Source organism: Oryx dammah, unplaced genomic scaffold (assembly GCF_014754425.2).
Source record: "Oryx dammah isolate SB20612 unplaced genomic scaffold, SCBI_Odam_1.1 HiC_scaffold_28, whole genome shotgun sequence".
NCBI classification, from domain to species: Eukaryota; Metazoa; Chordata; class Mammalia; order Artiodactyla; family Bovidae; genus Oryx; species Oryx dammah.
This window is the reverse complement of record NW_024070212.1, coordinates 57,640,061-57,712,149: the sequence shown is the minus strand read 5'-3', so window position 1 is coordinate 57,712,149 and position 72,089 is coordinate 57,640,061. Positions and strand designations below refer to the sequence as shown.

The 72,089-nt window shown below is 39.1% G+C and overlaps 2 protein-coding genes, 1 long non-coding RNA gene and 1 pseudogene across 3 annotated transcripts; 1 reads left to right on the top strand and 3 right to left on the bottom strand.

Annotated features, from left to right (window-relative positions):
* Positions 1 to 8,981: 8,981 nt before the first annotated feature.
* On the bottom strand, positions 8,982 to 13,575 carry LOC120856550 (annotated as a pseudogene).
* Positions 13,576 to 32,728: 19,153 nt separating this feature from the next.
* Positions 32,729 to 42,433, bottom strand: LOC120856944. Its single transcript, XR_005719524.1, has 2 exons — positions 42,238 to 42,433; positions 32,729 to 33,848 (listed from the first exon to the last, which is right to left on the bottom strand). It is a non-coding gene; the product is annotated as an uncharacterized LOC120856944 (long non-coding RNA).
* Positions 42,434 to 45,135: 2,702 nt separating this feature from the next.
* RPF1 (ribosome production factor 1 homolog) lies at positions 45,136 to 63,548 on the top strand. Its single transcript, XM_040232443.1, has 9 exons — positions 45,136 to 45,404; positions 46,811 to 46,867; positions 48,935 to 49,015; positions 56,476 to 56,571; positions 57,118 to 57,271; positions 60,728 to 60,810; positions 61,242 to 61,423; positions 61,600 to 61,726; positions 62,200 to 63,548. The coding sequence occupies exons 1-9, from the start codon at positions 45,177 to 45,179 to the stop codon at positions 62,239 to 62,241; spliced, it is 1,050 nt and encodes a 349-aa protein (XP_040088377.1). The 5' UTR covers positions 45,136 to 45,176; the 3' UTR covers positions 62,242 to 63,548.
* GNG5 (G protein subunit gamma 5) lies at positions 62,919 to 71,489 on the bottom strand. The gene is made up of 3 exons (XM_040232444.1): positions 71,215 to 71,489; positions 66,982 to 67,126; positions 62,919 to 63,387 (listed from the first exon to the last, which is right to left on the bottom strand). Exons 1-2 carry the CDS (start codon positions 71,293 to 71,295, stop codon positions 67,001 to 67,003), a joined length of 207 nt encoding a protein of 68 aa, XP_040088378.1. The 5' UTR covers positions 71,296 to 71,489; the 3' UTR covers positions 62,919 to 63,387; positions 66,982 to 67,000.
* Positions 71,490 to 72,089: the final 600 nt, after the last annotated feature.

Genomic DNA, 72,089 nt, shown 5'->3' with positions numbered 1-72,089 from the left:
GTTGTTGTATTTGGAGGAGTGTTGGCTTGCCATGGTGTACTATATCTTACCCAGAAGAGAAAATCTCATGAGACTGATCCCTATCTCAATAATTTGTGCACAATACACAGTAATATGCCATGAATTTTTAATTCATGAACAGAGAAATCATCTCAGTTTTCTTAGCATCATTTTCTCCTAGTGAGATAGTAATATTTTACATGAATTTAATGCTTAATGGTATATAAAATATTTTCAATTTGGGAAATAATTCATTTAATTCTTATAATACCTCTTCAGTAGGAGTTATAATAATGATTGGTAGGATAAAAATGGCTACTATTTATTGAGTACTTATCCTGTGCCTGCTGCTAAGCTGCTAAGTCACTTCAGTCATGTCCGACTCTGTGTGACCCCATAGACGGTAGCCCACCAGGCTCCCCCGTCCCTGAGATTCTCCAGACAAGAACACTGGAGTGGGTTGCCATTTCCTTCTCCAATCCTGTGCCTAGTGTTATGCTAAGTACTTTACATATATTATCTTATTTAATTCCTGCAATAAAGTTGGAATATAGTTCTCTCCCTTCTTCCATGAGAAAATGGAGGCTAGACAATGCTAAGTGACTTGTCTAAGTGCTCAGTGGAAGAGTTGGGATCAAATACAGTATGTCTGGTTCCCAGTCCAGGAAATTTTTCACTGCATTTCAGCTTTTTATCTGAGATAATATCAGTTTTCCTACTAGGTTCAATTAAAATACCTGAAATTCTTCAATCTATAACCTTTCCTAAGCACTGTGCTGTGCTTAATCACTCGGTCGTGTCTGACTCTTTGCAGCCCCATGGACTGTAGCGTGCCATGCTCCTCTGTCCCTGGGGATTCTCCAGGCAAGAATACTGGAGTGGGTTGCCATGCCCTCCTCCAGGAGATTTTCAAAACCCAGGGATTGAACCCAGGTCTCCTGCATTGCAGGAGGATTCTTTACCAGCTGAGCTACCAGGGAAGCCCTTCCTAACACTACATAAACATAAAATATAATTGTGTCCCAATTGTACCAAGATTATACCAAAAACATTTAGAAGTAGGGTAAGGGAATTTAGTCACTTTCCTCTTGTTAATGATAGTTTTGCCTTATGTGGATGATATTTCATTGTCTGGTCTCAGTTCTGGACAGTAATAATTATTTGTAGGACAAATTACTAGTTAGGATTAAGGATGTGTGTGTGTCTGCTTATGCAACAGTAATGCATAAACCTAACTTCATAGGAATTAAATTTATTCTTTGACTTCATTAACACTTCAGTTTGAATCACTGAGTTAACTAGCCACAGATCAAATTAGTTCCAATTACATTTAAAATAGAGGAATATATTGCTAAAACTGAAAGCTATTCCATTTGCTTTCTTAAAATTCACTGCTTTACAATCTTACTGTCACTTGTTAAATTATTTGTTGTCATTTGGAAACAAAGAAAGATTTACTGAAAAAAAGCAGCCATCTTAGAAACTAAGTGGATAAAATGTACACTTTTCATCATATTGAACTAGATTTCTCTTTATTAGGAATCATGTATATTTCTTAATCATTATTTCTCTCAAAATGCCTACAAAAATATTTTGATTCTGAGCTTCTATTCAGAGCACAAATAAGACAAGGGGAAAGTGAACAAAAGTGACAAAGTGTTTTATTAGGTCTTATCAGGTTTATTTTGAGGCCATGGCAACCCACTCCAGCATTCTTGCCTGGAGAATCCCCATGGACAGAGGGGCCTAGTGGGCTACAGTCTATGGGGTCACAAAGAATCGGACACAACTGAATGACTAAGCACACATCAGGTATATTATTAAATAAGGATAAATGTATATTATAAGCTTTAGTTAAAGCATCATCTGTAATTTTTTCCTTATAAAATGTGCATAGAAAAAAAAATAAAATGTGCATGGGAAATAAGATACAAACTTTTCATCACCAAGTAAGAATTTTAGTAAGTAAATGATCATCAATAGAGACCTAGATTCTTTATTCAGCCTGTAAGCTATTATTATCCTCAGTGAGTGGAATAATTATTATAAACAATACAATATTTTCAGAAAGAACTGTCCTTACCTCCTTATCTCCTGTAATGTGTATAGACTTCATACTTACATATATACATACATACACAAATCTATACACTCATATATATACATGTGTATCTTATACAGACACATCCACCTATATCTATATCTATATACATACACACATACATATATATGTGCACATAGGGTATATATGCACTGTGTATGCAGTGCATACATAGCCTACATGCAGATACATATGTGTCAAACTAGATCTTTGTGTAAATTATTATATAGATATTTCCTGGTCATTCAAGGTATTTTCAAACCTATCACATCATTTCCCCTTCATAATAGAGTGTGAAGTTAATGAAAGAAGAAATCGAGGTACAAAGAGTTAAGCTAGTGTTTTGTCCACAGTCACAGAGCAGAATCCAGATGAGAGCCTGGTCTCCTGACTCCTTTCACAATGCTGCCACCCTTGCTCGATGGGCTTCACTCCAGCTCAGTCTGAGAAGGACACTATGTCCCACTGATATCCTTGAATCAGTTCACTCAAGCAAAAGGTCATTTTAGACAGAAAACTGGTTTGACTGATTTATTCCACCGTGTTGACCAATTTAAATAAAATGAGCAAACCAGGGTGTTTGTTTCTGTGTCACACACACATAGCCTAAATACTGACTCAGTGCTGTTACACTGGCCTCCATGACCCATTTTCGACCCTGTCCCCTAAATAAACACCTCTCTAATTAGAAAGTGACTGAAAGACAGGGCAGAGAAGATGAAAAGCCCAAAGATGACACCTTCCTAAGCAAACACTATTGAATTACAAAAGCAAAAAAAAAAAAAAAGCTATTTTTAAAAATTGCAACCACAAGGGAGCAAATGTATCGATCGTATCATTGTTTTTTTCCTCCTTGTTGCTAGGATGTGGTCTATATTAAAGATAGCGGTTACCCTGGTGAAAAGCTTCCCAGAGCAAAGTGGCAGTGCTCCCCCTGCTGACCAAGAAGCCCAGGTTATTTTTTTGTTTTGTTTTGTTTTTTGTTTTAAAACAACAAAAAAGTAGGGCAATTAGACATTGTTAATAAATAGCTTTAGACTTTACCTGCAAAACTGTATTCCAAAGATATTTAAATTTATTTAAAAGACACTGGAAATTTACTTTCTTGTTCCGTACGATGAAACATAAGGCAAATTCTGACTAGGTGCCAGGTTTCTCACATCTTCAGGCTATTTCTTTGTTTGGTCTCTTCAACTCAGATTGAACCTAGAGATTAAGACTTTTCTCACCTTTATAATTTAAACTCTGAGTTCAATTTGAACTTCTGAAATGTCCAGAGGTAAGAAATTGCTTGTAATATTAACTAGTGATTTTTGAAAATTACTAGTTACTTGTAATGGAGACAAGAGGGAAACAAAGAGAATTCTATAAAGATCCTGATTTTTTTTCACCATGGAAATTACTGAAAGCATCTAACATTGAGCTGAAAAGTTGCATGGATTGGGTGATCAAATTATGGAGGGGCAGGTAAGCTCCACTGAATTTGAAGGGTGTACAACCTATCCAGTTAGCTATTAATATTACCAGAGAGAGTAGAATTTAGGGGAAGGATTTGGAAATGGAGTTATAGATTTAAAAAATCAACTTATATATCACAGTTAAAGTCATGTGTATGGGTGAGATCATCCACAGAGAATATAAAGAAAAAGAAGAGAAAAGAGCTGAATATGAAAACTTGTAGAACATCACCAACATTTAAAGAATGGGCAGAAAAGGAACCATTAGTAGAAACAGAATCTTCAGAGATTTTGGAGGAAAACTAAAGAAATGATTATAAGATTGACCAAAGTGGGAGAACATGTCAAGAGGGAATATGTCAACGATGTTAAAATCCAGAGAGGCCAAGAAGGATGATCCTTAAAGAAACCATTGGCTTCGCTGTTTAGAAGAACCCTGGCGACCCCAAGAGAGCACAGTGGTGGAAGCCAAACTCAATTTTAGTGACAGCTTAAATGGTAGATTATAAAGTAAAAGTAATGAAAATAAACAACACTACCGATACATCTGGCACTGAAGAAGAAGAGAGAGAAAGACAGTGGTGTCCAGAGGAGAGAGTGGAGCAGGGGAAACTTCCTGAGACTTGATTTGCACATATCTGAATGTTAATGAAGGGCCAATGAAGAGAGAAAGACAGATGAGAAATGATTGGTTCAGACAGGCTAGTTGGGACGGGAAAGGATCAAGAGCCCAGGTTGAGTCTTCAAAAAGAATAAGAGTACATATTCTTGGACACCTGGGCAGTTAAGAAAGGATGTACAAAGGACTTTTAGATAGCAGTGCGGGTGATGATTTCAGAAGAACAGCAATGAGATGAGGGCTTAAGGAGAACAGTAAAGGTTTTATGCTAGAGCAGTTCTGTAGGAGGAAAGGAAAATCAAACCAACTAAAGGTTTGTAAAAGAATCCCTGGGCAGTATTGAGAGGACAGTGAGACTGGAAATGTAAACCGAAGGAGATGAGTGTTGGCACAGTTGAATGCTTTTCTACAGCAGCAACAGGTAAACCAAAGGCATGAGAAGGAAAAAAAAATCTGTAATTGGGCTGATTAAGTGATAGATTACCAAGCAATGCAGTAAGTAATATCCTGGTGAGCCTGCAGCAATGAGTTTGGCTGTGGTGTGCAGGAAGAATGTGGAAGGAAATGAAGCTGCGGGCAGAAGGGATGGGATGGAGTGTGGAAGGTTGACAGTGTGGGAAGCTGAGATGAGATCCAGAAACCAGGGATGTCAAAAGAATTGAAAATCCCATTTAGTGGGAGAGTGAACTTGGAGAGAGAGTTTGAAGGATAGAAGCAGGAGTATGGAAGGGGTTTTGAGAATTCAGCATCTCTGGGATGGAGCCATGGCTGGCCTATGAATTGCTGACTGGGGCAGTATGAAATTAAGAGCCAGATGCCAAACCCCTCAGAGAATTCCTCATAAAATGTGGAAAGATGAACCTGAATCAGATTATAATGACTATAAAAGATGTGAATCTATAACAAGTTCCCATTTTTTAAGCCCCTACTCTGTGCAAGGCACTCTGTGGAGGTAACTTACACATGTTATCTCATTTAATTATTTCATTGTTGCTACTCTGTGTATACCTACTATTGCTCCCATTTTATAAAAGAGGAAACTGAGGCTCAGTGATATTAAGTGATTTGGCAAAGGTCATTTAGTTAGTAAATGGCAAAGATGGAACAGGAATTCTCCTGAAGCACCATACTGTGTAATTTAGTGTTGTGACCCCAGCAGTTAGCAACACCAAGCACATTTTAGGAGACAAAAACTACTGTCAAGAGAAGAAGGAAGGGAGGGAAGAAAAGAAGGAGAGGAGTGAGGGAATGGGGAAAAAGTATAGATTAGTGAAGAGGAAACCAAAAAGCCTCTTGATGAAAGTGAAAGTGGAGAATGAAAAAGTTGGCTTAAAGCCCAACATTCAGAAAAGTAAGATCATGGCATCTGGTCCCATCACTTCATGGGAAATAGATGGGGAAACAGTGTCAGACTTTATTTTTTTGGGCCCCAAAATCACTGCAGATGGTGACTGCAGCCATGAAATTAAAAGATGCTTACTCCTTGGAAGGAAAGTTATGACCAACCTAGATAGCATGTTCAAAAGCAGAGACATTACTTTGCCGACTAAGGTCCGTCTAGTCAAGGCTATGGTTTTTCCTGTGGTCATGTATGGATGTGAGAGTTGGACTGTGAAGAAAGCTGAGTGCCGAAGAATTGATGCTTTTGAATTGTGGTGTTGGAGAAGACTCTTGAGAGTCCCTTGGACTGCAAGGAGATCCAACCAGTCCATTCTGAAGGAGATCAGCCCTGGGATTTCTTTGGAAGGAATGATGCTAAAGCTGAAACTCCAGTACTTTGGCCACCTCATGCAAAGAGTTGACGCATTGGAAAAGACTCTGATGCTGGGAGGGATTGGGGGCAGGAGGAGAAGGGGATGACAGAGGATGAGATGGCTGGATGGCATCACTGACTCGATGGACATGAGTCTGAGTGAACTCCGGGAGTTGGTGATGGACAGTGAAGCCTGGTGTGCTGCGATTCATGGGGTCGCAAAGAGTCAGACACGACTGAGTGACTGAACTGAACTGAATGACAAGAAAAAAAATGAAAGAAATACTTGAAAGCTCCCATACTTTCCTCCCTATCCCATTGCCTCTGCAGAAGGGTGTGGTCTATTGTGATGGCAAAATTTAATTACCAGGAATAAAAAACAAAGGAGCCTTCTATTTACTTCCCTCACCATTAAACATGGGTATTTATTTTTAAATCAGAAGCCTAAACTAAATTAAGTTGCCTACATCAAGCTTCCTGATTATCTTCTATCTGTCCTAAATTGTCCTGTGGGCCAAGGAAAGAAAACAATGTGTTCTCTAACATGGACTTTTCCAAAATATGATCACTGCTATTAGCCTGGTGCCAAGCCTTCCTCCACTTTCATTAAAGAAACAGAAATGGGCTTAGATTTCTCTAGGGACACAGACTATTGATACGAAGGGCAATTCAACTGGATTTTGCCTGTCAAAAGCTGAAGGGAGAATGAGAATTGTTTTGTGTCTTTGCAGACTCGAGTGCTTTCTCACCACAGTCACTGGAAAGGAGAACATTTTCACAAGTCTCTATTTTTGTTATGATATTTTTAAGAGTGTAATGCTGTAATAAAAGAAAACTTAGCCCTTGTATGCTGGGTCTTGGAATAGTTTCCACGACCCTTATCCATCAAAACTAGCTTCGTGACATTCACCATAGTGAAGTGTTGTTAGCCTCCAGGCAGGTTGCTGCTGCTACTGCTGCTGCTAAGTTGCTTCAGTCGTGTCCAACTCTGTGCGACCCCATAGATGGCAGCCTGCCAGGCTCCCCCGTCCCTGGGATTCTCCAAGCAAGAATATTGGAGTGGGTTGCGATTTCCTCCTCCAATGCATGAAAGTGAAAAGTGAAAGTGAAGTCACTCAGTCGTGTCCAACCCTCAGCGACCCCATGGACTGCAGCCCACCAGGCTCCTCCATCCATGGGATTCTCCAGGCAAGGGTACTGGAGTGGGGTGCCATCAGGTTGGGGGCAGGTAAATAACAGCCTCAAGTTTATGAAAGCAGAGATCAGACCTCCAAAAGGCAGGAGGAAGTACACAAAATGAAGCTCTTGGGCAATCTTCATCTAGCAAATCAGGCAGTTTGCAGAGGTCTCTGTGGGAGAGTTTCTACCGTGTCTCTGGGGGCTCTGAGGCTGTGGAGAGTGAGAAATTAGAACATGTGGGGACCCATTACACCTCCATCTAGCACAGCTCTACTCTCACTTGTTTTATATGCTGGATTTCTAAATAAGGTTTCTTTTAAGCAAAGATCATGAGTACTAAAAAAGCAAACAAACAAAACCAGAAAAGGTTCTTTCTAGTTCTAAAAATATACTCTGGTTATCAATCTATAGTGCAGCTACCCCAAAGGTGGAATGTTGTGATTTTACTATGGTTTGACGAGATCCATGAGGATTTATTTGTTTGCTCAAAAATTGTTCCTATAAAATTCTAGATGAAGGACTGAAGAAGGAAAGGTTAGGAGAGGTTCAGATTGCTCTCAGGAGGAAGGAGACCTCTCAAGTGAGCCTGAGGCACCGCCAGTAGCCAAGGGACATCATGGGGCCCAGAGGGCCTGCAGTGGAGAAGGGCCTCAAACAAGGCTTTGAGCACCTAGTAAAGTCCATGCTTTAACAAGACTGGCCCTAAATACAGCTTCAGCAAGGAGCCTGAACATTTTTTTTCCGGTATCCAGGGAAACATAATTGAGGGAGCGCAGGTGGTAATCCATCCTAGAATTGACAGGGAAATTCCTTAAAGGCATGAATACTGAGTCTGTGTCAAACAAACAAGCTTGGCTAATCAGAGGGAATCAGCAACTATGATCACAGAAGACAAAATAAATGTTTAAGAACTTTGGGCGTGGGCTTCCCCGGTGGCTCAATGGTAAAGAATCTGCCTGCCAGTGCAGGAGACAAGGGTTCGATCCCTAAATCGGGAAGATCTCACATGCTGTAGAGCAACTAAGTCCGTGAACCACAGCTACTGATTCTGTGCTCTGGAGCCCATGAGCGACAACCATTAAGGCCACAGGCCACAACTACTGAAGCCCACGCACTCTACAGACCGCACTCCACAAGAGAAATCCCCGCAGTGAGAAGCCCGCACGCTCCAACTAGAGAGTAGCCCCCATCTGTCACAACTAGCGAGAAAGCCCATGCAGCAATGAAGAACCAGCACAGCCAAAATAAATAAACACAATTATAGAAACAACAGCAACTTTGGGTATGGGTGGGAAGTGACAGGATAAGGGACAATAGATCCTCCTCTATTCTAAGCCTGAGGGAAAAAGACAGTTAATTCTCAAATACAGAGTCAAGATAGAATATGTAACATTCTCTATCTGTATTTTTTATGATTAAGATTTATTTTCAGTTTATAAACAGTAATCCCTAGGGACAGAAGTAAAGTTGTTAATAGTAGAAAAGTATTAGTTGAAGATAATGCATACATTTTCTAGCTATTTCTTTTTTTTTTTTTCTAAGAACAAGGCCAGTTTATTTTACACTGCCTCTTCAGGCAGTTAACCTGGGAAACAGCGGGCTGATCATGTAAATCATCTCTGAGTTTAGCTTATTCAGCACACATCTCACTCTTGCTCAGGAGGTCAAAATCCAAACAAATCAAGCCTGGGAGGGAAATCCAGGCCAAGGGAAGCATCTTCAAAAGCTACCATGTGGATCTTGACTTCCACAAACGGCTCGGCATCTTCCACAAATGGTGGGAGAACTTTATTTTAACAAAAATATCTTCTTTTGAACCTGGCCCCTTCCTGCACCACTAGAAAGCAGCTTTATTGGAGAAAAGCAATCCGTTTATTTGAGCATACTCTTTTTAGGTAGTTGTAACTTTTTCTACCGTCATAACACCACTCTGTACTTCTCTGCTGATCTCCTTCAGCACTTTTTTCAGGAGAATCCACATCTCTTTCTCTGTTTCCACTTCTTTATCCTCTCCAATGAGAAGATCCAATGTATCTCCCACTTTAACCTTTTCCAATATCTAGGCCCATCTTCAGGATAACATCAAACTGTAAAGACTGTACTACTTTGTCCAGGTCTTTATAGCTTTTGACCTCACTAGGGTCGTCCCTGGGCTCCTCTTCCAGCTCATTCATGTCATTATGGTACCTCTCTTCATCAAAGTGCCCTTTGTCTTCTACTTTTTGCAGTCCTTTTAGTGGATTTTTTAGAGCTTATATTACTTTTGAGTCTTATGGGAAAATGGCAAAATATATTCTGGAGATATTAAAAGCCCTGGGAGTCTCACTGAGAAAATGCTACGGAGGAGTGTTTTATAATTTTATGCCTTTAACAAGCTGGAATCAAGATTGCCGGGAGAAATATCAATAACCTCAGATATGCAGATGACACCACCCTTATGGCAGAAAGTGAAGAGGAACTAAAAAGCCTCTTGATGAAAGTGACAGAGGAGAGTGAAAAAGTTGGCTTAAAGCTCAACATTCAGAAAATGAAGATCATGGCATCTGGTCCCATCACTTCATGGGAAATAGATGGGGAAACAGTGGAAACAGTGTCAGACTTTATTTTTTTGGGCCCCAAAATCACTGCAGATGGTGACTGCAGCCATGAAATTAAAAGACACTTACTCCTTGGAAGAAAAGTTATGACCAACTTAGATAGCATATTGAAAAGCAGAGACATTACTTTGCTGACTCGAAGGCTATGGGTTTTCTTGTGGTCATGTATGGATGTGAGAGTTGGACTGTGAAGAAGGCTGAGGGCCGAAGAATTGATGCTTTTGAACTGTGATGTTGGAGAAGACTCTTGAGAGTCCCTTGGACTGCAAGGAGATCCAACCAGTCCATTCTGAAGGAGATCAGCCCTGGGATTTCTTTGGAAGGACAGATGCTAAAGCTGAAACTCCAGTACTTTGGCCACCTCATGAGAAGAGTTGACTCACTGGAAAAGACTCTGATGCTGGGAGAGATTGGGGGCAGGAGGAGAAGGGGACGACAGAAGATGAGGTGGCTGGATGGCATCACTGACTCGATGGATGTGAGTCTGAGTGAACTCTGGGAGTTGGTGATGGACAGGGAGGCCTGGCGTGCTGCGATTCATGAGGTCGCAAAGAGTCGGACACGACTGAGTGACTGAACTGAACTGAACTTGGCACTAGACAAATATAAGTATTGATTACAGCAAACACAGCCTTTAAGTGAAGGTGTCCCTCGTTGTGCTCTGCAGAGTCCAATCCAGGCATCTGACTTTCTTAAAGTGCTGCTGGGCAATCTGACACTAGTCGTAGCTTTGGTACATACTATCCGTATGTCAGGGATGTTCCTCCCTCCCCGCCCCTAGGCTATTTCTTTTGATTCTTGAATATCTAAATTCTCTCACAGCAGCTTGCACATAATAGGTGTCCAATAATTATATGTTGAGTGAATAAATAATAAAAGATTTTCATGAGCATTAAGTCATGGGATCATTGACAGCTTTTCTTACCTCAGGCCACTGACAGAATCTTTTCAAGGACATGAGGTATATCCTTGAGAGCTGCCACATCAGTGGTGGCTGAACACCATCAACACTATTAAAGCCTTTAATGCTCAAATTAATGATTCCTGAAAGTGAAAGAGGAGAGTGAAAAAGTTGGCTTAAAGCTCAACATTCAGAAAACGAAGATCATGGCATCTGGTCCCATCATGGGAAATAGATGGGGAAACAGTGGAAACAGTGTCAGACTTTATTTTTTTGGGCCCCAAAATCACTGCAGATGGTGATTGCAGCCACGAAATTAAAAGACGCTTACACCTTGGAAGAAAAGTTATGACCAACCTAGATAGCATATTCAAAAGCAGAGACATTGCTTTGCCGACTAAGGTCCGTCTAGTCAAGGCTATGGTTTTTCCAGTGGTCATGTATGGATGTGAGAGTTGGACTGTGAAGAAAGCTGAGCGCTGAAAAATTGATGCTTTTGAACTGTGGTGCTGGAGAAGACTCTTGAGAGTCCCTTGGACTGCAAGGAGATCCAACCAGTCCATTCTGAAGATCAGCCCTGGGATTTCTTTGGAAGGAATGATGCTAAAGCTGAAACTCCAGTACTTTGGCCACCTCATGCGAAGAGTTGACTCATTGGAAAAGACTCTGATGCTGGGAGGGATTGGGGGCAGGAGGAAAAGGGGACGACAGAGGATGAGGTGGCTGGATGGCATCACTGACTCGATGGACGTGAGTCTGAGTGAACTCTGGGAGTTGGTGATGGGCAGGGAGGCCTGGTGTGCTGCGATTCATGGGGTCGCAAAGAGTCGGACATGACTGAGCGACTGAACTGAACTGAACTGAACTGAATAGAAGGGTAATATAAGGGAACTCTGCAAATTCAAAAATGTGTCAAGCTCTCTCTCTCTCTGTGTGTGTGTGTGTGTGTGTGTGTGTGTGTGTGTGTTAGTCACTCAGTCGTGTGCGCCTCTTTAGCCCACCAGGCTCCTCCATCCATGTGATTTTCTAGGCAAGAATACCGGAATAGTTGCCATTTCCTTCTCCAGGGGATCTTCCTGACGCAGGGATCAAACCCAGGTCTCCTGATTGCAGGTAGACTCTTTATTGTCTGAGCTACCAGAGTATATACAGAAACCACAGTCTGCTTTCAGGGACTAGCATTTGGGTAATAATGCCCAAGTTTTCCAAACATTAATTTTAAAAAATGTGAATTTATACACTTTTTTAATAATACAATACAATACAATGGTGATGCCGTGCATTTAAGGTAGTTCTAGGAAAACATAATCAGTTGCAATGTAAACAAGACTCCCGGGAAGCAAAACTGCTGTGAAGGCTGAGTACTTACATATAAAAAGGAAAAGAGAGCAAGTTTTTATTCCGTTTTTTGTCAAAAGATCTTCCTAGCTAAAATGTTTAGACTAGATTAACACATTCAAGAAAGGGTTGCTCTTAGAAGATGAAGTATCCTAAGTTTCTTTCTACATAAGTCACAATTTTATAAAATAGGGTAGGTTTCTATAAACATAAAATACTAATTAAAATCATATTTGCATTTCTATTCCCAAATCTACTCATTTGCTGTTTAAACAAAAATTTCCTTGTTGATTACTGTTGAGAATTCTAAAAACTATTGCCTACTCAGTATTCAGCTTTATTATATGGTAACTCTTTATTAATAACAAACCCTTGATCATGACCAGTACTCTGTACATTATTAACAAATTTTTGGTTCATGAATGTATGCATACTCCAGAATAAATGATGGTATTGAAACGGAGCGAGACCATATGGTCCTTGCCCCCTCCACCATGTCCTCTGGATGCCTTGCTGCTGCTGCTGCTGCTAAGTCGCTTCAGTCATGTCCGACTCTGTGAGACCCCAGATGGCAGCCCACCAGGCTCGCCCGTCCCTGGGATTCTCCAGGCAAGAACACTGGAGTGGGTTGCCATTTCCTTCTCCACTGGATGCCTTAGACTGTGGAAAACTTTAGTCAAAGAATAAGTTTAATCAGAGAAGTGGGAAATGCTGAAACAAAGAAAAACAGTCAAAAGAGACTAAATAATGATAATAACGTAGCCCTTAAGCATAGTCAAGGACCTTTAGTTCTTTCTCAAAGGCTATGGATATAATATTCTGAGCCATATCCTGTGTGCTGTCTTATAGATACCAAAACATCAGGTGGAGAAGTTAACTACGTGATGACCAGCCTGGACCCTGGACTTGAGCTGCCACAATGCCAAGAACTGACCACGAAGAAATGGGAACAAGTGCACCCAGGAGCTAAAGCTTAACTGTACCTAAAACAAACAAGATGATGCTAGTCAGACCACTGATGACCAGTTGAAGATGACTCTTAGAGATGACTATGTCGTTTCTGCTTGCAACCTCCCCCCAACCCCACTCCGTCTTTAAAAGCTCTCACCCCCTGCTTGTTAGTGGGGGTAGTTGGCCTTTGGACAGATGTCTGCCACCCTCCCCTTCCCAGCTGCTGGCATCTGAAATAAAGCAAACTTTCCTTTCCACCAACCTGGCCTGTTTATTGGCTTCTGAGCGGCGAGCAGCTGGATCCCCCACACACACACCTCCTTCTGGTAACAGATTTTGGTGCCCAAAATGGGAGCGGGGGAATGACAAAGTCAAAATCCAATCTTCTAGTCATATATTCTACTTTCACTCTAATCTGTTTTCATTCTATTCTGTTAAAAAATAAGTCAAAATGTCTCACTGCTCAAAACCTCACAATGGCCTAAAATCCCAAATCCTTGCAAAGGCTTTAAGATTCTGTCTGGTCTCATCTTCTATGACTCTGCTGCTTGTTCACTCAGCTCCAGCCATGCTGGCCTTCTTGCTGTCACTCAAACAAGCCAGGCACACATTCCCTTCTCAGCACCTTTGTACTTGCTGTTAGCTGTGCATGGAACATTCCTCTCCCAAATATCCTCATGGTAGGGTCTGCTCTTCCCCTCACCTCACTCTAATATCACTTCCTCAGTAAGGCGTCCCCTGACACCCTAGCTAACACTGTAATATCACTCCTCACTCTGGATGTTCACTGTTCCTTTCTCTGTTTTATTTTTTCTCCTTAGCACTTCCCACCATCTAAAATAATAGACTGTGAGCCCTTCAAAAAGCAAAGGGGTTGGGGAGCCCTCTGTGCAGTCAATAATCAGCATGTAACACATTATTTCTCTATATGTAACACATATAACCTCTATATCTGCAGATTCAACCAACCATCAATCCTGTAGTACAATAGTATTTACTAATGAAAAAAAATCCAAGAGTGGATCCATGCAGTTCAAACCCATGTTGTTCAAGGGCTAACTGTATATTTTATTAGTATCTCTCTTATCTGTTTCCTCACTAGAAGATAAGCTCCATGAGGGCAAGGTTTTTCTCTGTTTTGTTCTCCAGCATCTGAAAAAGAGTGTTTCTAACAGATGCACCGGAGAAAGAACTGGCAACCCACTCCAGCACTCTTGCCTGGAAAATCCCATGGATGGAGGAGCCTGGTAAGCTAGAGTGCATGGGGTTCCTGAGAGTCTGGCACGACTGAGCGCCTTCACTTTCAATTTTCACTTTCCACTTTCATGCATTGGAGAAGGAAATGGAAACCCACTCCAGCATTCTTTCCTGGAGAATCCCACGGATGGAGGAGCCTGGTGGGCTGCCATCTATGGGGTTGCACAGAGTCGGACACGACTGAAGCGACTTAGCAGCAGCAGCAGCAACAGGTGCACATAGATATTTGTTGGATGAATTGCATGGAGACAAATAGCACCAATCTCCTGAACCAAGAGTAGATAGGAAATGGTGAGAAAATATGTAACTTAAATGCATCAGGCTTTACTACTTTGGATCAACTATTTTTGATAAAGTTAGAATATCTGTACAATTGAATCTCTGATTAGTGGATTATTTTACCTTTTCTATCTTTCCTCCAACAAAAACTTCACAAGATGATGTAATAAGTAGCAAAAATACTGTTTTGTATTTCATTCACTTTTCTATTGCTTTCTACCACTTTAAAGTGATAATGAGAGGGATTAGAAGTAACAGCAAAAAATATCAAAGACCAAGATAATATCAAATTGGGCAAACAGTCCCTGAAAACAAGACAATTGACCTTATCAGTGGAAATTATCAAATGTGGGCACAAAGATATTTCTTCAGTGAGGCACCCTATCTGGTTGGGGCTGTTTAAGAGCCTAAATTCAAACAAGGGGCTTCCCTGGCAGTCCAGTGGTTAAGACCACATACTCCCAACACAGGGGACACAGGTTCCAAATGGTGCAACCAAAGAAAGAAAAATAAATAAATTCAAATGAAAAGATATATTTAAAATTATACAGATTAATGGGTTAGAAGGTCATTCTCATTACACAAGGAGGCAGTGTTGCTCAGAAAGACTAAAGATGCCACATCATTAGCTAAAGTCATGGCTGTGAATCATCATCATATACCAAAACTACTATGGAAAGAGCCAGCATAATTTTCCATTTGACTGCTGGTCCAATTTCTCCAAAACTCACTACATTTGAACTAAAGTTGCAAAATACCCAATACAGACGCATTTATAAAACTCTACTGGAAGGTGCTCTGTTTGAATATTCTTTCAAATACAACCTTGTTTCAGACCACGACTTTGCCTTCCATAGGAACACTTTCTTTCAAGAATGCTCTTTAAAATTTCTTTAATTATTTAATTAAAAAAATTAGTAAAACAATTATCCTTCAGTAAAAAATAAATTAATTTTTAAAATTTCATTGAAGTTTAGTTGATTTACAGTACTGTGTTAGTTTCAGGCGTACGGCAAAGTGATTTAGCTATATATGTATAGATTTTCAGATAATTTTCCACTATAGTTTATTACAAGATATTACAACATATTTCCCTTTGTTATACAATACGTATGTTTCTTCAGTTCAGTTGCTCAGTCGTGTCCGACTCTTTGCAACCCCATGGACTGCAACATGCCAGGCTTCCTTGTCCATTACCAACTCCTGGGGCTTACTCAAACTCATGTCTATTGAGTTGGTGATGCCATCCAAGCATCTCATCCTCTGTCAACCCCTTCTCATCCTGCCTTCAATCTTTCCCAGCATCAGGTCTTTTCCAATGAGTCAGTTCTTCGCATCAGGTGGCCAAAGTATTGGAGTTTCAGCTTCAGCATCAGTTCTTCCTATGAATATTCAGGACTGATTGCCTTTAGGATGGACTGGTTGGATCTCCTTGCAGTCCAAGGGACCCTCAAGAGTCTTCTCCAATACCACAGTTCAAAAGCATCAATTCTTCTGTGCTCAGCATTCTTTATAGTCCAATTCTCACATCCATACGTGACTACTGGAAAAACCATAGCTTTGACTGGATGGACATTTGTCGGCAAAGTAATGTCTCTGCTTTTTAATATGCTGTCTAGGTTGGTCATAACTTTCCTTCCAAGGAGTAAGTGTCTTTTAATTTCATGGCTGCAATCACCATCTCTAGTGATTTTGGAGCCCCCAAAAATAAAGTCTGTCACTGTTTCCATTGTTTCCCCCACCTGTTTGCCAAGAAGTGATGGGACTGGATACCATGATCTTCGTTTTCTGAATGTTGAGTTTTAAGCCAACTTTTTCACTCTCCTCTTTCACTTTCATAAAGAGGCTCTTTAGTTCTTCTTCACTTTCTGCCATAAGGGTGGTGTCATCTGCAGATCTGAAGTTATTGATATTTCTCCTGGCAGTCCTGATTCCAGCTTTTGCTTCATCCAGCCCTGCATTTCTCATGATGTACTCTGCATATAAGTTAAATTAGTAAGGTGACAATATATAGCCTTGATGTACTCCTTTCCCAATTTGGAACCACTTTGTTGTTCCACGTCAGGTCCTAATGTTGCTTCTTGACCTGCAAACAGACTACTCAGGAGGCAGGTAAGGTGGTCTGGTATTCCCATCTCTTTCAGAATTTTCCATACTTTGTTGTGATCCACACAGTCCAAGGCTTCAGTGGAGTCAATGAAACAGAAGTAGATGTTTTTCTGGAACTCTCTTGTTTTTTCGTTGATCCAACGGATGTTGGCAATTTGATCTCTGGTTCCTCTGTCTTTTCTAAATCCAGCTTGAACATCTGGAAGTTCACAGTTCACAGACTATTGAAGCCTGGCTTGGAGAATTTTGAGTATTACTTTGCTAGCTTGTGAAATGAGTGCAATTGTGCGGTAGTCTGAGCATTCTTTGGCATTTCCTTTCTTAGGGATTGGAATGAACACTGACCTTTTCCAGTCCTGTAGTCACTGCTGAGTTTTACAAATTTGCTGACATACTGAGTTTAGCACTTTCACAGCATCATCTTTTAGGATTTGAAATAGCTCAACTGGAATTCCATCACCTCCACTAGCTTTGTTTGTAGTGATGCTTCCTAAGGCCCACTTCACTTCACATTCCAGGATTCTGGCTCTAGGTGAGTGATCACACCATCATGATTATCTGGGTCATGAAGATATTTTTTGTACAGTTCATGGGAATATCAGACCACCTGATCTTCCTCTTGAGAAACCTGTATGCAGGTCAGGAAGCAACAGTTAGAACTGGACATGGAACAACAGATTGGTTCCAAATAGGAATAGGAGTGTGTCAAGGCTGTGTATTGTCACCCTGCTTATTTAACTTATATACAGAGTACATCATGAGAAATGCTGGACTGGAAGAAGCACAAGCTGGAATCAAGATTGCTGGGAGAAATATCAATAACCTCAGATATGCAGATGACACCACCCTTATGGCAGAAAGTGAAGAGGAACTGAAAAGCCTCTTGATGAAAGAGAAAGAGGAGAGTGAAAAAGTTGGCTTAAAGCTCAACATTCAGAAAACTAAGATCATGGCATCTGGTCCCATCACTTCATGGCAAATAGATGGGGCAGTGGAAACCATGACAGACTTATTTTGGGGGGCTCCAAAATCACTAGAGATGGTGATTGCAGCCATGAAATTAAAAGACGCTTACTCCTTGGAAGCAACGTTATGACCAACTTTGACAGCATATTGAAAAGCAGAGACATTACTTTGCCAACAAAGGTCCATCTAGTCAAAGCTATGTTTTATCCAGTAGTCATGTATGGATGTGAAAGTTGGACTATAAAGAAAGCTGAGCACCAAAGAATTGATGTTTTTGAACTGTGGTGTTGGAGAAGACTCTTGAGAGTCCTTTGGACTGCAAGGAGATCCAACCAGCCCATCCTAAAAGAGATCAGTCCTGGGTGTTCATTGGAAGGACTGATATTGAAGCTGAAACTCCAATACTTTGGCCAGCTGATGTGAAGAGCTGACTCATTGGAAAAGACTCTGATGCGGGGAAAGAGTGAGGGCAGGAGGAGAAGGAGACAACAGAGGATGAGGTGGTTGAATGGCATCAGCGACTCAATGGACATGAGTTTGGGTAGGCTCATGGACAGGGAGGCCTGGAGTACTGAAGTTCATTGGGTTGCAAAGAGTTGGAGACGACTGAACAACTGAACTGAACTGAATGGTCTAGTGGCTTTCCTTAGTTTCTTCAACTTAAGTCTGAATTTGACAATAAGGAGTTCATGATCTGAGCCATAGTCAACTCCTGGTCTTGTTTTTGCTGACTGCATAGAGCGTCTCCATCTTTGGCTACAAAGAATATAATCAACCTGATTTCAGTATTGACCGTCTGGGTTATACAATAAATCCTTGCTGCTTATCTATTTTATTTTTTATTATTTATTTATATTTGGCTGTGCTGGGTCTTTGTCGCTGCTCTGCCTTTTCTCTAGTTGCAGTGAGCAGGGGCTAGTTGTGATTCACAGGTTCTCATTGTGGTGGCTTCTCTTGCTGTGGAGCATGGGCTCTGGGCTCATGGGCTACGGTAGTTGCAGCTCTGGCTCTAGAGCATAGGCTCAGTATTTGTGGTTCACAGGCTTAGCTGCTCTGTGGCATGTGGGATCCACCCGGATCAGGGATGGAACCTGTGTCTCCTTCATTGGCAGGTGGATTCTTTACCACTAAGTCACCAGGGAAGCCCAGGAATGATTTTAAAAGGTAACTTTAAATGAAAAAGATAACCATTTAAATTCTATAGCTTTAGTTCTATAACTTGTTTCAGCAGGAATTGAAATCCTACTCCATTTAAAGTAAGCCTGCAGGCATCCAGGGCTTTGTAGGCTGTGCCAGTGGTGAGGACTGAGGATTTCCCTTCTCCTGCTCTATCAGTGTCTTATTAATTCACTCTTAGAGATAAGGGCACTGACAAGGTATGCCATGGAGATTAGAGTTACAGCTGAATTAAATAGCAAGTCAACCAGAGTCATGAGTTTTGCTTGTAAAATCAACTCTCAATTATTCCCTACGTGGGTTACTATTTGTTAGATTTTCCACAAGGAATGTTAATACCAGGCTGACTTTCTCATGCTATCAGCATTCTCTCAAACCTATCGCCTGTCTCTGCCGCCCCCCCCCCCCCGCCCCCCCGGCCACCCCCCCACCCCGCCCCCGCCCCGTGAATGCCTCTCAAGGGAAAGTCATTTTATTTTATTTTATTTTTTTCACAACAGAAACAGGCTTTATTTCAACCAGACAAGTGTATACTTTCATTAACATCAACTTCTTCAAGACTTGAAGACATGGAAATTAAAGATGGTGCCCAGAAGGCAAAGAAGGAAAGTTTCATCATGGAACAGTGGTACTGCCCTTCAAAAATCCCTTTCAACAATATGCTCAATTCAAAAGATTAATTAGTTCTAAATCATTAGATCTCATGTGTTTCAATATTTGTACAAAACTCTCATTTTAAAGTTACCCATCGGTCCCAATGATATCTTTCAGACAGAAAAAAAATATATATATCAGTATCATAATTTTTTTTAATTTTAGAAAGTGGGATTGAAATACAGTTTTCAGTCTAAAATATTTTAAATAAAAACGTTTGTTATTATTTAAGAGGCATTGTTACAAAGCTCCTAGGGAAAGTCATTTTAAATGCCACTCACCTAAAGCAAATCATAATTAGGAAGGGAAATTAGGTTAGGAATGCTGTGCATCCCCAGGCCAAATAAACTATTCATTCAAAAATTTTGAATCATTAGTACCAGTGTCCTGCTTCCTATAATAGGGAAAAACTGGTTGCTGGTAGAATTGTACCTTTCCTTAAGACAGATGGTATTTTGGAAGTATACTTCTAAAAGTCTAATCCAGAACTCTGGGTGACCCAATAATCTGCATTTTCACAAGTGGGTCCTAGAGAACAACAGGGCATGTTTAGGGCCTTCATTGTATTCTAAGAAGTAGAGTCAAGGAGCATTCTTCCAGTTGTTGCTTATCTTTTTTTTCAGTTCCCCCTCCCTTCCAAACCAACGTTGTGTAACAGGAAAATCAAAATATCAGTATTGCCAACAAAGCTGTCTAAAATAGAGGTGGGAGGCCATCAAGGAAGAGTGACTGACATATGTCTCAGCCCAGAAGGGGCCTCCCCAGTGGCTCAGCAGTGAAGAGTCATCCTGCAATGCAGGGGCTGCAGGAGATACAGGTTCGATTGCGGTCGGGAAGATCCCCTGGAGTAAGGGCATAGCAACCCACTGCAGTGTTTTTGCCTGGAGAATCCCATGGACAGAGGAGCCTGGCAGGCTACAGTGCATAGAGTGCCAGAGTCAGACATGACTGAAGTGACTTAGCACCCGTGCGCGCACAGCCCAGATGAAATCTGCACTTCAATCACTATTGTCTTAACATAGGCATCCAGAACATCTTCCCAATGATCCAGAAACTCAAAATACTTATTTGACCCTTACCCTAAAATAACTCATGACAGCTTATCCATTAAGGATAAATACTTCCTTTCTTGTGTCATAGTTAATCATAATTCCTGCCAGACAATTTTAACAATTTTGTGGCTTTTGCCTTATAAGCCCCTGACTCTCTTTCCAGGAACACTCTTGTTTTACCAAATCTGTGTCTCCTGAACTGCAAATCTTAAGACCCCCGAATAAAGTTCTTTGTTCTTTGCAGCCTTGATACTGATTATTGTTGACATTTGATATGTGTTTTAACTTAATGAAAAGTAAATTACAGGAAACACTTCCAATCTCAGGATAAAAAGTAGGATTTTTTAAAAGGTGAACATTCAAAATACTATAAAATCCATTGAGGCCAGATATGATTTTTTTTCTATTATGTATGAGTGAAGAGAGTTTAAACATGTGTTCTTGACTAAATATGCTATCCATTTATTTCCCTTGCTTAGTGATTTTTTTCATTTTTAAAAACCCAAAGCTCTTTCTTCAAAAAATCTTATTTAGGATCCCAATTTTTAAACAGATAAAACAAGGCTACCCTCGTTGAAATAAGAATGGAGGCTCAGAGCCACTTTTATGCTCATCACTTAGCAACCTGCAGATCCCAGAAAAACTTCTGTACAACCCTAGGGTTCTGTAAGCAGCGGTTTGTTCCACTGCTCAACATACTCTTAATTTTATTATTGGATCAAGACAATCTTCAGAGAAATACATATTTGAAAAGTGATTTGGGCCTTCATAAAATTGTCAGACTTCCCAGATAGCACTAGCGGTAAAGAATCCGCCTGCCAAGGCAGGAGACACAAGAGACACAGGTTCAATCCCTGGGTCGGAAAGAACCCCTAGAGAAGGAAATGACAACCCACTCCAGTATTCTTGCCTGGAAAATTCCATGGACAGAGGAGCCTGGCAGGCTACAGTCCCTGGGGTCACAGAGTCAGACATGACCAAGCACACATACACAGAATTGTCTGAAAGTATAGAATTAAATTTATTCAAATTGCATTGTTACCCTATTTTTAAATTAAAATAGATTTACTTAAAAAGTAACCCAAGGATCAAGAGTTATATTTAGTATAATGGCCAAAAGCATAGACTTTGGAACTGGATTGACCACGTTTCAAATCCCAGCCTTTCCATTTATTAACCACATGACCTCAAGCAAGTTACTTGACTTCCCTATGCCTTTGCAAAAAAGATGAGGACAGTAATACTATCTACCTCAGAAAACACTGTATTAACATGCTATATATAAATGAGAAATAAATGAATTCTAGTTTATAAAGCAATCAGAAGAATGCTATAAAATGCAATAAAGTGAACAGTAAGAAAATTCTTTTCTGTAGCCTCAGTATTAAGAAAATTCCTTTCACCCCAAAATATGTATTTTTATACATATACTGTGATTCTTATAAATGAATACTTCTTCATTGTGGCAAAAATACAAAGATATGTCTCCACTTCTCCCTCTAAGGCCCATGGGAGAAAAATTAGATGACTTCTCACTGAAACTATGCAAAGCCCCAGAGTATTTTTAAAGTAATCCACATAACTACTACTAGGTCAAAGCTGGCACATAAGTATATAAAATCTATTACTCTCTTTGAGCTACAAGTACTCTTTCCATTACATCACCCTGCGTTCTAGGTGGAAGGAACCGCAAGCCCAAAGAAATGAATACAGAGTATGTTTATAAAATAGTAAATATAAGAAAATAGCATAGGTTTTTATTTATCAAAAATTTATATTAACTTATTATGTATCATTAATTTAAAATATTAATATTAAATAATATAAACTTCATAATAGTATATGGGAAAACAATGGAAACAGTGACAGACTTTATTTTCTTGGGCTCCAAAATCACTGCAGATGTTGACTGCAGCCAAGAAATTAAAAGGCACTTGCTTCTTAAAAGAAAAGCAATGACAAACCTAGACAGCACATTAAAAAGCACAGACATTACTTTGCCACCAAAGTCCGTATAGTCAAAGTATGGTTTTTCCAAAAATCATGTATGGATGTGAGAGCTGGACCATAAAAAAGGCTGAATGCTGAAGAATTGATGCTTTTGAATTGTGATGTTGGAGAAGACCTTGAGAGTCCCTTGGACAGCAAGGAGATCAAACCAGTCAGTCGTAAAGGAAATCAACCCCAAATATTCATTGGAAGGATGGATGCTGAAGCTGAAGCTCCAATACTTTGGCCATCGGATGCGAAGAGCCAATTAGAAAAGACCCAGATGCTGGGAAAGACTAAGGGCACGAGGAAACGGGGGCGACAGAGGATGAGATGGTTGGATGGCATTACCAACTCAATGGACATGAGTTTGAGCAAATTCTGAGAGCTACTGAAGGATAGAGAAGCCTGGCATGCTGATGTCATTAGAGTCACAAAGAGACAGACATGACTGGGCAACTGACCAACAGCAAAATGTGTTGAATACTTATTCAACAGATACTCTATTGAATACTTTACTCATATTCTGTCATTTAATTTTCACAACAAATCTTTGGAGCCAATAAAATTATGATTCCCAAGGTAATTAAGAGTTGGAAAGATTAAGCAATGACACATAGGTAGTAAGTATCAGGGTTAGGACCCAAACCAGTTTTACCTGACTCCAAACCTGTGTTCTAAACTGCTCACAAAACATGACTTCATGTGACATACATGAAAAATGGGAATGAAGAAAAGAAAACTAATGTAAGACATATTGCAAAGAAGGAATCCATGGAGTTCAGCAACTGTTCCAATGTATTAGAGAAAGGGAGGGAGTTAAAGATGACTCAAGTCTGAAGTGTGAGTAACATGGAGAATAGGGACAGTGTTCAAAGAGAGAAGTCAAGAAGAGCTGGCTTCTGGCAGCGTGATGAGTTCATGCGTAAACAGCACTCCTTCCAGAGCAGGAAACAGTGTGTACAGCAGTGTTACTATTTTCACATTCGCTTATGCTACTCAGCCATCAGATTTTCCAAAAGCCTAGGCAGAGGCTAGACTGGAACTCCTACTTCTTGACAGTCTGAACAGATTTTTCTATCCTCCTTTATTATTTGAACAATAAGCATGATTTTAAAAGTGGTCGGAAGAAAAAAAAATTAAAGAAAGGTGCTAATTTCTTAAGGAATGGGTAGTCTTTTTCTTTAGGAGTTAAAGCAATGAACACATCCTTCTGCACAACAGCCACCAGTATTGGCAAGAGCTATACAGGGAATATCAAAATGGGCAGTGCCATCTCAGCAGAAATAGAAGTTCCACTTTTTGTGAAAACTTCTGTTTCTTACGCAGCCACCGCCATGACTACCACCACCAACATCACAAGATAAGAGGAAATTTTTCTGAGAAAAAAAAATTCATGGTTGATAAAAAAAATGTTAGTTTTCTGCTTTTAATTAGTTGTTGACTTAGGCTGACTTTTCTGTGCTTACCTAGTTCCCTCCTCTACAGACTTGGTAGGTTGTTTAGATTTTATTTAGCTCAGTCTTCACTTTGACTGAACTGATGCTACAATTCTGTCCAGTGTTTTATATTCCATTATTCAAAAAGGTGGAGAGGACAGACCAAACAATATTAAAGTGAAAGTACTGCTACTGTTTATTTTGTACAATTCCTTCAGTTTATTAGCAAACAAAAGAATGAGGCAAAGGGTCTTGATTCAGCTGGTCAGCAACAAAGTCCACTCTAGAACTGAGCTACTGACTCACAATTTTGGGCTTTACCCAATGCACCACTGTGTCTTTTCTAACCAGCTGGTTTAGAAATATTCACCTTGGGACTTCCCTGGTGGTTCAGTGGTTAACATACCATGCTTTCAAAGCAGGGGACATGGGTTCAATCCCTGGCCAGGGAGCGAAGATCCCACATGCTGCGTAACATGACTGAAAAAAAATATTCACCTTGGCTGAACTCAGAGTGAGTGAGTCACAGGGAAAAAAACAAACAAAAAATACAAGACCTCACTGACTGGAGAGAGATTTATATGTAGGACTTAAGGATCTTATAAAATGAAATCTCATAACACTTCACTTGAGACATTAAAAAAAAAAAAACTGTGTTATGTGCTGTTTATAGCACAGTATAATAGCAAAGTCTTCAGACAGAATCTCTGGTCTCACCACAGCAGACACAGCATACCCTCAGAAAACCTGCTCCTGTGACTACAAAAGGAAAGAGATGGTACCTTTCTACCTGGGAGTGCCCACAACAAAATCTGCACCACTTTGACTTTGCTGCTAGAAAAGGAAAAAAAAAAAAAGACAATGTTCTGAACTAGGCATACAGGAAAGAAAATGGGTGATAGTGGGTGCCAGCTAAGTCCTCCAGCAACATCCCAGATCCCCATCTTCAATTCTCTTTTTCTTTACTGCTGACCTTTAGAAGGATACAGAAATACTGTTGTAAATAGAAAACTCAAAAATGGAAACTCTAGTGAGAGTCAGCTGGCACTGGTGAAGAAGCTGTGTGAAGAAGTACATGCTGTCTGCACCAGGGGCTGGCTCTGCTCACAATCTCTGTGGTGAGCTGTAAAGCTTAATACAACCATCTGGTGGACACCCTGGAATTCCACAGACAGGCACTAAATGAACACAGAAAAGACTTATAAAGCTAATTCATTGTGTTTATAGATCAGAATCTTTTTACCATCTAGACAAGAGTGAAAATGAAAAAATGAAATTAACTGCTTCCCCCTTTTGAGGTAAAAGCAATCTGGAAAACAAAATAACTGCCCACTCTGAACATAAAGGAACATATCTCCTCTGACACTTGCGTGCCTCAAGTCTTCCAAAGGGTTCTTTTCTTAATGATGGGCTTTATGCCGTTTACAACCCCAGATCCAATATACTTAGTATATCTCTTACTCTAAAACAAACTTTTTTAAAAAGTTGCACTAATATTCATTTGTTTATTCATTTATCAACAAATTTTTATGACTGTCTCTGATGTGCCAGGCACTATTTCGGGTGCTATGGACATAGCAGTGAATAAACTAAATTCCTGTCATGGAACTTATATTGTTTGAAATCTCTCCCTAGATGTTTGTTGGATCAATGAATGATAAATAATACCAGGGGTAGCCTGTGAGAATTAGGTGAATTAGAGCATAAAGATGTGCTCAGTTGCTCAGTCGTGTCCAACTCTTTGAAACTCCATGGACTGTACCCCACCAGGCTCCTCTGTCCATGGGATTTTTCATGCAAGAATACTGGAGTGGGTTGCCATTTCCTCCTCCAGGAGATCTTCCAGATCCAGGGATCGAACCGCCATCTCCTGCAATGGCAGGCAGATTCTTTGCCACTGTGCCACCTAGGAAGCCCAGTATAGAGATGGGCTGTGAGCTATATAAAACCTAAGATTAAAAAATATATACATATATATTTTTTAAATTGATCCTTGAATTTCATCTCATTCCCGTTCAACTCTCTCTTTAGGTTTGGCTAGACTGCTATAACATAAAATAGAAACAATTCTTAAGAAGTATTTTTCCCAAGACACTGAGCATAAAATAGCAACAAAGGAAAAAGAGGTCCTTATAAACAGAAAAGAAAATAGAACCTGGTAATGATCACCCTCATCCAGTGAAGTCCTACATGCTTCTACAAGCATCAGTTTTTTTAAAATCCAGTGAATCTCAAAGACCAGCACTAAGATAAGTAACAACCTGGTCGAAAACTTACTTCAAGGAGGTTCAGAGATGACCTTCCACAGCCTGGACTTTGGGGTTCCATTTTGGTTAAGTTCATCTGAACCAGTGGATTACTGCTGACCTCCAGTCGGTGGCATCTTAATTTTCAGTGTCCTGGGTGGTGCAGCCAGTGGAGGGATGGGTCAGACAAACTGAAGTGTTTCATAATGTAGTCAGGCACAGAGCAGGTCCTTTGCCTCTGGGAAGTAAAGTTATGAGGATAAAAGCTTATGACGGAAATCACTTCGAGCATCAAGGAATGTTAACAAACAGGGCAACATAGACAATAAAGCCTAGGTAATTATTACAACAAATCTCCAAAGAAAGGCCATCACTGGATGAAGCTATCTCTCACTCTAGCCTCCTAAGCTAACCAAATGAAAAAAGTTTATTATTACATCAGGAAAAGGTTTTTTTTTTTTTTTTTTAAATACCAAAGCACATAGTATTTGCTACCAAAAATAATGCTACTTTCATCTCAGGGTAGTTTCTCCTTAGAAGGCTAAACCTAAAATAAAAGGAATGAATTAGGTTTTATTTGCCCTCACTCTTGTACAAAGTAACATAAATATTACTATTGGCTATATTCATATCCAAGAAAAGAGCTGAAGTCAAACAACAGTTTTCAAATAATACCAAGGATATGCAGGTTAAAAAAAAAATCCTTAAAAAAAAACCCCAAAATATAAACATGAACAAGAATATAAAACAACTTGATGAGGTCCAGAGTACAAGTTGCTTCCATCCTGAGGAGAGAATTAAGAGGCAGTTTCAAATCCTGATTTGCTCCCTGGATCATCCTCTCAGGCAGAAGGACAACTTCATTAATGAAGAAGGACAACTTCATTACCAGTAATGATAAAGCAGTTAAAAGCAGTTCTTAATTAGAGGAACCCAAGTAATGATGAGCAGCAGATAAAATACATGTATTGAAAGAACACGTACAAAACCAGTATTATTTTTGTGAAGTATCTTGTATCAGAAAGACTTGGGGAGGGGGAGATAGAGGCGGTGGGGGCGGGGGCAGGAAGCAGATGTGAAATGAGGAGAGGAAGCATAAGCAACAGTTGTAAAAATGGTTGTTAACTAATTCTAATCTTTTGCTTTTTAAAACTTTCAAAATATTTTGAGTATAGGTTCTCTTCTTCTCTTTCAAGTTCTCATTCTTTTTTCCAGTTTCCTTTAATGGCTTTTTCTCCCTTTGGGGCCTTTTCCTTTTTCTTTGTCCCCATCTTCTCCATACTGCTAAGCTCTGAGGTTCTGTGGTTACGAAAGGGATGATATGAGAAGAGAGAATGAGAGTGTGACCAGAATTAGAGACTGAAGCATTTACCTCCCTTAAGCCCTAGTTCTACAAGGATGTCTATATAACCTGGTAAACATGATCACAGAACACGGCAGAAATGAAGACTTAGGAAAGAAAGTCCACCATTATAAAGTCCAGTCATGCAACATGTTCAAACATGCACAGTCATCTGCTGCACTTCCATATATTCCACCATCTGGATTTGATATTACACAAAAGCATAATAGGAAGCGTTGAATGCCAGAATGTGTGCATGAAAGAGATGGCTAAGAACAACACCTCACCAGTGACCAAAGCCCAGTGTTTAAGATGGACAGGTTGTTGTCCATACATTCTTGGAAAGCCAAGAAGTGTGGCTTTCCAGAGCTGTTTCAGATGATTTCGCACTTCAAAATGCATGAAAACTGTTCATCTTGTGAAATAGGCGTAATCATTGCTGGCATTACAGGGACTTAAAAGGGCCACTATGTACCCAGGAAAACAACCCAAATACATCTAATAATAAATGTTCACCCTCCATCCACGAGTAAAGTATAAAATGAAACAAAATACACAAACAGAAAAAATAAAGCATGCTAATGAAGGTATCTTGAAAGGTAACCACCAGGGGCTTCCCAGGTAGGGCTACTGGTAAAGAACCCATCTGCTAATGCAGGAGACATGAGACACGGGTTCGATGCCTGGGTTGGGAAGATCCCCTGGAGGAGGGCATGGCAACTCACTCCAGTATTCTTGCCTGGAGAATCCCATGGACAGAGGAGCCTGGTGGGCAACAGTCCATAGTGTCACAAAGAGCTGGACACAACTGAAGCGACAGCATACACACCATTATTTTTATTATTAAGCTACTGGAATATTTTGAAGTGTTAATTGCCTTTCTTTTCCTCCTCTGTGTCTTTTTATTTTTCTTCCACTTTCAACTTGCTTCCCAATTCAGGCACATAGAAATGATACATTTATTGCCTCCAAGTAGTTTTGAGACAAGATAGAAAGTGGAAGATGGCAGCAAAATCATTTTCATCATTCTTCCAGGATCTTAAGAGAATACAGTGGTTTTGTGAAGGGGACGTATGTTTCTTGCTGAAGATTGAAAAAGTGTCTTGGCTAAAAATAAAAAGGGAAGAAGACTGTCATAAATAGATTTTCTCTGATCTAGGTTGGCAGCTGAGGGGAGAAGAGAGAGAGGCAGAGGCTTGCGATTCTGAGAGCAAAGTAGACCTGAGCCCATGTCCTACCAGAATACTAGTGCACCAGCGAGACCCAGAGAGAAAAGGCTGCCTGCTGTGTCTGGGCTGGGAGAGCACAACAACCTAAGTATAAAATTTTCAGCTAAAGTCCGCAGATAAAGGTAAAGCAGATCATTCCCACAGGTGATGTATAAATTAGGGCTTTTAGCTTGCCAGCATATTGCCCCTGGTTTGAGCAAGAAAAGAATGTATTACCTTAAAACTGGAATTTATTGAAAGGTTATAAGGAAGTTCAGGCTTTCCAGATGGTGCTAGTGGTAAAGAACCTGCCTGCCAATGCAGGAGAATGAGAGATGTGGGTTCAATTCCTGGTTTGGGAAGATCTGGAGGAGGGCATGGCAACCCACTCCAGTATTCTTGCCTGGAGAATCTCATGGACAGAGGAGTCTGGCAGGCCACGGTCCATAGGGTCACAAACAGTCTGACACGACTGAACTGACTTAGCATGCGTGCATGCACAGAGGGAAGTTCAAGGAACCAAAAGCAATTTGGGAAGATCTAGCTTCAGAAGAGGAAGATTGAAGTAATTTTGATGACTTGAGTAACAGGAAGTACAGGCTTCCTTCAGGGTGCTGACACCAAGTTCATCAGCTACAATTTTTTCCCATCCTGAGTCACTCCTCACAAAATTTAAATTCCAGGAAGAGCTGGATGAAACTTACTTAGATCCCTTTTCAGCTAAGGAGGGTAGAATAATTTGTCTGATACTTGCAGGAGTTGGTAGGTATTGGAAGGGTTAACTCCTGAAAGGAAAATTTAACTGCTATTACAAAAAAATGACAGAAAGAATGGATGCTGGGCAGGCATAAATAATATATGCCAACTATACGTGCCAACTTTTTATATACATAAATCTCATATGGTTGATCACTTTTTTAAAAAAGTATTTATTTATTTGATTGTACTGGGTCTTAGGCTGGGCATGAAGGATCTAGTTCCCTGACCAGGGATGGAACCTGGGCCCCCTGTGTTGGGAGTATGGAGTCTCAGCCACTGGACCACTGGCAAAGTCCCCATGTTGATTACTTTTTGATACACTGTTCATGTGTAATAATCAACTGGAAAAAGCTGAGGTTCAATTTTTTTGAGTATTCATCATGTCACTCTCCTGTTTACAACTATCCACTGATCCTTCATTCTCTCCAGTTCCTTTATATTCTTCCAGTCCTTGCCTATCCCTCCAGCTTCATCCTCAGTCCCCTTCCTTCAGCACTGTACATTCCCATAATACTAAGGGACATGCAGTTCCTTGAATACATTATCTTATTTCATATTCACAAGTTTTTACACATGCTACTCCCATTGCTTGGAGTGACCATCCTTATTCCTTGTCTGCCTCCAGAATCCAATCACCCAAATCAAACATTTCCTCTTTAGAGATATCTTTTTCTCCCTAATATTCTTTCTTCATCATGGTATCCCCAAATAAATTTATTTTTGTATTGCAATTATTTGCTCATATATTTGCCTCACCTATAGATACATGAGCTTTTAGGAGTAGTTTCTGAATAAATAGTTGTTGAATTGGGACTTCCTTGGTGGTCCAGTGGTTAAGACTTTGCCTTCCAATGCAGGGGACTTGGGTTCAATACCTGGCTAGGGAGCTAAGATCCCACATGCTTCAAGGTCAAAAAACCACAACACAAAACAGAAGCAATATTGTAACAAATTCAACAAAGACTTTAAAAAAATGATCCACACACACAAAAAAATCTTAAAAAAAAAAAAAACTTGTTGAATATATTAGTGAATTTTCCAATCATGTACCAATATTTACCCAGGGCTCACACTGCTTGGAGTTATATACAGGAGATATAGTACGGATTCATATAGAATGTTTACTACCACATTAATTCCCTGTTAGGGGAATGCAGTGGGGAAGGAAAAGTGTTCTAGGCAAGACATAGGTTTTCATTAGACTCTCTGAATATTCACTATTCCTTAATTCCCATGTCTACTTGCAAGCACAATGCACCATTTCTTGCCTATTTGCTGATATTACTTTTGCAAATTTTGTCTTCATTTCATTTCTGTAATGGTAAATTTCATACTCCAAATTATTTATAAATTACTAATGAAATACTGGTTTTACATTTCACTGCACAGCACTGTCCCCTAAGAGCAAGGGTGCAGGAGCCAGATTGCCTGGGTGTGCATCCTGGCACTGGTCAGGTGACTCTGGGCCAGAATATTCAAGCTCTGTGCCTCAGGCACCTAATGGATAAAAGTAAGGTCCGTAATAGTACCCAACCCATTGAATCATTGAGAGGGTTAAATGGGTCACAGATGTAAAGCACTTAGAACATTGGTTGGCAGGTATAAAGTGCTAAATAAATGTTAGCCACCATTCTTATTGAAACAAAATGTATACCCTACCATAGTATCATTTTTCATCATTAAAATAATACAGTACATGAGAAGTATAATTACAGAAAGCATTCAGAAAACATGAATTTGTTTCTATCACAGTAGGATTTAGGTTCTTTGGTGTAATAATCAGGACACAAGAAACAGTTCAAAACCACTGCAATTCAAAACCACCCTTAGGAGCTAATGAATGAATGGGGGCAATAGTGTAATATGTGGGTGTGCTAATTCACCTCAGCCGTGTCTGACTCTTTGTTGATCCCATGGGTTGTAGCCTGCCAGGCTCCTCTGTCCATGGGATTCTCCAGGCAAGAATACTGAAGTGAGTTACCATGCCCTCCTTCAGGGGATCTTCCCGACTCAGGAACTGAACCCACGTCTCCTGTGGTTCATGCATTGGCAGGCAGGTTCTTTACCACTAGCGCCATCCGGGAAGCCCAAAGTAGGGTAAACAGAAATCCAAACCCACTCAGGGATGCTTCCTCACACAAGAGCTTAGTGACTGGGAAATAACCAAATAGGAGTCCAATGAGATTACTTAATCTGAAGTGGCTAAGAGAGGAAGGGGATTGCCTCTAGTTGGGAGAATTGCCTCTAATGACCTTTGTTAAAGGAAATTTAAATAACTTATTTACTCACTGTAAGTCCAGTTGAAATAAAGTTGGTACCATATAAAACCGGCTTTCCTAGTTTTCTAAACATGTTGGTCACTTAGTAAGATTTATGTAATAAAATATGTTATAATCTTGTTCAGGAGTTTCCAAATTGTCACACTATTTATATGACAAGATGCTTGGAAAGCCAAACATTCCTGTAGCTTGTGCTTACTACAAATTGATTAAGGACACTGTATCTTTTTGTAGTCATGAAAATAAGCATTGGCTCTAATGTCCTGGATTAAAGCCAATTGATTTTTAAGGACAGTCAAGCTTTAAGACAACTTAAATCACTAAAATACATTCCCTCCTCCCTAATCTCTCGGAGTTAATCTTTTGATGGGATGTGTATTGATGAGTAAAATCAGATGACTGGCTAGGGAAAAATAACTGGCTATTTTGGCATGTCTGGAATAACATGTGAGGATGCCTTAGTCATGAGTAAGAAGATACCTTACTCTGGAAAGTATAGTATAGAGTGAATAGTATTCTATAGTATATCTATAGTATTCTGTATTATTTATAGAATGAATGAATGAGTACTAGAACAATCTTACTTAATAGTTTATATGGACTAAATGTGCTATATTCATTAAACACATTTCTAAGTTTAGGAAGACTTCCATTTTTAATAAAGATGCCTAAAAATCAATGCCATGACTATTTAAGTGTTTGATATGACAATACAATCATCCTCTGGAGAAGATAACACACTGTATTTTCTTATCTAGAACATCAAACCTGAGCAATCTATTTTAGATGTTAGTTTCAAAACAATTGTAGCAATGTTTCTGTTAATTTGAAAGTGAAAGTGTGAAAGCATTAGTCGATCAGTCACGTCCAACTCTTTTACGCCCAACTCTTTGGATCCCGTGGATTGTAGCCTGCCAGGCTCCTCTGTCCACAGAATTCTCCAGGCAAGAATACTGGAGTGGGTTGCCATTTCCTCCTCCAGGGGATCTTCCTGACCCAGGGATTGAACCTGCGTCTCCTGCACCGGCAGACAGATTCTTTACCACCAGGAAAGCCATGTTAATTTGAAATACAATATTAAATAGATGACATCTTTCATTAGCTACGTACAGTACACTAGGTGCATCTTCATTTTGTACAATGCAAGAAGGCACTAAATCTCCCCGTGAATGGTGTGAAAGTAAAATCTTACTCAGGCATTTATAAAAATAATTTTATTTATTTGTTTACTTTTGGCTACGCTGGGTCTTCGATGCTGCACGGACTTTTTTCTAGTTGCGAAGTGTGGGAGCTACTCTCTCGTTGTGGTGCTCCATGGGCTTCTCTTTGTGGTGGCTTCTCTTGTTGTGCAGCATGGGCTCCAGGGCACGCGGCTTTCAGTAGGTGCCGCACAGTAACTCAGTAGCTGTGACTCCCGGGTTCCATAGCTGTGGTGCGTGGGCTTAGCTGCTCCACTGCCATGTGGGATCTTCCCAGACCAGAAATCGAACTTGTGTCTCCTTCACTGGCAGGCAGATTCCTTACCACTGAGCCACCAGAGAAGCCCCTTATTCAGGTCTTTGAAAACTATTTTGTTCCTGAGGAAGAAATCTGGAAGAGAAATTTTCCTGGCTTCTGACCAATAATTTTGTTATTGTGTCACCCAAATAATTTTCAATTTATTATGTCAGGAAAGCATAAAGATAATTCTTTCCCACTTTTTACAACTGGGAACCCCTGAGGTTAAATCTCTTTTTAGTTACAAATATGGGAAAGTGAAAATGAAATCGCTCAGTTGTGTCCGACTCTTTGCGACCCCATGGCCTGTAGCCTACCAGTCTTCTCAGTCTATGGAATTTTCCAGGCAAGAATACTGGAGTGGGTTGCCATTTCCTTCTCCAGGGGATCTTCCCGACCCAGGGATGGAACCCGGATCTCCCGCATTGCAGGCAGCCGCTTTACCATCTGAGCCATCAGGGAAGATATGGGAAACAATACATCAAATATATATGTGTATATATATATATATAATCTTGCTTAAATTCATTTTGCCAAAAATCTATTAAGCTCTATCATCTCCACAAGAGAAAACATGGTTTGAAATAATTAAATGAAAAACAAATATTGCTTTCACATTCACTGTTTCAAACTTCATGTATCTGCCTCTATTACAGGATCCACATTTGACTTCATCAAGGGCTTTGTTCCTGAGAATTCACTGCAGAGTCAAGAAAAGAAAATGAGTTATATGCAGCTGTATGGGGTTGTGTTCAGTTAATCATTTACTCTAAGTCATATGGACCGAAAGGCATGACCCATGGTAAATTAGCTACGTACAGTACACTGTACGTAGTGTATGGACTAATAATTCATAGCTTAATCTGGATGCTGTTTTAAATCTCTTTGAATTTCCATTTTCCCACTGGAAAAATGGTGAAAATGCCTGCCTTGCACCTACTTATAGGAATTTTAGGAGGACTGAGATGCTATATCAGAAATACTTTGAGACTATCTAAGGTTAGTTGTATCATAATTCCTAGTATTTTAAAACAGCTTTGGTTTTTATTTTACATAGATACTAGTAAGGAAGACTGGGGAGGTAATGGTTCCTTCTATTACAAGCCTTTTTTAGAATTTCTTAACACATATCAATGACCAGAACAAGATAATATTTGTGATCCTTGATTACTTTAAAAAACAAAACACAATTTTCAAAAAGCACAAAAGTTAAGACTGGTAACTTTCCGTTCAGCTCAAAATTTATTTTAGAAATGATAACTTCACAACGAACTATTCACCTTCAGTCTTAAGCGTATTTCATAGGGATGATTTAAATTTCTGATATTCTGGTTCCTACTGATGAATTCTCCATTTTGACAAGTTTTGATGAAGTCTATTCACTCTAGACAATTTATGCAAACCTAACTTGAATAGCTGATTTTTACTTTATCCCTTGAGTTCCTAGAACTGCCCTGATTAAATTTTAAAATATAATTACAGGTGGCACACTGAGTCAGTCAGTTAGTCAGAGAAATCTGAGCTCTGAAAGCCTACTTCCTGCACCACACTGCCTTAAGTGCTCTGGAGGAGGGCGGGGGTGGATGGGAACAGTCATCATGAAATGATTTAAGGATTATTATTAACACAACAGATCACCAAGCACAAAGTACTCAAGTGGAAACTCTGTACACAGAAGTTCAAGAAATGGAGAATAAAAGAAGCACCTTTCTGGCTGTAACTGCCTGTCCTATATATTTAGTAAACGTGTTTTGTGACTGCTAGTAGCTTTGCTGGCATCCCAACAAAATAAATTAAACAACATTGGTCTACTTAACAAATGGGTAGTCTGGGTTGGTGGAGAGCAGTTCTTTAATTTATTTTACCTGGTAATACTGCTACAGCTTTACTAAGTGAAGGGTCAGGGAGACATTTAAAAAAAAAATCTTTTTATTCTGGAATAATGTTAGATTTACAGGATGTTGCAAAAATAATACAGAGTGTTCCAATATACCATTACCCAGTTTCCCTAAATGTTAATATTTTACATTGCCATAGTACATTTTTCAAAACTAAGAACCAACATTGGAATATCACTATTGACTAAACTGTGGAATTTATTCTAATTTCATTTATTTACACTAATACCTTTTTCTGTTTCAGGATTCAGTCCTTATATCCTACATTGCATTTAATAGGAATGTCTAATGTCTTACTGCTGAGATTTAAAAAATCAACTGTTTCTGGGCAATAAGGCTAATCAGTCAAAATATTAATGTGGAGCAGTAATAAAAATAAATTGAGTGTTCAAGTGCCACCTGGGCACACCATAGTGTCAGATTCTTAACCTTAGCAAAATGTGTGATTTTGTAGCTAGTCATTAACCTCTTTTATTTACCTAAATATGATTGTATCAAGACAAGCTCTACCATCATTTCTAGAGGGCTCTTGGTCATTGTTGTTTGGTTTTTGTTTTGGGGTCTTTTTTTTTTTTGGTATATCCATGAGAACGTTTTGATAAGATTATTCTTTTGCTATCACCTAGTGTAGACACCTAGATTTTCCAAATGAAGTCATGAGAAGAGGCTCACTTGGGTCCCAGTTAAGGAAACTTACCTTAGATACTAGAGAAATAAAACCTTAAGTAGTCTGCTAAACATGTATTGGGGGCTTCCCTGATGGCTCAGTGGTAAAGAATCCCCTTACCAATGCAAGAGACATGGGTTTGATCCCTGGGTAGGGAAGATCCCTTGGAGAAGGATCCCTTGGAGGTGGTTGCCACCCACTCCAGTATTCTTGCCTGGGAGAATCCCATAGACAGAGGAGCCTAGCGGGCTACAGTCCAGGAAACCTCAAAGAGCTGTACACAACTTAGCAACTGAACAAAAACAGAACAAATATTAGAAGATAATTATGAGTCAAGACCAATGGGTCTCTAACTTGGGCATGCACAAGGATTACCAGAGGGCTTGTTAAAATACAGATTTCTGAGTTCTATCCCCAGAGCATCCAACTCAGAGGGTCTGGGCTAGCCCAGGCATTTGCATACTAACAAGTTCACAGGTGATGTGGATGCTGCTGGTCCTGGAAATATACTTTGGGAATACTTTTGTTGATAGTTGCATGAAAGAAAAATAAAGCCATTTTGTTCTGATGAGGTAAGTATAATCATAGGTCCTTGGATTTATCTGCTGCCTACCAGTCCGATAAGGGATCTATTAAATTTCATTTCATGTCTGTGCAAGGACTAAGTTAGAAAAATAACACAAAGATATGAGCTTTTCACAGCAGTTCTCACAAGTCTATCTTCCCTTCAATCAATTCAATCATTTTTAAAATATTTGTTGACAATAATAAATTATTATAAACCCACCATAAGTTTTTGGCCTGAAACAAGGCCTCTGATTGATCAATGAAACTTAATAGGGTTGGGGGATGAAACACACATCTTCAGCAGTGTTTCTGAAACTTTGCTGTGTTTATGGATCACCTAAGGATTTTTCAGGTGGTCTAGGTGTGTACCCTGAGATTCTGCATTTCTATCAAGCTTCCAGATGATGCATTGCTGCTGGGCCATGGATCATACTTCAGGTTAGGTATATGCCTTTTGATGATTTTAGCAAATACAAGAATCTTGGAACTTCCTAGCAATGCTCTGTCATAGAAATAGTTCTTTGGGTGCCTGATTCACTTTGCTGTACAGCAGAAAGTAATACAACAATGTAAAGCTCCTATCAGTTCAGTCACTCAGTCATGTCCGACTCTTTGCGACCCTTTGTGACCCCATGAATCGCAGCACACCAGGCCTCCCTGTCCATCACCAACTCCCGGAGTTCACTCAGACTCATGTCCATCGAGTTGGTGATGCCATCCCGCCATCTCATCTGTCGTCCCCTTCTCCTCCTGCCCCCAATCCCTCCCAGCATCAGAGTCTTTTCCAATGAGTCATCTGTTCTCATGAGGTGGCCAAAGTGCTGGAGTTTCAGCTTTAGCATCATTCCTTCCAAAGAACACCCAGGACTGATCTCCTTTAGAATGGACTGGTTGGATCTCCTTGCAGTCCAAGGGACTCTCAAGTGTCTTCCCCAACAACACAGTTCAAAAGCATCAATTCTTCGGCGCTCAGCTTTCTTCACAGTCCAACTCTCACATCCATACATGACTACTGGAAAAACCATAGCCTTGACTAGACAGACCTTTGTTGGCAAAGTAATGTCTCTGCTTTTGAATATGCTATCTAGGTTGGTCATAACTTTCCTTCCAAGGAGTACTCTAATTTAAAAAGAAAGAAAGAAAAAACAAACAAAAAAAGAAATAATGCCTTTGACTAAGGCAAGTTTCAAATCTGCATCCTGAACCCAAGTCTTTAGAATAAAGGGATAATTGCAGGGAAACTAAGTCAATGAAATCTCCCTGGCATGCACTGATACACGGTGGAAACTTCTCGAATCTGGTCACTTACTGAGGGGTCTTTTATCTTTAATCTCCACTTTTTTACCCTAATCTAGTAAGTAGGAGTGATCTAGGGAAAAAATACAAAGGAGTATAATACAGTTCTGCAGTTTCTGCCCAGGTCACTGCCATGAATGCTCATCTCATGAACACGTCTTCAGTTCCTGAGAGTGTTCTTCCATCTCCTTAACTCTCTCTGTCTCAGAGGTCCTCCTGGCTCTTATGATGGAATTTCCAGGAAAGCTACTGACTTTTGTTATTCCCCCTAAATGAAGTTTTAGCCAATGGCCAACAATATATAAGACCTTATCAGACCTCATCATCCCTTTTAGACTATAAAGGGATAAAGGGTAAGAAGTCTTTTATATCTATTTCATCTGGTTGCTATAGAGAAAAAAAAAAGGAAGCTTCAGAAAAATTGAAAAGGTTTGCTGACTGCCTCAAGAAGAGGAGGACTGGCTAGGAGAACGTACTCTTTTCCATAGTGGGTTGGAAGAGAAACCTTAGTCAGAATCAACTAATAGTATCAACTGTGGCTCTCCCAGGATGCTGCCTGAGGATCCATCACAGCTGGGATGGTAGCATGCATCCTGAACAAGTGAATAGGGTAGAAGGACCCCTACAAAGCCCCCCTCAGACTGCATCTGTAAGTAGACTCCCAGAATATATTCAGGTGAATGAAAAGGTGCCTCTAGCTAACTAACGGTGGCAATGGTAAAGTCAGGCAACCTTCAGGGGTCCACAGATGAAAAAAGGTAACAGTGAGATGGCCTAGCCCTGGGTAGTATATATCAACAAACGGCCCTCACTACTCACAAGTCTCCTAATTCAGTTTCTATCCCTGCATTGCATTATGGGCACTATCATCAGTAACCTGGAGCCAAAAGAAACCCCTATTCAACAAAAGCAGAACTTCAGAAAACTGTTCACTACTGTAAGCTTGACAACTTACTAGTACCAGAAGACTTCTCTGATGAGACTAGTAGTGATTTCAACATTGTGACTTTTTTGATACTCTATAGTGTGTCAACCTATAGAAGAAATGCATAACTCAGTGAACCAGTATTTTTCAGATGACCAATGAATGATGATGTTACAAAATCATGCATCAGTAAAAGATCCATTCAAAATGCAAAACAGACCAATAGATTTTAAGGTAATAGAACATAAAGAGCTTGTTGACATGATTTTAGATTATACAGTGCAATTAATCTTTAAAATTAAGGGTATTCCTGATAGCTCAGTTGGTAAAGAATCCTCCTGCAATGCAGGAGACCCTGGTTCCATTCCTGGGTTGGGAAGATTGCTGGAGAAGGGATAGGCTACCCACACTGGTATTCTTGGGCTTCCCTTGTGGCTCAGCTGGTACAGAATCCACCTGCAGTGCGGGAGACCTGGGTTTGATCCTTGGGTTGGGAAGATCCTTGGAGAAGGAAAAGGCTATCCACTCCAGTACTCTGGCCTGGAAAATTTCATGGACTACACAGTCCATGGGGCTGCAAAGAGCTGGACACAACTGAGCGACTTTCATTCACTTTCAATCTTTAAAAAACTTACTAGTCAAATATTAATGTAATATCAAAGAGAACATCCTTGGCTATCTGCTAAAGTTCTTAAACACTCCTCCCTTTTCCAATCACAGACCTGTTTGAGGCCAGATTTTTCATTGTATTCTTTAACCAAAATGGTATGTCACAATATGTTAAACACAGACATTAGATACAAATATAATATCTCCCATTAAGTCAGACATAAAAGAGATTTGCAAAGCATGTAAAATGTCACTTCTCATTGGCCTTTTTGTTTGGAAAAATATATTTATTTTCATAAAGTGTGTATATTACACATAATTGGTTTATTGTCATTTTTAAATAAATTTTTTCTAAGAAAACTGAAGAAATTAAAATTTTCTACATGGCAAATATTGATAAAGCATATAAACAAATGTTCTTTGGAGTCCCCAATAGTTCTTTTTAAGCTTTTTATTTATTAAAAAAAAAAATTTCCCAATAATTTTTAAGGGCAAAAGCTTAAAAACTGCTACCCTAAGCTATGGGTTTCCCTTGTGGCTCAGCTGGTAAAGAATCCGCCCACAATGTGAGAGACCTGGGTTTGATTCCTGGGTTGGGAAGATCCCCTGGAGAAGAAAAAGGCTAACCACTTCAGTATTCTGGCCTGAAGAATTCCATGGACTGTACAGTCCATGGGGTAGCAAGGAGTCAGACACGGCAGTGACTTTCACTCCACTTCACTTCAGCCTAAGCTAAGGGCTATGCTTCCATCAGCTTTCATTTTTAACATTGTGTCTGATAATTATCAGAATGCTTTTTATATTTTGTTTGTGAAATGGTAACAGTAGAAAATATTTTATGTCACATTGTAATTCTATGATAATGGAAAATCAGAACATAAAGGTGGGGGGAAATAAACAGTATTGGTTGTAAACAACTGATATTTGTATCTCTGGTTTGGGTGATCTAATCACAACACATGGGTTAACATCTATGGAAAATATATTCTGAGCTACCACAAGGTGCAAATACACCTAATCTGGTTCTTTGAAGAAGATGTGAGAAGAAATTTGGTCTTGATTATAAAACATGGTAATGGTCATAGAACCTCTCATACTCTGGGGATTTGATTCTGTACTTGGGCTCTCCCCTCTGAAATTCTTTGAGGACAGGGAGTTGCTTTTTGTTTTTCAATTCTATAAATACATATATTTAAAAAAGCCAGAGGATCTGGCATTAAGTATGACTTAATAAATATTTGTTGAATGAATCAATCAACAGAATACTAAATACTTAGATATACAAAAGTCATGCGAGGATGATTTTTAAATTATATTTATGCTTGCTCCATAGTCAGAAATATCATCCAGAGGCACTGAATACCTTACAAAAATATAAATAAAAGCTTTTGTGATGAACTCAAACGACAAGAAATTACTTTAGGAGATGATATTTTAGTGAAACTGGATTTTTATTGTGGTGTTTTCCTGGTAAGGATCAGAAATGTGTATCAACATTTCTGATATAGTGGAACTACATGCACTCTGCAAAATTAGCAGGCAGAAAAAAGAAAAAAAAAAAAACCCCTGTTTATGCCAACAGCCCATCTTAATGCTAAGGATAAGACTACTCAGAAAATAAAGTGAGGACTGTCCTTCCATCCAACACTATCATGGCCAAGTTTAGTGTCTACTGAAAAACCGTTAAAAGTCTCAAGGAAATTATTACAACCCATAAAGACTTACTTCTGGAAGAAAACTGTTGGTTTTCTAATATATTTCTGGTTTCTGGAAAGGCCAGGATATGCATTATGTCTATTTCATAGTGTGGAGTACATAGAGATGACAGTATTAACCATACAATTAATCTCCAGGTTTTCAGTATTTCAGAAGTTCTCATATTTGAGTATTCTAATTCAGTTTTGGGTAGGAGTGTATGTGGCTCTAATATTGCCTCACAAAGTTGTATTCATTCTACTCATTGACTTTTTTAACTTCTTTCAAAGGAGAGCTGACATCCTGAGAGTTGTATTGACACTGTAAATTCTTGTAATAACTTCTCTACCATCTTCATTAGTCACTAAGACAATTTAAGGTATATAACAAACAAAAAAAGAGGCTTCTCAAACTTCTATGAGATAAGTAATTTAATTGCCAAAAACAGGTCTTGGATACCAGGGAAATATTCACAGATGAGAAACTAGCTCTGAAATAGTTCTATTGTCCTGTCAAAAGAAAATCTGGAGAGGTTTACTTGATATAAGCATTTTATTAAGCAAGAAACACTGCTCAAAACAGGGAAATTTTGAGCTGAAACGTTAGAAGCTCAGCATGCAGCAGTGACAGCTGAGTTTAAAAAGCATGAATGAGGAAGCACATGTGTGTGTGTGATGTGTGTGATGTGTGTGTGACTGGTTACCAGAAACAGTCTTTATATGGTAGCAGCACTGTGTAAGCTTAGCTGTCTATAGCAATTTGCTGGGAAGCTTTAAGGTCATACTGACCTGAAAAAAGCTATTTTAGTTTTAGATCAGAGTTAGACTTTGGGCAAATCTGGACAGTTTAAAAGTTTTAGTTATACAATTATGAGTGTTTGGTCTAAAAGTATATTCAAATGAGGCCTCTATTTTGTTTTTTCTTTAACCATTAACAAACTGAATGGTATAATTCAAGCTCAGAGAGCACTAACTTATTACTTTGTGTTTCTTAAAGAGTTATAGCACATTGTAAACAAAAAAATTTTTATCCCTAAACCTGGTATTTCCTTCTCTTCATGCAATAAACTAATATTTTGTACTTTTGGAATGGTTTATGTTATGTAAAGAGCTTAAGTCATATTGTAAACATAGATCAAATTTTCTCAGCAGAATCTTAGGTTATATTTGTTCGGACCACTGAACTCATCTGGTGTCCATGTGTTGTATTCCAGGGTATTCTGGAATATCATGTATATTTGTATTCTCAAATATCAAGTAAAAAAAAGTTATTAACTATCAAAATTAAATGTGTTATTTTAAAATAATGTATACTCTATTAGGAGTAGGCCCTGAAAATAATAAACAATAAAGCAGTTACTGAAAAGAAGTGCATGGAAGAAATGGACCTCAAACTAAGAAGCACTGAACACCGAACACTACTGAATGCTTACACTAGAATTCTGTTTTATCTTCTTCCAAACTGTGAGCTGCCTGAGGGCAAGCATGATGTTTTTCCTCAACAATGTTTAGTTTAGCCTCTAGATCTAGAAGTAATAAAAATAACTAGTTAACATTTATTGCACATGTATGTTTCTTTAATGTACGTTATCTGAAGAAACTACTACTAAGTCGCTTCAGTCGTGTCCAACTCTGTGCGACCCAATGGATGGCAGACCACCAGGCTCCCCCGTCCCTGGGGTTCTCTGAAGAAACTATGTGGTAATATTAGACCAGTTAACAGATGAAGAGAATGAGGCTCAGAGAGATTATTGATTTAACTGAGATTTTATAGCACCTATGTGACTGAATCAAAATCTAAACACAGATCTGAACACAGAGCCCACTGTTTCCATCACACTTGCTGTCCCTATTCATTTGAGTAGTATTAAACACGCTTTTGTGGAATTGGTCAACACTTCTGTGATTTCTTCCAGATAAGAATTCTATTCTGATCATATAAATCATTTTATTCAACTCATCCAACTATCACTACCAACAAGCAAGGGAGGCAACAAACAACGAAGGCAGCCTCTATAAACAGCTCTTGTATGGCACCTCTAAATAAATAAAGACAGTTATCCACTTCAGGATTATTTTATTTTTACAAGGAAAGAATGTACTATATGTAGAGAGACAGAAAATATTAAGACTAGAAGAGACTTCCAAAATATTTCAGTCTGTTTTTTAGATAAAGGTTAATCTGTCTCCTCCTGCTGCCCCCCTCACCTCAATTACAATCTGATTATTCCTCTTTAAATAAGCCAAGTAATATTTTTATGACTGCTTGAAGCTAAACCTGTAGGCTAATGACTTTTTAGCTCCACACTATTTTTTCCTTTTTACTGTATTATATAATTCAAATCCAGTTTTGGATCTAAACAGACAGCTTTTGTTTTCTAATCACAATTCTGGACTTGTAGCTTGGTAGAAGGTTTTGGTGGGGTTTGTATTCTAAACTACAGTTTTGATATCTTTAATATCCTGTTTAAAAGAACTTTAAAAGGTGAAAATGAAGGATGGAAACCAAAATATTAGATTATCAAAACACCCAATGTCAATATTGAAACATATAACTTGAAATTAAGGTAATTTCTGGAAAATCAACTGCTGACAGTAAACCAAAAAGAACTGTTTGGAGGTCATTTTCCTAAAATTAGAATGAGGAATATAGCAAAATTTAATCACTGGGAAAACATGTTCGCTTTCATGACACTCTGCTCTCTTGATTTTCCATTCTCATTCTCCTTTACTAGGTTCCCCTTTTCTTTCTAGCTCTTCATGTGAGACTGCTTCAGGGTTCAGTTCATCATTCTCTTCTCAATTTCAGTTCTTTATCTACACTCACTATAATAGTTTGAATTACTATCCATTAGCTGATGACTCCCCAGTTCTGATCTCCAGCCCATACCTCTCTCTCCAACCTTCCAGTCATTCAGTCAAAATCTTGGAGTCATCTGTGACTCTTCTCTTTCTCTTATGCCTTTCATTCAATTGTCAGGAATTCTACCTCCCAAAACAATCTGTTCACTTCTTACCACCTCCACTAGTACCACCGGTTCAAGACATTCATTTCTCCCCTCCTGTCACTTTCCCTCCCCTACAGTCTACTCTTAGAAGAATCTGAGTGATGCTTTTAAAATATGTCATCACACCATTCCTTTACTCAAAATCTTCCAAGAAATCTGCATCTCACATGAAAGCCAAAGTCCTTACAAAATCTTACACAATCTGTCACCCTAACCTCCCACACCCACTCCCACCACCTTGACTCTCCTCTCTCATTGACCTCTGGCTTCACTGAGGTTTTCTGAACAAGCCAGGCTTGCTACTGACTGAAGCCTTGGAGCTGAACGTTTCCTTGGCCTGGACAGCTTTTCTCCTAGATAAAAAGCTTTGCTTTTCTCATATTAACAGCTCTTCCCCCAGATAACTGCACTGTACGCAGTCCATTTGTTGTTACTGTTCAGTCACTAAGTGGTGTTCCACTCTTTTCCAATCGCATGGACTGTAACACCCCAAGCTCCTCTGTCCATTTGAATTCTGGGGCAAGAATACTGGAGTGGGTTGCCATTTCCTTCTCCAGAGTATCTTCCGGACTCAGGGATGGAACCCCGGTCTCCTGCATTGCAGCCAGGTTCGTTACCCCTGAACCACCAGGAAAACCCATATGCCCTTCAAATCTCTGCTCAATAATTAAGACCACTCTCAGAATCCTATTTAAGAGCTGTAACCCATCCCTTTATCCCCTCATCTTCTTTTATCCTGTCATATTTTTACAACACCATGCATATTTAATAGCTTACCACAGTAATTATTTGGGAGATCATTTTAGTTTCTAGTAGAATGTAAACTCTATATTGTTTTGTACTTAGGCCATAGTGGCTCAGAAGATTCCACCTGCAATGCAGGAGACCTAGGTTCTATCCCTGGGTGGGGAAGATACCCTGGAGAAGGAAATAGCAATCCCCTCAGGTATTCTTGCCTGGAGAATTCCATGGATAGGGGAGCCGGGCAGGCTACATACAGTCCATGAAGTCGCAAAGAGTCCGACAGGCCTGAGCAACTAACACTTAGGTTTGAAGGGCTCTCACATGGATAACAGTCAATAATGGATTTCAGCAACTCAATTCACAGTTCACACGCCTGGGCAAGCTCCGTACACTCTTCTCAAGCCTAAATTTCAGCAACTCAATTCACAGTTCACACGCCTGGGCAAGCTCCGTATACTCTTCTCAAGCCTAAATTTCAGCACCTCCTTAAACTGATAAAACTCAGCAAACATACACTTTCCTTTAAGACTTTCCCGACCCCGGAAATAAAAGCTTAAGGACGGGGGTGGGACGAGGCAGCTACTTCCGTTTCCGTACAGACCACAAGGAGCAAAAATACCATGGCGAAGGCCGGAGACAAGAGCGGCGGCAGCGGAAAGAAAGGCCTGAAACGCAAAGCCGCTACTGAAGAAGCTCAGGAGGCTGCAGTCGGTGAGGATGGGACGACGGAAAGCGGGGTCCAACCCCCAAAGACGGCTGCCTTTCCTCCAGGATTCAGCATTTCGGAAATTAAGAACAAACAGCGGCGACACTTAATGTTCACGCGGTGGAAACAGCAACAGCGGAAGGTATGAGGCGGCGGAATCGCCAGGGCGCGTGCGCGGTGTCGCTCTAGAGCCAGTGGGGTGGGGCGGGCTGGATGATGCGCATGCGCGGGCACCCCTGCCGGGTCGCGGGCGGCGTTTATTAATCCGGAAGGGGTAGGGGCCAAGCAGCCCTGCCCTGGTTCCTACACCCTCATTTTTACCACACTCTCGGCTCAGCTTTCCGTCTGAGCAGCAAGGATTGCTTTCCTTGTCAGCTCTGTTGTACTTGGTTGCGAAAGAAAGCAAGAAGTCTTGCTCTCCTAGTATTAAAAATTACTTTCCTACCCGGCTCCTCTGCCCCCTCCACCCCCGCCAGACTTAGAAGGCAAGAATCTTCGTCTCCTATTTACCCCGTCAACCTAACGTTGGTTAATGCCTAAAATCTGCAATACAGGCAGTACAAATATCCAAAAGGAGCCTTCTCTGATTACTGTAGCCGCTCTTACCGAAGTTAGACTGTAAAGTTTCTAGAAATTGGATTTACTCTTTCCCGTATTGTCCTTATACCAATCCAGGAGGTATACACATAGAAAGAGATAAAGCCCAAAGTCACGGTGCTCATTTGTGGTTAAATTACGCTTGCTTGGAAGCAAGTTGCTTATTGCATATCGCGAAAATTCATACACAATATTCTTTTTACTCGCCTGCTGCCTCTTGCTAGACTTGTTAAGGCCCTACACAGTGTCTTATTTGTCGTAGGTGATAAAGTGCTATTGGAGTACCTGGAAGGGACAAAAACCCATTTTGGTGCGCACGTATGGGGGAAGGGTGTCCTAGATTTCTTGGGTCTGTAATTTCTAATCGGAGACCTGGTGGATTGAGGATCAACAGGCGCTAGGGAAAAGAAAATTTTCATTTTATATTGTGTGTCAAGCATCCTGTTCAGAAGTCCCCAGAAGTTACAGATTTACAGTACACCCTGCAGATTCTGAATAATAAAAGCATATTTTGATTATAAAATGTTTGAATAGTGATGGATTTATTGTAAATAGTGTGAAAACTCTCATTATTTTTAGCGCTTTTCAAGAGAAGCCACCAGAATAGCCATAAATTTTCTTTAGTTTGCAACTTGTTAGGAATGCAAAATAACAAAAGCTTGTTAACTTGTTTAGTACATTTTGCACTTTCACTTTATTTGAGGCTTTAGAGTAAAAGATAAAGCTAATGAAATTTTAAATATTCAAACATGTCAATTTAGATTATTTTGAGGGAGCAAGATCATCTGGTTTACAATAACTTGGGTGTGAAAATCTAAGTCTGGATGTTTATTTTAATACAGTTCTAAGACTGATCAGTTTAAATATTCATAGCATTAGTAATTTCATTATGTGTTTGCTATGTAACTAGTAGTTTCTCAATATTGTTCTTTTCTTTTCTAAATCCTTTAGGAAAAGTTGGCAGCTAAGAAAAAACTTAAAAAAGAGAGAGAGGCTCTTGGTGATAAGGTAAATAAAATTTTTAGTCTTCTGCTTTATATCTTGTATTAAGTAATGTTCCCTGATATTTACATTGAATCACTTTATTTTAAAATTTATTATGAAATATTTTGAATGTTTAAAATGATGTAAAAACAATACAGCACACCCCTTTCTATCCTTTACTCAAGAAATTATGCATTAGTAAATAGTGTTCAAGTGTCTTATGTGGTATTTTCTGATTGCTTTCCCCTCCAAAGACAACCACTCATTGGGACTTCCCTGGCAGTCCAGTGGTTAAGATTCCACACTTCCCCTGCAGGAGGCAAGGGTTTGATCCTTGATTGATTGGGGAACTAAGACCCCTTTTGTCTCAAAGCAGAGTCAAAAAAAAAAGACAGTAACTCATGAAATTGCTTTTTATGATTCCCATACACTTTCTTTGTTTCCTTTATTATATTTGTGTGCATAAACAGTAAATACAGTAGTAGTGGTATTTTGCATGTTTTCAAAATTTCAAAATGGTATATATACTTCCAGCTTGCTTATTTTACTTAACTTCATGTGTTTGAGAGGCAGAGACACATTATCCCTGACTGGGAATGGAGAAGATCGCCACCATAGGCCTGTAACTGGAGTTCTTCAGACTTGAAGCAAAGGCATTTTGTTATGCTAGGCTGAAGAAAGGCATTTTGTTATGCTAGGCTGAAGAAAGGCATAATAGAGCCTCTTCTGTTGTAGGGTTGTGATGTGTGAGAATGAGAGCTGGCTGACACAGAGGGAATAAACCTGTGAAGAGTGAGAATGGGGAGTAGGAGGAAGGTGAAACGCCTGAGTGGATTGTGGCAAAGAAAAGAGCATCAAGAAGGGATTTAGCTGTTTTTGTGATATTGACAAAAAGTGAAATCTCTCTATTGAAAAAATTTAAAAGAACTACTGAATGCTTCAGGTTGAGTTTTACACTTGCAAAATTTTAAAAATGTTCAACTCCCCCCTCCTCCCGTCTCTTACTTAAGATGGAGTACCAAGTAATAATAAGCATTTTTGAGGAAGGGAAAAATACAGACTATATACCTATACTGTATACAAACTAAATACTACTTTTTCATGAATTCTCTTGAATAGTATTAGATTAAATCACAGGAAATTCCAATATTAAGACTGTTTTCACCTGCAAAATCCTATCAAGCAGTGTTAGTCTCTTTTTAACTCAATAATCAGTTAGTTATAGCAAATTAATATGCTGATCACCATTTGAAAATATCACCATTCTTATTTTTGGATTGATAGATGATCTAGAACTGCCTCTTTAAAAAAATTACTTAAAACTTAATATTCATTTCATAAAATAATAATAAAGAATTCCTAAATAGTTTGTCAGGTCATATTCATCTCTGTTAGTGTACATATATTTTAGATTAGTTTTAATCAGTGTATGGTTGTGGTTTTGTGTTCTTGCTCCTTAAAATTTCATTTATACAATTTCTTGATCTAAGCTGAGTGTATGTGATTGCTGATGCTAACGATATTCCATTAAGTTGGCAATGCCATAGTCATTATCTTGTTGTTGGACATTTGCCCTATTTACTGTTCATTTCCACTAACCATAGTGATTATACATATTTCTTTGTATAAATTGCTCCCCTTTTCATTCCTTACCATAAATTCTCTAAACTAGAATTACTAGTTCAGCAGAAAAATATAGATTTGTAGCCTTTGTTAGATATTTCTGAATAGTTTTCTGAAAGTATTTGAACAAAGCTACCTAATATGTACCTTTGTAATTTTTCTGTTATGTTTGATATTTTTCATCTTTGTGAATAATTATTAATTCCGTTTTCTCTTTCTGCTACTTTTCCCTGGTTTTAAGCCATTTTATCCTGTCAGCAGTTCTTCCAGTAAGTGCATGTGTGTGCTTAAGGAGTTAAAAAGCCTCTTACTCAATATTGTTACTAGGACTGATGTAGCAGTTGGTTGAATGAGAAACAGATTGAGTTTTTGCATTATTTGCAGATTTTTGTTATTCTTCCCCAAGCATAATGCAAAATTATTAATGTGAAATGCTTCCCAGACTTAACATTTTTTTCTTTTATTTAGGCTCCACCAAAGCCTGTACCCAAGACTATTGACAACCAGCGAGTATATGATGAAACCATAGTAGATCCTAATGATGAAGAGGTAAATGTTAGAAGTCTTAAATAAATTTGGATAATCACATTTGATAAATTATCTGTTCTTATGCCAGTGTTTAATTTAAAGTACTAGCTGGTGAAATTGAATAATGGATTGATTTAGCTATAATGCTGGCATATTATCTTATTATTTGTTGAAGATTATTTCATAATTGAGTTTTCCAACAATGCTGTAGAAAAAGGCAATAAATTATTTATTTTCTCAAAAGGTATTGTATTTTATGCTTCAGTTCAGTTCAATCGCTCAGTCATGTCCGACTCTGCGACCCCATGAATCGCAGCACACCAGGCCTCCCTGTCCATCACCAACTCCTGGAGTTCACTCAGACTCACCTCCATCAAGTCAGTGATGCCATCCAGCCGTCTCGTCCTCTGTCGTCCCCTTCTCCTCCTGCCCCCAATCCCTCCCAGCATCAGAGTCTTTTCCAGTGAGTCTACTCTTCGCATGAGGTGGCAAAAGTACTGGAGTTTCAGCTTTAGCATCGTTTCTTCCAGAGAAATCCCAGGGCTGATCTCCTTCACAGTGGACTGGTTGGATCTCTTTGCAGTCCAAGGGACTCTCAAGAGTCTTCTCCAATACCACAGTTCAAACGCATCAATTCTTCAGCGCTCAGCCTTCTTCACAGTCTAACTCTCACATCCATACATGACTACTGGAAAAACCATAGCCTTGACTAGATGGACCTTAGTCAGCAAAGTAATGTCTCTGCTTTTAAATATGCTATCTAAGTTGGTCATAACTTTTCTTCCAAGGTGTAAGCCTCTTTTAATTTCTTGGCTGCTGTCACCATCTGCAGTGATTTTGGAGCCCCCAAAAATAAAGTCTGACACTGTTTCCACTGTTTCCCCATCTATTTCCCATGAAGTGATGGGACCAGATGCCATGATCTTCATTTTCTGAATGTTGAGCTTTAAGCCAGCTTTTTCACTCTTCTCTTTCACTTTCATCAAGAGGCTTTTTACTTCCTCTTCACTTTCTGCCATAATGGTGATGTCATCTGCATATCTGAGGTTATTGATATTTCTCCCGGCAATCTTGATTCCAGCTTGTGCTTCTTCCAGTCCAGCGTTTCTCATGATGTACTCTGCATATAAGTTAAATAAGCAGGGTGACAGTATACAGCCTTGACATACTCTTTTTCCTATTTGGAACCAGTCTGTTGTTCCATGTCCAGTTCTAACTGTTGCTTCCTGATTTTATGCTTAGATAAACTTATTTGTCATTCAATGAATAATTTTCCCAGTGTTTTTTAATGTCATTTGAAAAGCAGTCCTTGTTTTATAAATTTTTATTATAGATTTGTGTAGTATTTGTTAGACATTTTGACAACTAAGGTAATCTAATGCTAATTTTTTGTGTGTCCATATAAAACTCTTGGTTTCAAGATAATCTTTCACTTTTCCCTTTAGTTTGCAACAGTACAGTGAAAGAATCAAGGTTTTACAACAGATTCATGTACTTAATTATCAGAAACGGATTTCTCTTATTAGAGTGAGAAAGGAAATCAGTTTCTTTCTTCCACTCTTCCCTCTTTCTCCCTCTTACATAACCAGTTTCCCAGCACCATTTTTGAAGTAGTACAGTCTTTCTCATAGTAAATTGTAGTGCTGTGTGATACATTAGTTGTCCATATGTGCTGAGTCTTTTTTTTTCTTTTTGGTAGCTTGTCACTGGATTGGTTCTGTAGTTTCTTCATTATTTAGCTTCATGGTAGGTTTTGATAGCTGTAAGGGAGACATGCCCCTCGCCATTCCCATCCTCAAATCCCTCCCTTCAAGAGTGTTATCTTCCTGGATCTTTCATTTTCCATATAACAGTATGAATCATACTAAATCAGATCAGTGTCAGAATCTAGGTAGCATTGAGTTGGCCAAAAAGTTCATGCGGGTTTTTCTGTGCCATCTTATGGACTGTTTTACAGAACAAACTTCTTGGCCAACCCTATGTGTGTGTGTATATATATCCACTATATATATAGATAGTATATATGCAGGTAGGTAGGTAGTGAAGTGGCTCAGTTGTGTCCAACTCTTTGAGACCCCACTGACTGTAGCCTACCAGGCTCCTCCATGGGATTTTCCTGGCAAGAATCACTGGAGAGGGTTGCCATTTCCTTCTCCAGGGGATTTCCCCAACCCAGGGATTGAACCCCCGTCTCCCACGTTGTAGGCAGATGTTTTACCATCTGAACCACCAGGGAAGTCTTACTGTATATGTATGTATGTATATATATCTTGTTTCAGTTCAGTTCAGTCACTCAGTCTTGTCCAACTCTTTGCGACCCCATGGACTGCAGCATGCCAGGCCTCTCTGTCCATCACCAACTCCCAGAGTTTACTCAACTCATGTCCATTAAGTCTGTGATGCCATCCAACCATCTCATCCTCTGTTGTCCCATTCTCCTCCCTCCTCCAGTCTTTCCCAGCATCAGGGTCTTTTCAGATGAGTCAGTTCTTCACATCAGGTGGCCAGAGTATTGGAGTTTCAGCTTCAGCATCAGTCCTTCCAATGAATATTAAGGACTTTTCTCCTTTGGATGGACTGGTTGAATCTCCTTTCTGTCCAAGGGACTGTCAAGAATCTTCTCCAACACCACAGTTCAAAAACATCAATTCTTCATTGTTCAGCTTTCTTTATAGTCCAACTCTCAGATCTATACATGACTACTGGAAAAACCATAGCTTTGACTAGATGGACCTTTGTTGACAGTACTATAATGTCTCTGCTTTTTAATATGCTATCTAGGATGGTCATAGCTTTTCTTCCAAGGAGCAAGCATCTTTTAATTTCATGGCTGCCATCACCATCTGCAGTGATTTTGGAGCCCCCCAAAATAGAGTCTGCCACTGTTTCCATTGTTTCCCCATCTATTTCCCATGAAGTGGTGGGACCAGATGCCATGGTCTTAGTTGAATGTTGAGTTTTAAGCCAGCTTTTTCACTCTCCTCTTTCACTTTCATCAAGAGGCTCTTTAGTTCTTCTTCGCTTTCTGCCATAAGGGTGGTGTCATCTGCATATCTGAGGTTATTGATATTTCTCCTGGCAATCTTGGTTCCAGCTTATGCTTCTTCCAGCCCAGTGTTTCTTATGATGTACTCTGCATAGAAGTTAATAAGCAGGGTGATGATATACAGCCTTGACGTACTCCTTTTCCTATTTGGAACCAGTCTTGTTGCATGTCCAGTTCTAACTGTTGCTTCTTAACCTGCATACAGATTTCTCACGAGGCAGGTCAGGTGGTCTGGTATTCCCATCTCTTTAAGAATATTCCACATTTTGTTGTGATCCACATAGTCAAAGGCTTTGGCGTAATCAGTAAAGCAAAAGTAGATGTTTTTCTGGAACTCTCTTGCTTTTTCCATGATCCAATGGATGTCGGCAGTTTGATCTCTGGTTCCTCTGCGTTTTCTAAATCCATCTTGAACATCTGGAAGTTCATGGTCCACAGACTGTTGAAGCCTGGCTTGGAGAATTTTCAGCATCACTTTGCTAGCAAATGAGATCGTAGTTTGAGATGGATGAATGTGTGGTAGTTTGAGCATTCTTTGGCATTGCCTTTCTTTGGGGTTGGAATGAAAACTGACGTTTTCCAGTCCTATGGCCACTGCTGAGTTTTTCAGATTTGCTAACATATTGGGTGCAGCACTTTCACAGCATCATCTTTTAGGATTTGAAATAGTTCAACAGGAATTCCATCACCTCCAGTAGTTTTGTTCGTAGTGATGCTTCCTAACGCCTACTTAACTATGCATTCCAGGATGTCTGCCTCTAGGTGAGTGATCACACCATTGTGATTATCTGGGTCATGAAAATCTTTTTTGTATAGTTCTTCTGTGTATTCTTGCTACCTCTTCTTAATATCTTTTGCATCTGTTAGGTCCATACCATTTCTGTTCTTTATTGTGCCCATCTTGGCATGAAATGTTCCCTTGGTATCTCTAATTTTGCTTCACTGAGCCTTTAAATACTGAAAATGTATTTCAGTGAATATCATTGTTTTCTTCATACAAGTTATATACATAAATCTTGTTAGAACTATTCCTGGGTATCTGGGTATTTTTTTTCTTGATAGTACAAATCACATCTCTCTGAAAACTATCTGATTTGCTGATTTACAAAAATGAGATTGCTTTTTGAATCATGATCTTTTAATCAGAATTTGCTTCTAATAATTTTTCTGAATGTTTTCATTTCATGTTTAGATAATCATTTCTGCAAATATTGTTTGTTTCTTTCAAACCATTAACAATTTCTTTTGTGCTTATTAGAATCGCACCATAATGTCAAATAAATTTTAAAAAGCAGTATTATCCTCTGCCATGTTACTAATTTTAAAGAATACTTCCAGTGTATCATCATTAATGTATGTGTCATTAATGGTAGATTTTCCTTATGAGTTATGGAAATTCCATTTTTTTTTTGCTGCTTTAATGAATGAATTAGAAAGTTAGATGTCTTTCCTGCAAATATTAAGATAATTTATATACTTTTTTGCAAATATTGAGATGAATATCCAGTTTTCTCCTTTAGTGCAGTAATTTAATAAATGAAATGGACTTTCTAGTGTTAAACCTGTTCTATTCATGGGGTAAATCGAATTTAGTTAAGGTGTTTTATCTTCTTAAAATATTGTTTTGGTTTGTTAAATGCATTGTTTAGAATATGCTCATGAGTGAAACTGAAGTAATACCCTGTTTTCATTCCTAATCTTATTTGAGCTTTCACCAGAGACATACCTGTTTTGTTATTCTTTTCAAGTTACTAATTTATTTCTCTATTAAATGTTTTCTAATTCACTTATATCTCCTCTTACCTTTATTATTTCTTTTATACTCTGAGTTTATTCTATTTTTGTTTATGTGATTAATTCATTTTCATCTTTTTATGATGAGAAATGATGGTCATAAAATTCACATTTGCTATAGCCCACAAGTTTTAAGATGCATTCCTTTCATCATTTACATCTGAGTACCTCCTCTAATGAAAGATGATTTTTTCTTGCTTGTTGTATTTTTTTAGTTCATTAGTTCCCCACCCCCCCGCCCCGTCCTTATTTTTTCTTTCTTTTTGCTTACTTGGGGTTTTAGTTGCTCTTCTTTTTCTAGATTCCTAAGATGGAAACTTAGATTATTGATTTTATTTTTTCTTTCTAATATAAGCATATAAAACTCTGGTGTTCACCCAAGCACCGCTTTAACTACCTTCCATACATTTTGGTGTGTTTGTGGTGTTTTCATTTTCATTTTGTTGAAGATATTTTCTGATTTCTCTGGTGATTTCTTCTTTGGCTTACAATTTTCAAGAAGTATTTTAATTTCCAAATATTTGAGGATTTCCCTGATTTCTGCTGTTGATTTCTAATTCAATTATATTGTGGTCTGGGACATATTTTGTTTCATTTCAGTCCTTTTCAATTGAATAAATGTCCTAGCATAAGATCTATTCTGGAGAATGATTTATCACAATCTACTTCTAGTAAATACTGACAAAATTCTGGTAAAATACAGCAAGTTTGCACCAGTATAGCTTTGTGACCTCCACTCTTACTCATGCTGTTAATTGTCAGCACATGTTGTTATGTATCTGGATATGTTATAAACCCAGTGTAATTACTACTTTAAACATCCTCATGTTTAAAAAAAAAAATTAAGAGTTTACACACAAAACACACCCACAAAGCCTTATGTTTACCCTCATCATTACCTGTTTACAGTCCTCTTCTTTCCTGCCTCTGGATCATCTAGTATTATTCTTTTTCAGCTTGCAGGATTTTCTTAAGCCTTTGTTTTGTAGCAGGTCTGAGATCTAATTATCTCAGTTTTTGTCTTTTTAAAAGCGTTTATTATTTTTTAAAAAATTTTGTGGGACATAGAATCCTTGGTTGACCTGTTTTTTTCTTTGAACTTGTTCCATTGAATTTTGACCTTCACTATTTCTTTTGAGAAACCAGTCATGACTTACTGGTTTTTTACTAAAGTTTTCTGGTTTTTTTGGCTTTTACCAGTTTGACACTAGCATGTTTAGGTATTGTTCTTTTTTTTAATTCTACTTAGTGTTTGTTGAGTTTGGACCTGTCAGTTAAGTTTTTAATCCATTATTTCTTGAAATATTTTTTTTTCTGCCCTCTTCTCTCCTTGAGGGATTTCCTTTCTAACACACTGTTGAAATGGTTAACATTATCCTAAAAATTTCTGCAGCTTTGCTCTTTTTGCTATTATGTTCTCCACTCTTCAGATTGGATCGTTAGTAATCTGTTTTCAAGATTATTGATTCTTCTGCATCTTAGATCTACTTTACAGTATTTTTACAGGCTAAATACAAAGCCTATATTTTTCCTTAATTTCTTGGATATATTGGTTATGACGGCTTTGAAATTGTCACTAAATTCACCATCTGGACCCATTCAGTCAGTTTTTATTGACTTCTCTTTTCCTGATTATACATCATACTGTTCTGTTTCTTTGTATATCTAATATCTTGATTGAAAATTGGACACTTAGAAAACATTGCAGTAATTCTGGATTATTTTTATTATTTTTTTTTTACAGGTTATTGATTTTTTTTATTGTTTTAGTAACTTGTCTGGACTTAAACTGGAATCTCTCTGACAGTAGCATTACACTACTGCTGAGTTTATGTTATTTTTAACCTTCCTTCCTAGAGAGTTTTCCCTGTGTTTGTGTGACTCAGTGGCCAGCTAGTGATTTGTGTAGAGGTTGCATCGTGAAACCTTGGGCCCCCAAGACATACATTCCCCCTGCCACCCGAGGTGTGTGTGGATTGAGGAAGGCTTTCAAAGTTGCAGCCATTTCTCAAGTCTCCCTTGTCTTTCATCTGCATTGGATTCTCAGGTCTCTCTCGTGTAGCTTAGTTGTCAGTCAAGGATTTGGGGAGAGATTATGTCAGTTCGTCTATGATTTTTTCATTTCCAGAACTCTCATTTAAATTTTTGGCTGATCCATACCTACCCTGAACTAGGCCTGTAACCTTGGACTGGCAAAGCCAAGTCCAAGTCCAAGACCACATGCCTGCCCATCCTTGAATCTGGTCTACCACCTCTGGATCCAGGATTGCTGGTTCTCGCTTACCATTAGTCCCGAAGTTGATAAAGTTACTGTTTTCACCACCCAGGTTGATATGGGAAATGGAATAGCTCTAGGCAAGATTTTTGATGTTCTTGCCCACAAATGGATCCATTTTTCAATGAATGCATCTCAATTTCTTGAGATTATTTTTGACAGTTTTTTTTCCAGTTTCATATTAGTACTCTTCAGCTAGAAAATTATCCAACCTCTTCATGTTGCCATTAACCTGACCCTCCTGGGCCCTCTTTAAATCACGAGGTCGCTAGATAACCCAATATTATAGAATCCTACTCAAATTGCTTGTAAAATGCTGGTCCAGTAGAGTGTTTGATGTAAAGTTATCTCTCTTTCTGTTTTCAGGTTGCTTATGATGAAGCTACAGATGAATTTGCTTCTTATTTCAACAGACAGACTTCTCCCAAGATTCTCATCACTACGTCAGATAGACCTCATGGGGTAAACATATCAGTTACTATAGTTCTTGAATTATTAATTTTCTTACATAGGTTATTTAAAATAACTTCGTTCAGAAGAGTTAAATTTTTAGTAATTGCCTTAGGTAATGTCTGTAAATAAGCTAAATAAAATGTATCGGTGATGTGATTCTTCATGATAGGCTTTCTCAGCCTCAGCACTGTTTATTTTGGGCTGGATTTTTTTATTGTTCAGATTGTCCTGTTCATTATAGGATGTTTAGCAGCATTTTGGCCTCTATTCACTAGATACTCATAGCAGCCAACTTCTACCACTACCATCAGTCATGACCACCAAAAATGTTTCCAGATGTTTCCAAACATCCCTTGATGACAAAATTGTCCCTAGTTGAGAATGACTGCTTTAGGTAGATCAGCCTTTGATGGAGGATGAAACTGTTTGGATTTCATTCTTCCCCAGCCTTGCTCTCTATTAACACTATAATGATTGCTTTTTTCCTTATAAATATATGCCACTTAGATTTTTATTCTTTTTCATTTTTGAGGATTTTGTTATTTTGTTTTATAGAGAACAGTACGACTCTGTGAACAGCTCTCTACAGTTATACCAAATTCGCATGTTTATTACAGAAGAGGACTGGCTCTGAAAAAAATTATTCCACAGTGCATCTCAAGAGATTTCACAGACCTGATTGTTATTAATGAAGATCGTAAAATACCAAGTATCCTTTGTTCTTTTTAAGGCATTTTCTTGTCTCCCTTTCACCCCCTTTTAAGATATATTTAAAAGAATAAGAAAATGTTTCCTGTAACTTTTAGAACATAATTTTTTCAACCAGAGAATTATGTATCTCTATTCAAGACTCTGAACTGATTTTTCCTTTTCACTCTGCAAGCATTTGTTAAGCACATGCTATAAGCAAGACATTATTTAATTGTTAGTAAAAGATAAACAAGAGAAAGTCAGCTTCAGGGAATTCATAATCAAGTAGGATAAAATAGATATGTAAAGAAACAAAAATATTGTGTAGATAGTACAATTACAGAGCGAAATATAGTATACAGTACAAACTTTGGTAAAAATCTGCCCTGGGGACATTAGGGAAGAAGTACTTGACAGAAAAAAGACACCTAAACCCTGTCTAGGTAGATATGGGTGAATGATGTAAGGCAGAGGAAGAATAGCTATTGCAAAACCATAACCATTTGAAAAGATAGAGGCATGAAGGTCCTCTCCTAGTTGGGGATCTGCAGCTATTTTGATACGGCTGGATTTTGTGTTGCCAGAAGTGGTGTCACAAGGTTGCATTTTTGAAGTAGGTATTTGGGCCCATATTATGTATTTCAGATACCAAGAATAATCTATCCTTTTACTATGAGTCTCAGATCCAAGGTGAATGTGTTACCTCAACTCTAGATATTTCTTACTATTTTGAGATAAGAGATCATATAAAGGATGCCTAGATTTGTTTTTGTCATTGATGTTGTTTTACTTACTCATTGCCTGTGAACTCAGTAACTGTATAAAGGTGGCCAACTGAATATCAAAATTATTAAAATTACCAAGGATTTATAAACAATGGAGATAGTATTTCCGTGCTGCCAGGGTAACATATTTTTAAAAATCAATGAACACTGCCTTTGAAAAAATAATGGTTTACCATCTATTTTTTCCATCTAAATAACTTTTATGGCATTTATTGTTTTCAGTATAAGTTAAAGACATCCACTTGATCAGTCTTGTCCGACTCTTTGCGACTCCATGGACTGTAGCCCATCAGGTTTCTCTGTCCATGGGATTTCTCAGGCAAGAATACTGGAGTGGGTAGCCATTTCCTTCTCCAAGTATCCCATTGCACCAGTTGTTTTTCAGAGACTTTTAAGACTAAACTAGCTTTGTATTGTTAGTCATTTTATAATTTGGTTGGATTGTGAGTTTAGAAAAAAAGTGTCTTGAGTACTTAATCTATTCCAGAAGAGATCGGCTTTGAAGGTAGTAATCCCTGCCTTTTTAAAACATGTCATCCCCACCTCCACCCCACCCCAAATGAGGTTTCAAGACCTTTGTTCCTCTGTTTGGGGCAGTACTTCCTTTCACTTTTTTCCTCTTATTTCTAAATGGAAATTTGACGTAGAGAGCAGCTTATATAGGGTGTTTTACATTCTTGGCCTTTTGAGTCGGTCATAACAAAGTAACTTTCACATCAGTGGTAACAAAATGCCTCTATATATTTCTGAATGCAAATTAACAGCTAAGGTCTAGGACTCAGGTGTAATCCCACCTCAGTTTAGATATGCCATGTAGTACTTGAATGAATCTACCTGACCCTTCTCAAACTCTTCGTTGCTAAAATCATTACTAAAAATCGGGATGAGTCCTATGTGGCATGGTTTGTATTAGAGATTAGGAATAACATAAGTAACACCTTTTGTACAGTGCAGGTACTTAGGAATTGATACATTTGGATTTTATACTTTGACACAAACCACAATTTAGTGGAAATTTCTAGAAAAGATTCAAGCCTTGATTTAGGTTAAATGACTTCTACTTCTCTTAATCCCCTTAAGATTTTGATTTTTTTTTTTTTTTGGTAGTACAAATGATACAGAAATACTTATGGCTATACCTCATGAGTACAGCCAAACCTTGAAGAGAAGGGAAGAATTCAAACATTTACTGATAATCTGCTGTGTAGTAGGCATAGTATCTGTCAGAAGTAGATTTTAGAGTTAATGGATTAATTGGGAAGAAAGGCATTTGCGTAACTAAAACTCAACTGACAAGTGCTATAGTAACAGTGAGAGCTGAGAATATTTCGAGCTTAATTTTGACTGTAAAAAGAGATGGCATTTGAAGCAGGCCTTAATGGATGAGTAAAATATTGTAGATACTTGAAATAGCATAAGCAAAAAGCACATGATAGGATTGTTTATGGTGTATTAGAGAGACTGTGTCTACCAGTTATAAAACAAGATGTAGAGATAGGAGGTTATTAATAAAAGGGTAGTGCGGAGCCACAGTATGAGTGCTATGCTGATGTTTTTAATCTATAGATGAGTCTGTGGTGAGAGTAGTTTCAAACTACCTATAGCTGGCAAAACTATCAAGGTATCCACTTAGCACATAAGAAGCTATGAGAAACTACAATGGCACGGCTGAGTCCCATAGCTTATTACTTACAAAACCAAGGCCTAAATCCAACTTAATTAGTCTATATTAGGAGACAGATGTACTTGAAGTGGTGAAAGAGAAGTCAGACCAAGCAGGATACTGTCCCTAATCTGGGTGGAAAAATCTCAAGGACCTCAAATAAGACAATAACACCTGGGGTAAGAGGCAGCTATTGAAGTGAGGAATTTATGAAGGTAAAAGCAATAAACAGGATCTGGTGGTGGGAGAAGAGGAAGTTGAAGATGATAACCACCATATTTTCTAATTTAATAGATGAATGGGAGAATGTTGATGTCTTTTAAAGATGGCAACATCTGTTTTATGAAACTTATATCGTGTGCAGATAAGTCTAGTTCTGACCTCCTTTTAAGGTTAAGTATTTGAAAGAATCAAGTTGTGCTACAAAGGCTTGAGCTGCATTCCAAACTTTTAAAGCCCTTGGTCAGCTAGCCTTGATTGTCTTATAGGTAGTTGTCTTATATTTCATTTATAATTTAGTTTATAGCCTAATTCTGTTTGTAGGGTCTGTAAGGGGTAATTAATTGGTTGATTTTAAACTGTAGTACAGTAATCCCAAGAAATAAGACCTTGTCTCTTAAGAACACTAATAACCTTGATTTCCAGATGTAGCTGGTCTTACGGGATACTGAAAACTGCATATCCTGGCCTTACAATGTATGAAATGTATATACAGACTATATTCCATTTGTGGTGCTACAGTTATGCTAGAATCTTATCCTTATTCCTGTATTATAGTGGATTTTAGGTCTTTTCGCTTACTTCAGTGCTTAACATAATCTTTGTGAAAGATTCGGGTTGATTTATGTCTTTTGAGTTTTGGGTACGGTGTGAAAATCAAGTCAAAGGAATACATGCACCCACCTATTCACCTAATAGGTGAATTACCTACAGATTTTAGGAGCCTTTGGGCATACAAAGGACTAGTTATTTAAACAACTTAAGGTTTAGATTACAGAGTTCAGTGTGTCCTTAGCTTTGTGAACAGATGGATTAATTCTGAGTCACCTGCCCAGCGGCCCAACTGCTCACTTTAAAATGAGCAGTGTTCGTCTGCGTAAAGAAATAAAGGTGAGTTTTATGCATTCCTTGACTGGCACTGGTCTCCTCACAGTATCTGATTAGTAAATGCTATAACCTGTAGATTCGTTGATTTAATTTGGGGGCAGGGCTGGTTGGTTTTGTGATGCTGTGCGGTGAGTGGGGGCTTCTCTCTAGTTGCGGAGCACCAGCTTCTTGCAGTGGCTTGTCTCCTTGTGGAGCATGTGCTCTAGGTACACAGGCTTCAGTAGTTGCGACTCAAGGGCTCTACAGCACAGGCTGTAACTGCACGTGGGCTTAGCCACTCCACGGCATGCAGGATCTTCCCAGATCAGAGGCGTTATCTATAGTAATTTGTCATTAAGGTAACTAAAATGTTTCAATGTCATGTAAATTCTAAAACTTGAAACTGCAATGAGATGTACTTTTGCCACTGTTGTGATTTTTCATCATTTCTCTAGAGAAGAGGCAAAGACCCAACAGAACACATACCAGAAATAATTTTGAACAATTTTACAACACGACTGGGTCACTCTATTGGACGTATGTTTGCATCTCTCTTTCCCCATAATCCTCAGTTTATTGGAAGGCAGGTTGCCACATTCCACAATCAACGGGATTATATCTTCTTCAGATTTCATAGGTAAGGAAAGCACTTTAACTCCTTGGACTTTGACTTCAATTATGAAACACATCTTCTACATAAACCTGTTTCGCAATGTATTCTGACAAGTACTGTAGATGAGAAATTAAAACTGACATATTAAAGAATACTTGGGTTCATTCAGACTGATTTCCTTAACTCTTTTTTTCTTTAAGATACATATTCAAGAGCGAAAAGAAAGTGGGAATTCAGGAACTTGGACCACGTTTTACCTTAAAATTAAGATCTCTTCAGAAAGGAACCTTTGATTCTAAATATGGAGAATATGAATGGGTCCATAAGGTATGTGCTTACTCTATGAAAAGCCATTTAGGCAATTTTAAAAAGGATGGAATGAGAATAAAACCATGCACTTTAAGTTTTGAGTATTTATACCTTAAATTATGCTTGTGCATTTATTCCCATGAGTTAAAACTAATCTCTGATACAGCATTCTGGTCTAGAGATTAACCTTGGTTCACCTGAAACATCCCTGAAGATCAGTGGTTTGAAAGGTGGACCAGTAGCATCACGTAAGAACTTGTTACAAAGGCAAACTGTTGGGCCACAGACCTGCTCAATCACTAGCTTAGGGAGTGGGCCAGCAGTCTGTTTATAAACCTGTTATGATGATTCTGCTGCATGCTTACATAGGCCTGACTTTAAAATTTTACACACACACACACACGAAGACTTAAATTCGGTCTCAGAGATAAACCAAGACTGTTTTGCACTATTACCTACAGACTGTTAACTTTTTTTTTTCCCCCCCTCAGCCCCGGGAAATGGATACAAGTAGAAGAAAATTCCATTTATAAAGGACTGAGAGGATAGTATTAAACTGTGCTGAACACGCCTGTCTGGAGTTTATGAAACAAGACTTTTCAAAATGGCAGTTACTGATTTCATAAACCTTCTTTCATATCTGAACAAAGTATCAAGTGCCATGAATTACCACTATTTATGTAGCAAATAAAAAGGTCATTTTGTTAAGAGTTTTTAAGTTTCCTAAAATCTAATTCTCTTGTTTTTAGGTAACTGAATAAACTGGAATCAAGATTCAAACTAACATTCCCATTTGTACTTTCATGGGACATGTGGGCTGCTGAGAAATACAATGCTTGGTAGATAATGTGTAACCTACTGGTTTTCTATCAGACTAGTATTCATAGTTTCAATTCTGTTTCCTGAAAACACATATTTTGGACCAGGTTTCTAAGATGTTTTAACATTTCTTTAAGCCTTTCAAGGATAAAAAGTTTTAAAGCAAGATGGTTTCCTAAGGACTTAGAACAAAAGTTACAAATTATTGATGCTTACTTTTTTGGTTCCTTTTTTCCTTGGTACTTCTTTACCTCATTACATTGTACTGTAGGGCTCCATTCAGGAATTAACTCAGGCTCTGAAATTTTTCTCACATCTTAAAATGGAATTATGTCTAGTCTTTACTATCCTTATTAGGAGAGCCACCTAATATGAAGTAAATAATATGAAGTAACACCCAACAAAGGAGTTTATTAAAAAGTTAACCATGTAAGTAACTCATGAATAGAAACTAGTATTATTAGCAGCCTTCTCCTGACCTTAAAAAAATAACTTTGCAGTCTTTAATTTTCTAGTAATCTTATAAATACATGGCATAAAGTTATGAGATGAGTTGTTAGAACACTAAAAATTTAACCACTTAAAAGTATGATGGGGAAATTTTCATTTTTTAAGTGTTCAAAACAAATTAATACATAAAATTTTTATACTAAGTATTTTATTGAATATTGCCATCAGTGTATATAAAATAATTACCCTTGTGAAACAGAAAATTATGAATATTCAGAGAGGTAGACATTAAGGACTGACAAAAGTAGAAGTTTGTATAGTATGGCACGTTACTGAGAGGCTTTTGTACAGGCTTCAAATTTAGCTTTCCTTTGAATATTCACTGGTTTATGAAACGTGGTTTGGAAAACCTGAAATGGAAAAAGAGAAAAAGTGAATTAGGGTAAGTATCATAAGAACAATAGCTTTTTTTATGAGTAGCAGTACATCTTACAGTACATCACTTTCAGGGTATTTATTTGAATGTCAACTTATAAAGTGCTTTCAATTAAACTAAGCCTGTTTTTTTTTTTTTTAAGACATCCCAGTTGGTTTTTTGGGGGGTAGGGGGGTAGGGGTGGTGGTGGATAGGAAATGAGAAACCAGATAGAACATGCCTGAATCAAAGGACCTAAATAGTAACTTGCCAATACATAAAAAAAAATACACACACTCTGGGGATTTTAATTTTTAAAAAGGTTAATATAAAAATCTCTTACGATGGGAGATATCTGAACACCTCTAGAAAATGAGCAACAACTGAAAAGAGCAAGATGCAATCACTTCTATTTACCCACATAAATCTATACACAAAAATATACACACAGATACTGACTATAGTAGGAAAAGGAAATGGCAACCCATTCCAGTATTCTTGCCTGGAGAAATCCCAGGGACAGAGAAGCCTGGTGGGCTGCTGTCTATGGGGTCACACAGTCGGACACGACTGAAGCAACTTAGCAGCAGCAGTGTTTTAATAGCAAAGAACTGCACATAGCCTAAATGCAACTCAATAGGACAATGAATAAATAAACTAAGGTTTATAAACATGATGGAATACAACAATTTAAATGACTAAACAATCTATGGATTAACACAAATCTCAAAAACAATGCACTAATAGTTATTCCTTAAAAAATAACAGCTGGGTTTTAGAACTATAAAACAATAAATACATGGGCATAACAACGCCAGAGTAAGTTATTTATATGGAAAGGTAGAAAAAGTATCTTTTATTTCTTTATAAAAATTAACAAGGTTGGGAATTTCCTTGTGGTCCAATAGTTAGGACTCTGGTCTTTCACTACCAAGGGACCAGGTTCACTCCCTGGCTGGGGAACTAAGATCCCATAAGCTGCACAGCTCAGAACTAACAAGGTAAACCATTTAATTCAGGATAGTAATTGGTTTTTTATACTGATACAAAATTTTCTGTTACTTCATTACAAAAAGTTTTACAAGAAGCATAAACAGAATCAGTGGTGAAAATGTTCAGCCTCAAGTTTTGCAAATTACAAAACTGAGATAGGCAGGAAATAGCAAACAATCTGTGATCTGTTTGGCAGGGGCTCAGCCAAAAGTACTCTTTAAACTCCAGGTGGAACAGCAAAATTTGGCAATATTATCAAGGTTATTAAATTTTAAATGTCATTCCTTACAGAATAACTTTACTTCCAGAAGTTTATTTTAAAGAAATGGGTAGAGTATACTTATAGGTACCAAGATGTTCACCTCAGTGTAGCCTCAAATTTGGAAACCTCAATATTTGATGAAGTATAATTTAAGTTATAGTATAACCACAGAAAAATCTCATTTACAAAAACTACTAAATGAGAGCACCAAAGCCTAAGCACCAGACCACCAGGGAATTTACAGACTATTAAATGAAATAAGAAAATTCAACTTCAAAAAAACAAAACTGCATACTATAATCACTTTTCAGTAATTTGTATTTTTTTTGTCTTTAAAGGAAACATCTGTTAACAGTGGTTATTTCTAGGTGTGCAAATCATGGTAAATTCTATTTTAATACTCTGGACTATTTATTGCTAAAATATCTATGCTTTAAATTACACATATATTTTTAAAAGTTATGAGTGTGAAGACAAATACAGATTTAAATATAGATGTTTTGCATCGATGCCACTCAGTGTGCCAAGGACAGCCAACATCAGTATAATATCCCAGACCTATTGTTTTAGAATCTCTATTTTAACACAGTGATTTGTAGCTACATTCATGTTTGAGAAGAAATGCTTTTACATCCAAATACTTTTCCTAGCCAAAAGTGCTTCAAATCATAATATTCATAAACCTGCAGGTTTTACTATACTGCCAGGATTAATAGCCATTATTTACTCTGAAATCTGGATTCTTATCGCAACCAGAGCCAAGTTAATTAGGCACTGATCTGTATTCTATGAAATGAAACTATGAACAGCCATTTAAGCCACACTTACCAGTATTTTAAATGAAAATAAACTTATAAAGAAAATACAACAGGAACCATAACAATTTTGGAATTTCTCAAATTGCCAGAAGCAAAAAGCTTTTTAATTATTAAATATGAAGGTGCTTGAATGTTGAAAAGAATTACTTCCTTAAACTCAAAGGTGGTTTCTTCCCCTCTGGGTTTGGAACCTTAACCAATTCAACCAATCGTGGTATTTACTAGAGACATGCTTTTACTTATACAGACTTCCTGGATACTCCCAAGTCTACTAAATTTAATTAGGGAGGGCACAACTATGCAACATGTATTTTAGGAAGCAGCTTCCTGCACTGTGAAGAGTCAGAATATTTGCAGAGGGTGTGTAACATATACAGAGTTGTCTTTATAACAAGTAAATGCTCTGACTAAAGTCCCATGACTTCATGAAGGCAGTACCGTTAGATTCCATTTTCAATTATCCACACATCATGCTGTCTGGCCAGGTTACATTTTCAGTTATCCACACATCATGTTGTCTTGCCACCTCTCTTGTGGATTAACATACATTTTTGTACACACTGACATCTGTTCTGCAAGGTACAGGTTAACATATAGAAGTATGCTTTAAACCCACCCAAATTTTATTTTCTTAATCCTCTGAAAACCAACCCACTGTCTCCCACCATAAACTTATATACTTCATTTCCCTCTCTTGTAATCTTTACCTAAAGAGAATAAAGTTAAAACTTTTGGTCTCCAACTCCAAATGCCTGCACTATGTAAGCTTATGCAGCTATCTCCTCCGTTTGCACTCACTACTTCTTTTCTATGCTTCTCTGCTGCTGCTGCTAAGTCGCTTCAGTTGTGTCTGATTCTGTGCGACCCCATAAACAGCAGCCCACCACGCTCCGCCATCCCTGGGATTCTCTAGGCAAGAACACTGGAGTGGGTTGCCATTTCCTTCTCCAATGCATGAAATTGAAGTCACTGAGTCATGTCCAACTCTCAGCAACCCCATGGACTACAGCCTACCAGGTTCCTCCATCCGTGAGATTTTCCAGGCAAGAGTACTAGAGTGGGGTGCCATTGCCTTCTCCATCTGCTATTCTAGTAGATCATAATCCAAATTCATTGACAGTATTTTAAAAGTCACCACCATGAACACAGCAGATTTCTTTAAATGTCTAAATATTTTCTAGGTACAAAAAAATTAGTATTGGGGGCACCAAAGTACACCAATAGGCAATACTATAAAGGGTAACATGGCTTGTCACAATAATGAAATTTTCTAGTAACTCCTATATCCTCTTATGGTTATTAAATCCTCTACTTAACCCTCTGACAGAAACAACTAGTCTTCGTGATTACTAACTCAGCAAATTTCATCAATCTTTACAAAACAAAAAAGACTTGAAAATCCAAGTGCAAAGCAAAAGTATGGTAAGACCTTGCTCAACTTATAAAGTGCTACAAAGAAAGAAATCTGACTAGTTATCCCTACTAATTTTGTTGTTTTAATTTAAGGAAAACTTACCTTGTCAAGATTTGTCTTACTACAAAAAGGAACAGACTTTCTGGGGCCTGAAGGGATTTGTACTTGAAGATACTCCAGTCAGCAGAGGGTCATGTTGAGCATTCTGCAGACAGAACTGTTTCAAATCTGCAGCTGCCTGGGAAACCTGTATATAACAAGCAGTGGGGGAAGGGGACGGGAGGTGATGACAGTGTTTTAATGAAAGTTTTCTCAAATCTTTAATAAAAATATGTGCCAATAAACACAACTCAAAAAATATATACACTAACTGAAGGTCAACAGTCATACTGTTGTTGTTTGGTGGCTAAATTGTGTCTGACTAAATCATGTCTGACTTTTGCAACCCCATCAACTGTAAACTGTAGCCCACCAGGCTCCTCTGTCCATGTCCAGGCAAGAATATTGGACTGGGTTGCCATTTCCTTCTCCAAGGGATCTTCCCGACCCAGGGATCAAACCTGCATCTCCTGCTTGGCAGGTGGATTCTTTGCCACTGAGCCACCAGGAAGCTCATCAAGTCATATACTGTCAACATATACATATGTTTGATATACAGTCATATACAGTCAAAATACTCCATGTAAATAAAACAAGCACAAACAGTACAACTCTGTTTTATCTGCAAAGCATAGCACATCTTGCTAGTTTACTAATAAACAGGATGTTCTAGTGTAACCATGAAGGTACTCAAATTTTTTTTTATTAAAAGCAGTACACAGGATATTATAGGGTAAAGATAAATTAAAATGGTAGTAAACTATCACTCTGTCTTGAAAGCAGTATACTGAGAAAATGCTGTGAGTATCTTGGTATTACATACCATCAGCTGTTCTATGTTACAAAATTGGACAATGAGTTTCTGCTCAGTGACATGTGACTCAAAGGCTGATTATTAGCAAACTTCAGTTTAAGAACTTTACTGAGCAGCCTGCCTTTAAGAAACTGTTTGCCTTAAATGTGACTTAATAATTTTCATATATATATATAAAGCCATTCAAACAGGACTTACAGAACTTCTGTGGTTTCACAGTTAAAACAACTTTATACCAACTTCAACATCTATTTGTATATATTCTGTTAAGGCGTGGTGCAGGACACCAAAACAATAAACTGAATAGTTCAGATATATAATATGAATGACTAAAGCATGCCTCAAATATAGTATCCTAACCCTTGAATTGTGGTTTAGGAAGATGGGGAAGGCAATCATTTATTGTATTCTGTTTTAGCTATCCACAAGAAGGATAAGAACAGGTGCCTAATCTGGCTGGTAATATTTAGCTACTGAAAGGGAGCTAAGGGCATCACAAGTGCTCTCTATACAAAGAATTTCTGCAGATGACAGCTTCTGATAAACGGATCCATCACCGTGAGATGAATCTAAACTCTTCTTGGAATCTACTTATCTGTTTGGTTTATACACCAGCCCAGGATAAAGAGTTTCATGAATTTATTAGCAACTGTGTAAGTAGTTTTGGGTTCCAAGTACTACAAGAAATGGGCACCCTGCTCCCCCTCAAAGGTGTAGCTGCAGTTGGGGAAGAGTGGTATCATGTTTCACTATCTTATAACATGGTTTCATTCATTCACATTAACCAGCAGTAAAGAATCTACTGCGCTTCTCCTGTGGCTCAGCAGTGAAGAACCCACATGTCAATGCAGGAGATAATGTAAGAGATGTGGGTTTGATCCCTGAGTCTGGAAAGATCCCTTGGAGAAGGGCATGGCAACCCATTCAGTATTCTTGCTGGGAAAATCCCATGGACAGAGGAGCCTTGTGGGCTATAGTCCATACGGTCACAAAGAGTTGTGACTTTATGCTTAGGACATGATTGAGCATAAACATGAGAAAGAATCTGTTAATTTTCTGCAAAAAAATGTAGGCAGACTCCCAACTTAAACTCCCCTTCACAAACTTCTCATCACTTGTATGTGCCAAATATAATTCTAGACCCTGAGAATATGTAAGAACAACCAGGTCCCTGTTAGAGAGCTAACAGTTCAGATGAAAAGAGACAAGATGGACCTGTGGCTAAGTGTTTTCAAGGAGGTGACATTTAAATTGAGAGCTCAGTGACAAGAGATCCAGCCAAGGAACCATCAGTGAGAAAATAACCAATGAGAATTCCAATCAATGGGGAGAGTGGAGACAAAGGCTTAAAACTCAAAACAAGCTGCTAGCCCCTAAGACACTATAATAATAACCATCAGAGAGGTTGAAACCCTATAATCCTGGCATAATTGTCAGTGCCCTCTTTCACTCTCAAAAGTGCCCTGGGTTGGAAACAAAGTGTATGGTCACCAACACTGGGGAAGTTTGTCAAGCATTTGTGATAATTTCTATCAACTACTCAAACAAAGGCTTTTAAAAAATAAACTCGTGCTAATTCAAAAGTAAAATGTCACTACAAAAGCATCTATAAAAGTCATGGGTAAAACAGAAACACAAAATGAAATCTAACTCACCACATTTTGCAACATGTCCAAAGAAAAGCTCATTTAAATTCCCCCAAGGTGAGGTGCTTTCCTCCTTGCTACACACAGCCCTGGCATTTAGACTTGAGATTTCTATAACCAAACCCTGGTGATGGCTTTAATGATTCCAACCAAAACCTTTAGTACTGGAGGAAGGCACGTCGCTGGAGAGTTATTGCAGGGACTAGGGTTTTTAAGGTAAAGAGATCCCCTGGAGAAGGAAATGGCAACCCCCTCCAGTATTCTTGCCTGGAGAATCCCATGGACAGAGGAGCCTGGTGGGCTACAGTCCACGGGGTCGCAAAGAGTCGGACACGACTGAGCGACTTCACTTTCACCTCAGAGTACACTCATTTTCTTTTAAGACTGGAACTAAATACCCCTACTTAACACTTCTGCTTTCAATCAGCCTTTTTTTTGGCCCCCTGCCCCCTTCCCATTTTTTTCTTTCCTGGGCCACTCCAACCTAAGATGAAGGCACACCTAAATAATAACAATGATTTCAGAGTTAAATCCAGGCAAGGCTAACCATTAATCACTGGATGAGGTAAGAATCTGGAAATTAGAGAAATGGATTCAACACAGCAACGGAGTTTATAGCACTTTAAGGACAGGAAAGGAGGGGAATCCCATCCCAAGACTGATGGGAATTTCCCTTCCCTCCAGAGATGACCACAACTGGGTAAACTAGGTTCCTGGCATTTCTACATAAGGAAATAGGTAAAGGGAGAGACTCTTAAAAACACAAAACACTTCAAGGGGAAGTAAAAACTAGTGTGATGAGTAAAGAATCAAATCATCTTGGAAACTGGCTGTTTCTTTCAAGAGTGCATGGTTTATATTCTTCCCTGTTTCTTTTCTAATTACAGTGTTTCACATGTAAACCGAGTGCACCAGAAAGAAGCCAGTCCACGCAGGATTTAAAAAAATCAAGAAACTTGAATAGCACTTAACGTTAGCTTGTCATATCAACACACACACACACGACTTTTTCCCCAAAGTAAATACCCCAGGACAAGGTCAATGCTACTAACCAGACGCCAAAATAAATAACACTGGTCCACCCTAATTACTTTTTCGGGTATGCAGACCAGGAGATATGCCCAAGGTCAGATCACAGGAAAGTGCAAAACAGATATGAAATGCACGCTTTGTCCGAGGTTACGCAGGGCACCACTGGTAATCTGAGACACAGTAAACGTTTCCAAAACAGGCTTCTTTAACCTACAATTAAAGTTATGTAAGAATTCGTTTTCAAGTGTGTGTTCGGTGAATAAGTGGAGCTGGAAGTATGACTCGACTACTAAAGGGAGTGGATTTGTGAAAGTTCTGACATGAAAAAATACTTCTGTTCTGAATCAAAAGGCGGATAAAACTCCGTCCGGTGACAAAAAACGGGGGAAACGGTCGGGAGGGCCGGGAAGGGCGCGGGCGGAGGCGCAGCTCTTGGGGAGCCCAGCCGCGGAGTCAATGCCGAGGGAGGGAGAGACAGGGGCGAGGGCCGGAATGCGGAAAGCGGCTGTTTAACCCGGGGCCAGCCCGCCTTAGACCGTCTTGGGGCGTAAGGGTGCACTAAGCGGCCCCCCAAACCACAGCGCCGACCCGTGCCGCTACTTCTCTAAAGCTGGCCGAGATCGCGGCCGCCGAGCCGGCGTCCTCCCCAGGGGCGAGTCGCGGGCGCCGCGTCAGCTCGCCGGCAGTATCCCACCCGCCACCTCCCCGCCTTCCCCTCCCCCTCGGCCACCCGCCCCCGCTCACCTTCACCCGATTGAGCCCGGCCTCCAGCCGGAGCTGCTGAACCACTTTTTTCATAGCCGCGACGCTGGATGAACCAGACATGGCGCACTCGAAAGGATGGCAGATCCACGGGCCGTCGGCAGCTCTGCGGCGGGTCTGCTGGGCCAGTCGGCGGGGCTGGGGGTGAGGCTCGGAACTTTGTCTCTTAAGTTTCCGGTCCTTTACCCAGCGGCTCCACCCTCAACGCGCATGCGCGCTCTCCTTCGCCCGCCGTTTTGGCTCCACACCCAAAACGGAGCGCGAGCCTCCGAGGGCGAGGGGAGAGTTGGGAGCGAGAAGAGGCGGAGCGGACGGTGGGCGCGGCAGCTACGCGACGCCGACTGACGGACGCCCCTCCTCTCCGTCCTCCCCCTGCCTAGAGGCAGAGTTGCGAGAGGTAAGGAAAGAGGTCGTAGTTATCCTGCGAGACCCGAAAGGGATTCCGAAGAGGAGCGCTGAGGGAAGTCAATTGTTGAGAGACTTTGTAACAGTCATGGTGGCGGGACAACGAGGCGGTTCCAGTGTCCCTGGCGGAGTTGGCGGCAGAGATGGAGGAAAGGAAAGGGAGAGCCCCACTGAGGCGTAGGACCTAGAAGTATGGGCTTGAGTCGCTGGCACCTTGTCCCCTTAGGGACGCGTCCCTAAATGACCCGTTTTAGTCCAACGGGCGGCCCTTCCGCAGATGGCTTCCCACCGACAGACCCCCGAGGCCGAAGGAGGGCGCGAGGTCTCTGTAACCGACCGGGAGGAGCCGGGCGGCGCGCCGCGAGGGCGCTGGTTCGCCAGAGAAAAGGGGATCTTCGCAAGGTTTGGCTTCTGGCGCCTCTAACCTCTCGTTTTTCTAGAAACGATTGTGA

Bases quoted from the DNA above. Each gene is read 5' to 3' on its own strand.
- RPF1 (XM_040232443.1), top strand. From the start codon at position 45,177: ATGGCGAAGGCCGGAGACAAGAGCGGCGGCAGCGGAAAGAAAGGCCTG. The intron at 45,405-46,810 runs GTATGAGGCGGC...TAAATCCTTTAG, and splicing joins GGAAACAGCAACAGCGGAAG to GAAAAGTTGGCAGCTAAGAA. The intron at 61,424-61,599 runs GTAAGGAAAGCA...TTTTTCTTTAAG, and splicing joins ATCTTCTTCAGATTTCATAG to ATACATATTCAAGAGCGAAA.
- GNG5 (XM_040232444.1), bottom strand. From the start codon at position 71,295: ATGTCTGGTTCATCCAGCGTCGCGGCTATGAAAAAAGTGGTTCAGCAG. The intron at 67,127-71,214 runs GTGAGCGGGGGC...TGTTATATACAG, and splicing joins CCGGGCTCAATCGGGTGAAG to GTTTCCCAGGCAGCTGCAGA.